Genomic DNA, 65,776 nt, shown 5'->3' on the forward strand with positions numbered 1-65,776 from the left:
TTTTAAAAAGCCTGTGGTATTCCCCTTTAAGTCATGTTCTTTAAAAGAGAATTCCAGTTAAGACGTAAACAGAGCAGTTCAGAGTGGTTCAGAGTGGTTTGGTGTGAAACGCTCTGTTCTAGATAAACTTAGAGTCAGACGTCCACCTCTAAAAGCTCCCTCACAGAAAGTTCCTACATGAAATGGTTATGAATTCACTGCCTGATGACTGAGACACTGTTTTATGATAGTTTGGAGAACTTAAACTCCATTCATGGTGGAGGGATACATGCAGGGCGCTGTGAGGCAAAATAGTCCCCAAAGAAAACTGATTATTTCAGATTTTCCACTATTTTCCATCATCAACATTCCATATAAACTCAGAAGACTCGTGTAGGTTCACTGGTGGTTCTGGATAGTAAATAAAATGTCTATATCTGTGTTGTAGTCATGGCGACCCCTGGTTCCTATCACCACCACTGTAAAGACACCTAAGTCTCTACTCTTAAAAAAGATGGTTCTTCAAGGGTTCTTTAGTAACATGAATAGTTCTATGAGTTCTATATAGAACCATTTCTTGCTTAAATGGTCTTCTTCAGATTGATGGAGAATGTGTTGTATATGGTACAAAATATAATGTTTTTGAAAATGGTTCTATATAGCACCAAAAAGGGTTCTGCAATGGTTACAAGCTTCAATCATATTGGTAGCAGAACCTTTTATGGATTAAAGCCCTATACAACACATTCTCCATGCAGACTCATTGTTCTGAATAAAACCTTTTCTTTTACTAAAGAACCTTTGAAGAATCATCTTTTTTTAAGAGGGTACTTAAAATGATGGTTCTTCAAGGGTTCTTTACTAAAGAAAATGGTTCTATATAGATCCATGAACACTCAAAGAATCTTTTGCATGATTAAAGGATTCTTTGCATGATGAAAGGGTTCTTCAGTTTGATGGAGAATGTGCTGTAGATGGTTCTACATAGCATCAAAAAAGGTTCTGCAATGGTTACAAGAGTGAATCATAATAGTAGCAGAACATTTTTTGTGTTATCTAAAGCCCTATGCAACACATTCCCAATGCAGAGAACCATTTAAGCACAAAATAGACCTATATGGAACTCATGGTTCTGAATAAAACCATTCCCTTTACTAAAGAACCCTTGAAGAACCATCTTTTCTAAGAGGGTACACACCTGTAAAACGATGATTCTTCAAGGGTTCTTTTTTAAAGAAAATAATTCCATAGAACCATGAACACTCAAAAGAACCCATTGCATAATTAAAGGGTTCTTGGCATCGTGAAAGAGTTCTAAATAGAACCTTTTTGAAAAGGGTTCTTTATAGCACCAAAAAGAGCCGGACATTGTAACAACAGAAGAACCCTTCTGGGTGCTATATAGATCCCTTTTCAAAAAGGTTCTAATACAATCATTCCCTTTACTAAAGAACCCTTGAAGAACCAGTTTTTTTAAGAGGGTACAATGAACCATTTCACACCAAACCATCCTTAATGACTTTGTTTACATCTCAATCACTGATCTATGCAGGGATTTTGAAAAAGCTGTGGACTTGCCCTTTAAAGCAGAGACTTGGTGGGGGACTTCATGGGGGCAGCCGATAAGGGGGGAACTGTGAAAAGACATTCCGGAAAGTCTATTATGAAATATCCAGCGGTCATTTGTCTGCAGTGAAGACGAGTCCAGGTGTTTCCTGTTGATGAACCTCACAGCTCTGACGGGAATCGACCGCGGTTCTACAGCTCAGCCGGCTTAGAGGACCCTACAGGAGTTTTTAGGGAACCTGGATCAGCTCTCGTGCAGATTTTACACAAGATTTTTATAAAGATCACAGTTAGCGGTTTACATTGCGAATCAGCAGGACAGTCATCAGTGGTGACACTTCTGACCCAACCCTGGTGCTAGGAAGCCTCTCAACACCTTTACACCAGGTAAGCACTGATTCTGAGAGACTCCTGTAAAACACTGTCTGAACTGAAGAGTTAAACGACAGGCCGGTTCTGTTCACTGCAAAAAACAGGATCAGATCATTTCTTACACCAACAAAATCATCTGCCAGCGTAGTGAGATCACTTTCCTTAATAAAGTGGAAGTCTTTACCTGAAGTGGCTCAGATCTGTTTGAGACCATGTGATTATTTTTAATGAGGTAAAATTAATTGTTATCATACAAGATATTAATGAAAGAGGTAATTAGTGTCGTTTATAATGTAAAACGTGATTTCACCAAATCAAACAGCACACCTGTTTTCTCGTTTGGAGCCGTGTGCTGGAAACTATCAGCACAAACCAGAGATATCGTGAAAAAGGACGTTCTCTCTTGAAAGCTTGTTTTTCTTGAACATTCTGTGAAGGCATGTTGGACTGACCTGAATCTGACCTTCCTCATGATGGATGGCTTGGAAGCGAATCCAGCCGTAAAACATTTAATACTGCATTACACGGTAATACAAAATGGCCTAAACAAGGGATTTCAAACTATACTTTAAGGGGAATTCCACCCATTTTTCAAAATCTCTGCATAACTCAGTGTGTGAGGTGTAATCAGAGAGATTCAGAGTGGTTTGGTGTGAAATGGTTCAGATGTCTTTACAGTGGTGCTGATAGGAACCAGGGGTCGCCATGACTACAACACAAATATAGACATTTTATTTACTATCCAGAACCAGCAGTGAACCTACACGAGTCTTCTGAGTTTATATGGAATGTTGATGATGGAAAATAGTGGAAAATCTGAAATAAGTTTTCTTTGGGACTATTTTGCCTCACAGCGCCCTGCATGTATCCCTCCACCATGAATGGAGTTTAAGTTCTCAAAACTATCATAAAACAGTGTCTCAGTCATCAGGCAGTGAATTCATAACCATTTACTGTAGGAACTTTCTGTGAGGGAGCTTTTAGAGGTGGACGTCTGGTTCCTATCACCACCACTGTGAACAGTTCTGACTCAGTAAGTTTATCTAGAACGGAGCGTTTCACACCAAAGCACTCTGAAGGTGTCATATTAAACATCCAGCAAAGTTTTAATGAAAAATATAAGACATAAATATGATTATACACACACACACACACACACACACACACACACACACACACACACACACACACACACACACACACACACACACTTCTGTTTAGCGCCAGTGTCGCAACCCAAATGTTAAGAAGAGCCATTTTGTCCTTTTAACAAAAAGAGCCTTGGGAGCCACAACATTTTATGTACTTTTATTGAAGTACTGTTTTAATGTCTTGGCTGTAAATATGCTTCAGTATGACTAAAAAACATAAACGAAAACACAGGCTTACTTTGTTCCCTGCTACAGCCGCTTTTCTCACATCTCCGGCAGGAAACCACAAAAGTAGAGGTTTTTTATAAAATCTCTCTCACGTTTGATTTTTTACAAGGCTTTACAAGTTCGCTTCTCATTCACCATTTTAGTAACCCAGGATACAAACATTGTAAAAGACTTAGAACCTTAATCTGTGTTTTCTATTTGATGAGGTTAATTTTGTTCTTGCAGGTAAACAGTAAACATGCACCAAGTTCACCCTTTAAATAATGTTTCAATGACCTGAACTTGGGTAACACTTCTGTAAGCATTCCCCTGACCAATCACAAGGCTGAGTCTCTGGCCCCGCCCACACTGAACAGTTTCACAGTCAGATAAGCTTAGCGAGCTAAAGCTAAAGCCAACCCAGCATAACCGAAAGCTAGCAAGCTAGCCTACCTGTCTGTGGCTGCCTGTCGCCCGTTCACTCGTTTATCAACACTAACATTGTTTGCTCAGCTGTTCCCTTATTCATGCGCTGCTTCGTCCGTCTGCACGTCTGTTCAAGACTTTTTTGTCCAATTAGCATCATATAAAAGCTGGATAATGAAGTTAGTTCTGTATGAGGGGCGGAGCTAGGAGTGTTGGACAGAGAGCTGTCAATAAAGCTGCTCATTAGCCACACCCACAGTTCTCAGATCTGATCAGGGGTTTTTAAGACGTGTTTTATCATATTTATATTTATCATTCAGGTTTGCTGGATATTTAATATAATACTCAGTTTAGTATCACACAAACATTTTTTCATGTTTGCTCTGTGTTCACTGTGACTTTAAGGTTCAGTTGTGCACCACACATGAATGTGAACAGTACACGTTCACTTTGCCAAGAGAAAGAGGCACATTTACAACTTTACATCACTTTTCAAAATTGGAAATATTCAATAAAAAGCAAATGCAACTTATATAAATAAATATACTTGCAGTGGAACGTGGTACTAAGGAACCTGAGGAACTAAAGAAGTACCTTTGACTCTCCAGCACACAATCTGAGTGATGTGGGGGGTGTTGTAACTAATTAAATGTATGAAAAGCATAAAGCATAAATTATACTTCCTCACAGTGAACAGAGGATGGCGCTGTTCGGTCAGATCCTCACTGCTCTGCTGCTGCTGCTGCAGTTGGAGCTGCATCTGGTTGGTGGATCTGAGGCTGGAGCTCCTCAAACTCTCAGCTGTCCTGCCTCTGCTGGGGTTCCAGGAACTCCTGGACACAACGGCCTTCCTGGCCGAGACGGGAGAGACGGAGCCCCCGGACCCAAAGGAGAGAAGGGAGAGCCGGGTATGTGGGCGCAGTTCAGAGTTACAGAGAGAGTCGGAGAGGCTTCAGAAAACAGAGGGCAGGAAAGTGACCACTGTGCTCTGATTTCAGGACTGAGTGTGCAGGGACCTCCAGGAAAAGCAGGACCAGCAGGTCCAGCAGGTCTAGTAGGTCCACGGGGAAACCAAGGGCCAAAGGGAGATCCAGGGTCGCCAGGTAAAAAGACACACTGTATGAATGTAAACACACACATGGACATTGACTTACAGCCTAGAGATTGAAGATTCAACTTGGACTTGCATCTCAGAGAATCGAGATTTGCCTTAGACTCACACCTCAGAGACTTGAGACTCGACTCAGAATTGGGACGCAGTTCCTCTGAAATAATCCTCACAGCCCAGAGATTCAAGACTTGACTCAGACTTGAACCTCAGAGACTCAAGGCTTGACCTGGACTCACATCTCAGAGCCTCGACACCTCAGAGATTTGAGACTAGACTCAAACCTCAGAGAATCGAGACTCAACTCAACTGTTTGTCACAATCCAGAGACTCGAGATGTGACCTGGATTCACACCTCAGAAACTCGACTTGGACTTGCAACCCAAAGACTTGAGACTCGACTCAGACTCGAACCATCAGAGACTCAATATTCGACTCAGACTGGCACCTAAGAGGCTCGAGACTCGACTTGCAGTTGCACTTCAGACACTCGAGACTTGGCTCGGACTCAATCCTCAGAAACTCGGGACTCGACTTTGACTCAGAACCCAGAGACATAAGATTCGACTTGGACTCCCACCTCAGAGACTCGAGATTTAACTCGGACCTCAGATCACAGACACTCGCCTCAGATTTGCATGAATCGGCTAATGAACGTCTTTGCTGCCTCTACATTGTCACTCCTGTAGATTGCTGACTCTTGGAGTGGCAGGCAGCAGTACAGTCATCAAACTTTGACAATTGGGAAATGCTGCTGTTTAAACGTCTAGCCATGTGATACTCTGTGCTGTAAACAATGTTCTTAATCTCACCCATTTTGATCCAAATTTACAGGCTCTTCAAATAATGACTTGGTCAAATCTCTTCAGTCAGAACTCCAGTCTCTCAAAGTCAGGCTCTCTACAGTGGAGAAAGGTAGGTGGCCATGGAAACGTAGAATGATGAAATGCTTGTCATTTAGTGTGTTCCTTTCAAATAATCCTTCATGCCTAATTTATTTTAAGCCACAAGCTTCCCCATCTTCAAAAGAGTTGGGCAGAAATACTATGCATCAAACGGGATGAAGGGAAAATTTTCTGAAGGTCTGAAGTTCTGCACTGATGCTGGTGGCACGCTGGTTTTACCAAGAAGTGAAGTTGAGAACAAAGCATTATCTGCAATGCATGCAACTTTGGGTTCAACCTACATACTGCTTGGTACAACAGACAGAGAGACAGAGGGTCACTTTGTAGATGTGAACAAAAAACCTCTGACCTTCACCAACTGGAGGCAAAACGAGCCCAACAATTATGAAGGGAAAGAGGACTGTGCTGGTATTTACACTAATGCAGAGTGGAACGACCTACCCTGTGAATCAACTTACACCATTATGTGTGAGATATGAAAGTAACAACATACAGCACTGTGCAAAAGTCACAGAACAAATTTCCAGTCAAAACAGCCATTAAGTACAAGCTGACATTTTCGGCAGATATTTCTGAGATTAGATAACCCACATGCATACAGAAGGAGAACGTAAAAGTGACAAAACTGGAGTTCAAAAGCTCATTAAAAGCTACAGAGAAAATGGGACTCCTAACCCTGCCTCCGGCAGTGACTTGCCTCTTGTCACCCAAACCACTGATCGCTCATCACCTGAGGGAATTTCTGAACTCAAACCGACATTGTTCACCGTGGTTTCACTGACGTCAAGAACACATCAGATGCATTCCTGCTAAAAATGTAAACCCTGGTAAGAAAATCGCTTGTGTGCTCATTATTTATGTAATCCCCGTGTCTGTGCAGTCAGTATGTGAGGAAAACAGTATTTGGTGTTTGTGATTACTGTAGTACTGTACTCTAGTAGGAACAATTATCTAGGAACCAAAAATGGGGAGTACCGTTTGACAGTGGTGGAGATAAAGTGCATACTACGCTGCTGAATGCTCAATACCTATCAGTAGTCACCACATTGCTTCACTCCTTATTTGCATAAAGTTAAAGTTCGCTCAATTTTTTTGCATCGCTGACTCCGCCCACGTCACAACGCCAACATTCGCGCTGCCTTCTGTCGCAGGAAATCACCAGCTTTCCTTGAACATGAATGACATGTGAACTCTGTGAACGCAGAGTAACAACCACCTGGAAGAGCTGGTCGACCCCAAAACTGCCCCCATCAGATAAACAGCACTTAAAGCTTTCATCTCTGAGAGAGAGGAGAAAATCAAGCTGATCAGATCTGAAAACATCCACAGGTGTTTCTGTCCATCCTTCCACTGTGAGAAGACGACTCAGCGCTGTGGGTCTGAAAGGATGTGTAGCTGATCAAGAAGAACCTCACTGAGAAAAGGAGACGGACACATCAAACAAAGAAGCTGAACGATGGACTGACCACCCCAGAGTCCAGACCTCAACACCACTGAATGTGTTTGATTATTTCAGAAAATCATCAACCAGCTTCTAAGACTGAACTTTGGAGGTGTGTCTGCAGATTCTTTGAGGAACTGAAAGTGAGTCTCCTGAAAAGAATGGAAGCTGGAATAAACAGAGTTTTCTGTTAAAGGAGCAATTTGTAAGATTTTTAGTTCAAAACATTCAAAAATTAACTAGGATTATCAACAGGATGTGAAGAAATAGCAGTTTTGACATGTCAAAGACGTCTGTGTATCGTGTTGCAGGGGTATCTACTGAAGTTAGCATGCTAACCAGCTTGCCCCAGTCTGTTCTGTCTTGTAAAACCACTTTGTACCTCAAGAGGCAAAAGTGAGTCACTGTAGAGTCAAGTCTGCCGTGAGTCCAACATGAGAGGATGAAGAAGTAGCTGCTCCCAAGAAGGAACCATAAAGAAAAGAAGTGACTTAAATAGAAGCAAAACAAGAGTTAGCATCTCTTCACCGCTGGAGTTCTCAGCGAATAAAGGGATGAAGTTTGACGCTGAACTTGTAATGTTTCTTCTAGACTAGTAAGTAAACAGGGGGAGGAGTGAGGAGATGCGTCATATATGAATGGCCAATTTGACTGGAAATTAAATAACTGAAAGGTGGTCTCTGACTTTTTCGCAATACTGAATGAGTACAAGAATTTTGAAACATTACATTTACATAAAAAAGTGCTAAATCACACCACAAGGCAATGCTATAAATCCTATTAATCATGGTTTTGCTAGAAATGTTAAGCTCTAGATGTCAGAACAAGAATTCAGTTACACTTTGTTGACTTTTTGTGCTCCTTGTGTTCATGCAAAAACTTTCCTGGACCAACCAAAGGTCAAGAAACAACTGTATCTCTGCAAGGCAGCCATCAGTACATGACTGAATTAGTTAACTGAATATTTATCAGGAACAGACATACTGAACTAGCTTAAGTATCAAGATACTAACTATGTTTTACTAGCTTATGTACCAAAGACAACAACAACTAGTTGCATTAATTTTCAGTGATTATGCGCAGTAATTAATGAACCATATTAATAGTGAATAACAATGAAATAATAGCTGTGATGTAACTGTAATTTCCTGCATGTTTATATTATACAGTAATTTTACAAAATGCTTTTTTTTTGAAAATCGGCATTTTTATAAAAGTATCTCAGAATGAGTTTCACAATAAAATAAAGAATACAGTGTTTTACTGTAAAAACGTGGTGCGAAATATTGTAAAATTCTCACTGATTAACAGTGTATGCTTTTAATTTTTTATTTCAAAGTTTTAATTACAGTTTATCCTTATCATATATGAGAATGACCTGGATTACTAACTTGCAAAACACTATTTCATGTATTTTCCAGTTCAGTTTTTAAGCCACATTTCATTCTTTTTAAGTCTTTCAACTTCATGTAATTCATATGAGGTTGTATAAAACTGCAGTATTTAATAAATAATTTCTCTCTAATCTTCTGTAATAGCAATGTGCATCATTCATAAGGTATCCATTTGTCTTCAGTCTCATTTTTATTAAAATCATAAATATTATGTTTTGTTGTATTTTGTTTTTTTCAGTCCTGTCAAGGCAGCACACTTCACAAATAATGGCCAATCAACATGCGTTTCACATTTTAAAAACAGTATAGTTACTGTAAATTTACATTTATTTTTTTATTACAGGGATAAATTAAACAATTATCTAAGTCTCATTTATCATTTTACATTTGAATCCCTCTTTGACAGAATAGCTTTTTTAAAATCACTAATTTGACACTTTGGTTGTATCTGCACAAGAATTTGTCATTAAATTAAAAAAGCATTTACAGTGAGGAGAAACTACTATTCAGATACTTTTTTATTTAATAAACTTCTAGCTTGTTTATCCACTTTGTCACAAAGAGACTCATGACAAAGGGTTGGACTCGCAGGTTTAATGTAGTACTCATATTCTTGTACAGGCAGGGTTTGTTGTAGTTTGTTGCAGCAGCTACTGGCAATCACAGCTTCACTGCAAAAAATGGTATCTTGTCTAGTGAAATGATTTTAAATATAGTTGATGTATCTAATATTTCCCATTTTGAGATGCTTGTGCACAAGATTATTTAGCTTGTGTCCAGAGATTTTTACCTGTTTTAGCTAATTTTATCAAGTAAAATGATCTCACTGTACTGGCAGACAATTTTGCTGGTTTTAAGCTCAATTCTTAAAACAAGCAAAATTATCTGCCAGTATACAGAGATAATTTTACTTAATAAAGTTACCTAAAACAAGTAAAAGTGTCTAGAAATGAGGTGAATAATCTTAAAACAAGCTTACAACAATCTCAGCAGGAGAAATTAGGTTTGTTGACTGTATTTAAAATAATTTTACTTGACAAGACACCATTTTTTGCAGTGTTTGAGACGTCTACAGTCAGGAGTGATGAGCTTTTTGCAGCACTGTGGTTAAGTTTTGGTCTGTTCCTCTCAGAAAACCTTCTTCAGTTGCTCAAGGTCCTGAGGGTTCCTCTGATGGACTCTTTCACAGTCAAGTCAAATTTATTTATATAGCACCTTTTACAACAGATCTTGTCACAAAGCAGCTTTACAGAGAATCCGGGTCCCCCAGTGAGAAGCCTTGGCGACAGTGGCAAGGAAAAACTCCCTCAACAGGAGGAAGAAACCTCGAGAGGAACCAGACTCAAAAGGGGAACCCATCCTCCTCTGGTCGACACCGGATAAGAGGACAGACACAAAACAGTATAAGTGGATACAGTTTAACACCACTGTGCAGTGCGCCGGCCGCATCTCAGGTCAGACCCTCTTAGGACAGGCAGCCGCTCAGCTCAGGGAGAGAGGAGGGGGGAAGTAAAAGGGACATAGTTAAGAAAACAAATTAACCAAAGGCTCGACTAAACAGGTAAGTTTGTAGCCTAGACTTAAAGATGGAGGCTGTGTCTGAGTCCCGAACACAGACTGGTAGGTTATTCCAAAGCTGGGGGGCGTTGTATGAAAAGGCTCCTCCCCCTGACGTAACTTTATTTATTCTGGGTACTAATAATGAGCAGCACCTTGTGATCTAAGTGGGCGTGTCGGTTGATAATAGGAAATAAGCTCACTGAGGTACTGAGGATCAAGGCCATTCAGAGCTTTATACGTCAGTAGAAGAATTTTGTACTCAATGCGGAATTTAACTGGCAACCAATGTAAGGTACACAAAATTGGGCTAATGTGGTCAAATTTCCTGGTTTTGGTCAGAACTCTGGCTGCAGCGTTCTGGACTAACTGAAGCTTGTTAAGGTTTTGGCTGGAACAGCCAGAAAGCAGAGCGTTACAGTAATCTAACCTGGACGTGATGAAGGCGTGAACTAACGTTTCTGCGTCCTGTAGCGACAGTGCATTTCTTAATTTAGCGATGTTACGCAGGTGGAGGAAAGCTATTCTGGTAATATTGGTAATATGCTCATCGAAGGCCAGACTGGGATTGATGAAGTCCTCCATGAAGTTTCAGTGGGATTCATTCAGGAGATCAGATTGAATCCAAACTCAGGATTTCAGAAACAAAAAGATGCGGAGAGCAAGAAAGCAGTAAACGGGCAAACAACGTCTGACCGTTTCTGTAAGAAAGCAGGTGAGCCTAAAGTGCCAAACAGTAAATGTGTTGTAGTAACGTAAGCTAGCTAACTAACTAACTAACTAACTAACTAACTAACTAACTAACTAGTGATTAGCCATCTCTATCGTGATTAGCTATATTTGCAGTCAATGCAGTAAGTAAGCTTTTTATTGTTTTAAAGGGAACCCTGACTGTTAAGACTTAATGCCTTAAAACAGTGTACATGTCCCATACTATTAAAATATGACAAAATGACAAATAGGCAAAAATCCTCCACCCATAAGCCATCATTGTCACACTGGCATGATGTCATGTAGTTGCAATGGGAAAATAAGACAGTCTCGAGTAATGTCACGTTCTAGCTAAAGCTGGAAAGGCTGAAGGATATTTTAGAGCCAAATGAGATTCATCTCACTGTTCCCCATTTAGTAGAGAGAGAGAGAGAGAGAGAGAGAGAGAGAGAGAGAGAGAGAGAGAGAGAGAGAGAGAGAGAGAGAGAGACCGACCGACCGACCGACCGACCGACCGACCGACCATGTGACATGGCAACAAAAATGGCAGCCCACTAGTAAAAGAATTTTGCCTATTTTTAATTAATAAAGTATTTTGCTTGGTTTGTACAATATATTTGAATGGCATTGGACATGTGCACCATATTGTGGCCTATATGTCTTAACAATCAGGGTCCAACAAAGTTCAGCCTCAGCCCAGCGGCTAACATGTAAAACACACACTAAGTTCCAGAGGCACTCTACTAGTATTTTTGGTCTACTAGGGCATTTTCTCAATCTGTCCATCTCTTCTTAAACTCTCCTCTAAAGCTCTTCATATAACATGATCCTCATATGTTTCATATCTAAATGCTCCGTTATCTTCATCACTACTTTCCAAACCTGCTGCAGCAGCTTCAGCAGCTGTAAACTCTCTGCACGCCGTTTCACATGAGTCTCCGATGTAGACTGAATGAAGAATGAAGGGTCTCCGGCGTGATGGTCAGTCCTTAGTGATTTCCTGAGTGTCCATCGGTCAGTTTCACACAGAATGTAGACGGACACACCAATCCACCAGTTCCACACGGTGAGAGGCAGATGACGTGTATCTCAGCCCCTCTTCATAGGCTCATAACTCCGGATGTGAGTCTCGTATGATCTCGTGATAAGATGGAATGGAAAGGGCGACTCTACAGATTCAGGAAGTGTTTGAACTGGATTTCTGAGCTGGATCATCACAAAGATACAGACTCAGATATAGAGAGAGGATTTGATGCGTGGATGAGTTCTTGTAGCCCAGAGGGTTAATAATGTTCTTAATATTGTTCGCCACTACTGGTTGTGTGAAGTTTTCCCAACCGATGGTATCGTCTTTTATAATGACACCAGGTGCAGTTTGCAGAAAGGATTTGAATGACTATTGATTTCAAGTGCTTGTTAGCATTGTTAGCTTCCTAGCTCCACCAGACATCTGAGGTAGGTTAAGAAGTTGCATAAATTGGATTTTTGCCAAATCCTGCCTTTAAAAAGAGGAAAAAACAAACTGTGATTGGATCACTGCCAAGGTCAAATGAAGCTTGTAGTTTTAAAGGCTTCTCATTTTGCGACTCGTGCGAAGGCCACTGAAAATGATCAAAACACCAGAGATAAGCGTGAGTCGTTTGATCTGAATGTTCCGGGAAGGTGTCAGACCTGATTCTGACCTTCCTGATGATAAACAACTAAGTTTATGAGCTAATCGAGCTGTAAAAAAGCACTGCTGATCACAAAATCATCATCATCATCATCATCATCATCATCTTTCATTTAAAGGCTCCTACATTCAGTTTAGTTGGACAAATATTTTATTTGGCAAAAAAAAGACAAATGTTATGGTAGTCTTACAAAACAGTCAAAAGTTTGGACACACCAAACTAAAAAGGCATTTATTTAATAACAGTGAACTCACTTTGATCCAAAGGTTTTATTCTTACATGCAGAACAAATTTCAGTAACACTGTGCTGGAGGGTAAAGTCAAAATTGGAAAATGTAACCTTTATAGCGAATGATGCTGATAAGCTTTCATAAACATTTATGTAGGGTTATGTCAGCTGTCATGGCAAGCTTATGTGTCATGTAGTCTTACAAAGAGTACCGTACAGTAAAGTGTTACCCAGATTTGTTTATGAGACAATTTATTGCATGAAATTATTTCAGAATAAATAAATAAATAATTACAAACAAACAAACAAACAAACAAACAAACAAACAAAACAGATGAAAGTAACATTTCAATTGTGTTTAAATTTAGAACATGAAAAAAAGTTTTTTTGAAACAGCTGCTGTTCTGTATGTGTATATCGTCCATAATCCTTTTGGAAAAATGCAGTACTGTGCATAAGTTTAGGCACCTGAGAAAAACAGAAATTAGAATCAGGACAAATGACATTGGTACAAAAACCATAACGGTTCCAATAAAAAAATATTTATAATAATAAAATAAAATAAACAGAAATGTCCTTATGAGTAGGTTATGAGGAAGTTGGGGAAGTCAAAGGTTCACAAGTTGCAACATACAGGAATTTAGAGAACATGTCAACACTATCAATAAACGAAAACGTGTTAATGGTGTTACATAAAACATTTTTAGTGCTGAAAGTCAGTTTGATGAAAAAAAGTTGCAGGACAGCAAAAATTGCAAAACGCTTTTCAGGCCTTTTCCAGAGAAATCAGGAAGCAAACTTGTTCTTCTAACCAGATCATGAGATTTTTTTTTTTTTTTTCCAAATCAAGACTTTGTTACTTTTTACTGCATTTATGTTTATTGAGTGTTACAGCTGCTGGACACAGTGCTGTATCTCCGCTTGTTCCTCATGAAGCTTCTGAGAGAACTTCAAACAATGCGTAAAGCTGCATCTAGACAGACGGAGGCAGAACTGAAACAGAGGATGGTTTGGATCTGCTCTCCTCTCATATGTGCTGTTTTATAGTGTTCGTGTCTTCATTGTTCTTCTCAAATGTGGACAAAAATAAAGAAAACTCTTTTACAAAAAAAAGGTGTGTCCAAACGTCTGACTGGTCATGTAACTAAAGTAGTGTTCATAAGGTTCACCCTGACGTTAGTCATCTTTAAATCGCTGCTGGCGGAACAAAATATTGTATTGAGTGTTACGAGACGGCAGGGAGGCGGACCCAAGTGCAAAGATGAAACCTCGTGAGAAAGGGTGTTAAATAAATGTATTGAGGCAATGGGATGTGAATTTGGCACGTTGGGATTGAGGTGACCCAGAGCCAGGCTCGGTCCGTGGAGTTACCGCTGCGCCACCGGGAAGCCCAGGCAAGAATGGGGAAAAACACCTCAAGGAACGGGAAATAAAAAGGCGTGAAAAAGGACAAACAAAGGGGACCCTGAAAGCAGCTCAAACAAAGGCTGAACTAGAAACGTGAAATAAGAGAATCAGAAAACAAAAGACTCTTCCTCTGTGATTCAGAGAGGAAGGTCAGCTTTATGTTTCACCTGTTTGCTCTCAGGGGAGCAAACACCTTTTGGGTCGTTTGTAGCTCAAGCCTTCTTGTGGTTTTTAAGTAGTTTGGGGGCAATTTCTCTCTTTTGGTTTTTACAGCCCTCTTTTCTTTTCTTTTTGTTTAAATACCCACCTGGGCTAAGTACCATACCAGTCACCCCTCTACAAAGGTGTGACAAAGGGCTGCTGTTTGCCACAGGCTTAAGTAGAGGAGTCCACAGGTGTGTCTTGTTGGGCCTAATCAGCCCGAGGGCTTCTGGGAATTGGAGTTCCCTGAAGTTATAGCACCTCACCACCGGCGGCGCAGGCTGGGCACCTTGCCGTTGCTGCCGTCGCCCTCTGCTGGCGGCTGGTGACGCAGCATGGGCCCTTACAAGGATAAGGAAAAACCTTCTTAACCTGTGATGGGAGTGAATGGAGAAATGTTTTATTCCAAGCCAATTTCAGACTATTTATATTGGTCTGTTCATCACGAAATTTTGACAACATAAAGGGCAACTGCTTTTTTTCAAATGATGTCAAAAAATAAGGTTTTGTCCCTACAGCAACAAAATAAAGATTAAAATGACACTGAATGAAGTTCTGCACTCTGCTTCCACTTTATAGTCTAAAACTTCTAGCAAATTTAATCTCTCCTTATTCTAGTGTATATTTTATATACGTTATATCTGTATATTTTATTCATACTTTAACCTTTTATTCTCATTTTATGGCTTTAAACGTTTATTATGTTTTCATTCTGTGTTTGTAAAGCTCTGAATGACCCCCTGTGTATAAACTGTGCTACATAAATAAACCTGGTTAAACTCTAAGGTGGTTCTTCAAGGATTTTTTTGTAAAGAAAATGGTTCTATATAGAACCTTGAACACTCAAAGAACCGTTTGTATGATTAAAGAGAAATACTTCATGTGATAATGAGCAATTAAACTAGTTTTATTCAACTCAAAAATGACATTGACTGAAAGAATCATTTATTCTAAATATTTATTTAGGTTGAATAAAACTTACAGCAACTTATATTGCAGAACTATGAACACAAAGAACCATCTGCACGATTAAAGGGTTCTCTGCATGGTGAAATGGTTCTTCAGATGGAGAAAGTGCTCTAGAAGGTTCTATATAGAACCTTTTTGAAAATGGTTCTATATACCATATACCAATAATACCTATTGTAACAAGCTTTTATCGTAACAATAGCAGAACCCTTTGGGTGCTGCATAGAACCATATACAACACATTCTCCATCAATCTGAAGAACATTTTCACCATGCAGAGGAACAATTAATCATGTAAAGGGTACTTTAAGTGTTCATGGTTCTATATAGAAGCATTTTCTTTACTAAAGAACCCTTGAAGAACCGTTGTTTTTAATAGTGCACTTTACTCACTTATTCCCGTCAGTTTGTTGTGTTTACACACTGGAGCTGACGCGGCTGGTCAAGGTCAGCTCACTGATCTGAGTGAAGGAGGAAGATCTTCTCCGTCTTTACAGCCTGTTTAAGGCGGAGTTTCCTCAGACTGACCTTCTCGCTGATGAAGCTTGTCTCTGCGGTAAGATGCCTTTTCACTGCTTCTTCTTAGTTTTGTTATGGTGTTGATCATTTGGAACAACCTCACACGGACAATCTTTAATAAGGGGAACACATTAGAAGTCTTGTATATATGTACATTTTAAATGCATTATATTTTTAAAAATATACAGTTTTATCAGAATGTAGACTGTTTCTGAGTGGGGAGGTACTGAAATTTGGTTCCATAATCAGACACAACTTATCCATCATTTTATTTTTTTAATAAACTGCTGCATTACAACCTACGGAATAAAATATATGCCAATATTCAAAATGATATTATTTCCAACTTGCAGCATGAAGGAGTAGGACAGTATCAGATTATGGATATTCATCAGTGAAGTCATTTATGAGGATCATTGAGATTATATTCTCATACACTCTCACAAAAGATGGCTCTTAAAGGGTTCTTTAGTACAGAAAATGTTTCCATATAGAACCTTGAACACTAGAGGTGATTAAATGGTTCACTGCATGAAATGGTTCTTCAAATTGATGGATAATGTGTTGCATATCGCTGTTGTAGGAACAAAACCTCGTATCTCCAAAATGGTAACTTTACAGGAGAAGGAAAAAACCTACTTTACTTTTAATGTAAGTCAATGGAACCAGACTTTTTTCCAAGTCATTTTGGGTCGTTTCTTTTGGTCCATTCATCATGAAATGTATACACAATGTAAACGACAACAGGCATTTTCAAATTATGTCAAAAACTAAAAAACAACAAAAACTGACATACATGGTTTTGTTCCAGCAATATGGTTCTATGTAGCACCAAAAAAAGGGCCTTTTATTGTTACAAGCCTGACACGGTGACAATAGCAAAACCCAAAACCCTTTTCAAAAATCTACAACACATTCTCCATCAGTCTGAAGAACCATTTCACCATGCAAAGAACCTTTTAATCACTCAAGTGGTTCTTTGAGTGTTCATACTTATATACAAATATTTCCTTTACTAAAGAACCCTTGAGGAACCATCTCTTTTTATAGTGTACCTTAACATTTTTCCTGAAGTTAGTCGTATTTAAGGGAAAACAGGTTTTAGATTGTTGGTCTTGTGATTTGGAAAATGTCCCATTGCTGCTGTTACATTTGGCTGCATTTGCTAGAAGATGTGCAGCTGAGCAGGAATTACCTGCAGGACATGTAATCAGCGATGTGCTATCAAACCTTCAGACCAGTTCAGAAGGAAATTGTGGCTGTAAATCTTCACCAAGAGAACCTTCAATGTAGCACGTAATCTTTACAAGATGTCCTAATTACCAGAGGGGAGCCCTCTGGACCTTCCATTTTGTGACACGTGCGAAGGCCACTGAAAATGATCAAAGCACCAGAGATAAGCGTGAGTCGTAAAAGGTTGTTTGATCTGAATGTTCCGGGAAGGTGTCAGACCTGATTCTGACCTTCCTGACGATAAACAACTTTAAGTTTATGAGCTAATCAAGCTGTAAAAAAGCATTTATATTTTGGGCTTGGCCCATTTTTTTTGCCCAGCAGTGTGTGTACATACATATAATTTCCCCACAGTGAACAGAGGATGGCGCTGTTCAGTCAGCTCTTCACTGCTCTGCTGCTGCTGCTGCAGTTGGAGCTGCATCTGGTTGGTGGATCTGAAGCTGGAGCTCCTCAAACTCTCAGCTGTCCTTCCCCTGCTGGGGTTCCAGGAACTCCCGGACACAACGGCCTTCCTGGCAGAGACGGGAGAGACGGGAGAGACGGAGCCGCCGGACCCAAAGGAGAGAAGGGAGAGCCGGGTATGTGGACGCAGTTCAGAGTTACAGAGAGAGTCGGTGGGGCTTCAGAAAACAGAGGGCAGCAGGAAAGTGACCTCTGTGCTCTGATTTCAGGACTGAGTGTGCAGGGACCTCCAGGCAAGGCAGGACCAGCAGGTCCATTAGGTCCACCTGGACCCCAAGGACCAAAGGGAGATGCAGGTCCACCAGGTAAACAGACACACAATATGAATAAAAAAATAACCCACCAAAAGAACAGTAAGAGGACAACCACAAAGATTGGAACTTGAGGCAAGACTATCATGAGACAGGTATCCTGAATTTGGGCACAGAGACAGACGTAAAAAGACATGAGTGTGCAAAGTAAACAGAACAAAGTGGAACTTAAGTAGAGCTGTTACAAGGTATATCAAACTGAGAGGAGACAGAGTGCTGGAACCTCGCTGCTGAGGATGTGGCCATGACAAAAGAAGTGAGAATTTTATTAGTTGTACAGGTTCAGGGAGGTACTCTGCCTTCTCTTCAAAGGTTTCTGATATAAAAACAACTGTTGTAAGTAAAACTGACAGTCCTTGTGGTATTCCTGACCTAGCTCCTGCCTCAGTCCTTGACCTAGTTAATACTTCAGTCCCTGACCTAGCTCCCATCTCAGTCCCTGACCTAACTCCCATCTCAGTCCTTGGCCCAGCTCCTGCCTCAGTCCCTGACCTAGCTCCTGCCTCAGTCCTTGACCTAGCTACTACCTCAGTCCCTGACCTAGCTCCCGTCTCAGTCCCTGACCTAACTCCCATCTCAGTCCCTGAACTAGTTCCTGCCTTAGTCATTGACCCATCTCCTGCCTCAGTCCTCACCCAGCTCCTGTCTCAGTCCCTGATCCAGTTCCTGCCGTGTAACTAAAGCTGACTCTGTCAACAAGTCCCTGTGTTATACTTAACTAAGCTCCCACATCAGTCTCTGACCTAGCTTCTGCATCGACCCATGTTCCAGCTCTTGCCTCAATCCTTGACCCATCTCCTGCCTCAGTTCTTGACCTAGCTCCTGCCTCAGTCCCTGACCAAGCTCCTGCCTCAGTCCCTGGCCCAGCTCCAGCCTCAGTCCCTGACCTAACTCCTGCTAAGTCCCTGACCCAGCTCTTACCTCAGTCCCTGACCTAACTCCTGCTAAGTCCCTGACCCAGCTCCCACCTCAGTCCCTGACCCAGCTCTTACCTCAGTCCCTGACCTAACTCCTGCTAAGTCCCTGACCCAGCTCCCACCTCAGTCCCTGACCCAGCTCCAGCCTCAGTCCCTGACCTAACTCCTGCTAAGTCCCTGACCCAGCTCCAGCCTCAGTCCCTGACCTAACTCCTGCTAAGTCCCTGAAACAGGTAATAGAAATATGACACTCTGCACTGTTTGTAAAGGATGCTCTGAATCGTTTCGATTCAAATCCACAGGCACTGCAGACAATGACTTGATCAAATCTCTTCAGTCAGAACTCCAGTCTCTCAAAGTCAGACTCTCTACAATGGAGAAAGGTAGGTGACCACGTGAGATCTGTGAAGACTAAAGTACACAATGAAGTGCATCTGATTCCTGACTTCCTCTGAAATAACTCTCTGTGCCTAATTTATGTTAAGCTGCAGGTTTTCCCATCTTCAAGAAAGTAGGGCAGAAATACTACGTGTCAAACGGGATGAAGGCAAAATTCGACCGCGGTCTGAAGTTCTGCACTGACGCTGGTGGCACCATGGTTTTACCAAGAAATGAAGCTGAAAATGAAGCTTTATCTGCAATGCATGCAACTTTGGGTTCAACCTACATACTGCTCGGTACAACAGACAGAGAGACAGAGGGTCACTTTGTAGATCTGAACAAAAAACCTCTGACCTTCACCAACTGGATGCCAAATGAGCCCAACAATCATCAAGGGAAAGAGGACTGTGTTGGTATTTACACTAATGCCGAGTGGAACGACCTAAATTGTGATTCAGATTTCAATGTTGTGTGTGAATTAAGAAGTTAGCACCTAGGAATGATTCAGAATTAGTCACATTACGTTATGTAGTTAATCGCAATGTGTTATTGGCTCAAATCTGTCCTTAAAGAATGTTGTTAGCTATATGAGTGGACAAAGAAAGCTTCATTGGAGCTTAAATACTTTCAGTAATTCATTAACATTAACATTGTTTTTTGTCATGTGAATGTAGAACCTGAACATGAAAATCATTTGATTTCATCAGTGATTTCCAATTTTCATCACTGATGTCCAGCAACCAATGAGTGTGTACATTACATATATAACATCATATATATTATAAAAACAGCCAATGAGTGTATATATCATATATACAGTCAAAGAGTGAATGTCATATGATATGTACAGTCAATGAGTATGTCGCTGTTGTCGGAACAAAACCTCGTATCTCCAAAATGGTAACTTTACAGGAGAAGGAAAAAACCTACTTTACTTTTAATGTAAGTCAATGGAACCAGACTTTTTTCAAGTAATTTCAGGTCATTTCTTTTTGTCCATTCATCATGAAATTTACACACAATGTAAAGGGTGACATGTATTTTCAAATTATGTCAAAAACTGAAAAACGTCAAAAATGGAGATACGAGGTTTTCTTCCAACAGCAGCGATATATAACATATATATACAGTTAATGAGTGAATAAATCATACATATCATATACACAGCAAATGAGTGTATATATTATGTATCATATATACAGCCAATAAGTGAATGCCATATATATAATATATAGTCAAAGACTGAATGTCATATAGCATATATAGTCAATGAGTATATATATCACATATACAGTCAAAGAGTGTAAATGTTATATCATAAATACAGTCAAAGAGCAAATATGTCTTGTATGATTTATACAGTCAATGAGTATATATCATACATATCATATATACAATGGGTGTACATAACATATATCACATGTACAGCAAATGAGTGTATATATCATATATATAGCCAGTGAGTGTATATACATCACATATACAGCCAGTGAGTAAATATATCACATATACAGTCAAAGAGTGAATGTCATATATATAATATATACAGTCAAAGAGTGAATATCATGTACATAATATATACAGTCAAAGAGTGATTGTCCTATATGTCATGTATACAGTCAGTTGGTGTATATATCATATGTCATATATACAGTTAATGAGTGAATATATCATATATATCATATATACAGCCAATGAGTGTATATATCACATATAGAGTGAACGCTTGCAGAGGATTGCAGGGGGAACTCGAGCTCCACCAAGCTAGCTAGTGCAGGTATCTGTTAGCTGATGTAACAGAACTGGCGGTTAGGGTTCTCCTCCGAGCGTGTTCAGCTGTCCAGTGATGCTGCGTTAACGGCAGTTTGAAAAGAAAGCCTGTGTTTGCCTTCACCCTCCTAGAGCTGGTGGCATTGTGATTGAGTCCAAACTAGAGGGTGGAGTTACATATGACTAAATTGGGGAGAAGATTGGGGAAAAAAAACGCCTGGATGAAGAAACCTGAAGGAGCTGAAGAGCTGGAAAGCGACACCAAGGCTGCTGATTTTCTGTTAAACAGGTCATTATCTGGTTTGATTTGTTTATGGGGAATTTGTTGTTTTCCTGAGTTACATATCCAGCTTCTGCATCAACCCATGTCCCAGCTCTTGCCTCAATCCTTGACCCAGCTTCTGCCTCAGTCCTTGACCCAGCTACTACCTCAGTCCCTGACCCAGCTCCTGCCTAAGTCCCTGACCCAGCTCTTGCCTCAGTCCCTGAACTAGCTCCCACCTCAGTCTTTCAACCGTCTTCTGCTTCAGTCCCTGACCTATCTTCTATCTCATTCCCTGACCCAGCTCTTACCTCAGTCCCTGACCCAGCTTCTGCCTCAGTCCTCACCCATCTCCTGTCTCATTCCCTGACCCAGCTGTTGCCTCAGTCCTCACCCAGCTCCTGTCTCAGTCCCTGACTTGGCTCCTTCCCTTAGTCCCTAAACTAGCTCCTACCTTAGTCTATGACCTAGCTTCCACCTCAGTCCCTGGACCATTTCCTGCCTCAGTCCCTGACCTAGCTCCTGCCTCAGTTCCTGACCTCACTCCCGCCTCAGTCCCTAAACCAGCCCCTGCCTCAGTCCCTGAACTAGCCCTTGCTAGGAATGGAATGGAAAACATAGAGGAGGCTGCAGGAAAAATCCCTCAGCAGTTGTTAATTAAATTTGTACCGTTCCAGATTACACAAGAATGAACAGGACAGCAAACACAGTTTTTATAAATAAGAAACATCTGTGAACTTGAGTAAGAAGTGGCGCAACTCACTCCTGAACGCTCTCTTTCATAGCTCTCCTTCAGTGGGAGCTACAGTTTCTTATACAAGGCGATGTATAAAAGTGTGCTAACATATCGTGACCTGTAGTGTGTCGGCACATGTTTATACATGTTGCCATTTTCAATAAAGGCTTTTTTTTACTTTTCTTAAAACGGTGTGCTGCCTTATTTTTGCACATGCTTTGTGGATGCAGATGTTTTTTTTTTTGGTTTTTGCACCCATGCCCACCCATTTGTAACTTCTTTAGCGCTTCTTCAATTTTGTTCTTTTAAGAAAACTTATAATTTCAGATTTTCCACTATTTTCATCATCAACATTCCATATAAACTCAGAAGACTCGTGTAGGTTCACTGGTGGTTCTGGATAGTAAATAAAATGTCTATATTTGTATATTTGAAACTGTCATAGATTTCATCTGAGATTTTCCCCCCATTCAACTACCTTAAACAGATGTATGCTGTCATTTTACCTAAGAGCTGAAATTCCACAGCGATGCCACAGCTGTTCCTTTTGAATTACTGTGTTTACACGTTGGAGCAGCAGAGAGGCAGGACGGGAGCAGTTAATAGACCCCTGGGCCAGGAATAAGACCCTCCTTCTGTGTCAAAAGAGTCTGCAAACAGTGAAGCTCCACCAAACTGAACCTTTTCTTGGTACTGAAACCCTCGTCCTGCTGGTAAGATGCCTTTTAGTGTTTTTATATGGTTTTACATGTTATGTTCATAATTATGACTTTTATACAATGATTTGTAATAACCTTATATAAAGAAAAACTCCTTAATGTCATGCAAATGTTTTTGGCACTTTTTAAAGCATAAATGCTGCTTTTATTTTGTTGTAGTTCAACTCTAGCATTACATTTGGCTGCATTGACCGACAGAAAAAGGGGAAATTACCTGAACAAAATGCAAATCAGCTATGTGTTATTAAATCTTAGAAACAGTTCAGAAGAAAATGGATGCAAATTTATTCAAAAAAGCAAATATGTACTCTTTGCACAGTGCTGTTCAAAGGTTTGGATAAACCTGGTCAAATTACAATTTGTTGTTTTTCTCTCTGAATAGATGTAAATAAATGTCCTCAAATTTTAATGCACAGTTACTGTATGTGATTTTCTAATGTAGTAAATTCTTAGAAAGCAAATGAAGTTATGCAGGTAAATGGCATATTTAAGAGTGTTCCCTGTAAATGATGTGTCCAATTATTATTCACTTAAAAAAGCAATAAAACAAGTACTCTGACCGAGGGTGCCAAAACTTGCACACAAGCATGTACAGTATGAGTGGGGAGGAACCATGAGGTTGAAATGTATACAGAAAATTGTCCAATCAGGATTGGTCTCTCAGTGGTATCTAGGTAGATACAGCCAAGTGAGCTCTCCCATTGGTCAGGACTTCAGGAGCCGAACTGAAGGACATAAACATCAGATTAGCTATCAATATAGTTAAGAAGTGACAGAGGAATCAACCAATCATGCTGTTGTTCACAAGGGGACCAATTTTGAGAAAATCTCACTTGAGTCCTTCAGAAGGTTCTAGATAACACTGTGAATATGAGTCATGGACTAAGCAGGTTCTAGTTAGTTGCTAGGAATGTAAAACAGTGGCAGCAGCTCTATGCAGGACTCTTCACTGAAAGAGTCACTGTAACACTGATACAGACAGGCTCAGATATATGATAATGTATGTTACAAACTTCAAATGAAACATATGGAATGACATTTATAGGCTTAAAATTAATCTAGAATGACCCAGTTTTTTTATATGAATCGCCATTTGTTTATTACTACTAAACTCCCATAGGTGTGCTAGGAGAAACTGCAGTAAAGGTGTTTTTTCCTCGTTACTAACATACTAACGCCGGTCACAGTGCACCAGGAACACTGCAGTTCAAAAACTGATTAAAGCTCCAGAGAAAATGTGTCTCCTAACAACCACCTGGAAGACCTGGTCGACCCCAAAACTGCCCCCATCAGATAAACAGCACTTAAAGCTTTCATCTCTGAGAGAGAGAAGAAAATCAAGCTGATCAGATCTGAAAACATCCACAGGTGTTTCTGTCCATCCTTCCACTGTGAGAAGACGACTCAGCGCTGTGGGTCTGAAAGGATGTGTAGCTGATCAAGAAGAACCTCACTGAGAAAAGGAGACGGACACATCAAACAAAGAAGCTGAACGATGGACTGACCACCCCAGAGTCCAGACCTCAACACCACTGAATGTGTTTGATTACTTCAGAAAATGATCAACCAGCTTCTAAGACTGAACTTTGGAGGTGTGTCTGCAGATTCTTTGAGGAGCTGAAAGAGAGTCTCCTGAGAAGAATGGAAGCTGGAATAAAGGTGAAGAGTGGACTAAACACTGTTTTTTTCCTCCTAACACTGAAAAATAAAATGGCCATTCTGACTCAAAATAAATAAATAAATGGAGGGTGCTCCCTAAATACACATACACTCTCAGAAATAAAGGTACTAAACTGTCCATCTCAGTACCTTTAGTCAGGGAACATAACTGAACCATAATCCACTGAAATGATATGTTCTAAGCTGTACTGACTCCACACACCCCGTCTCGTCTCCAGGACTTTATTTTACTGTTCTGTTTAAAACATTCGGTTATGAAAAGGTACAAATACGAACTTTTCATCTGGAAACACTTATTTAAGGTTCACAATCAGACCTTAAAACCACTGTTGGAGCTTTGAGGGAACATTTACACTGTTTGTACCTTGATGAAGGAAAAATGTACCTAAACAGAACCTTTATTTCTACTCAACTGTGCAAAAATCAACAAAATTTAAAAACTATTAATTTATAGTCATTTTAAATTATTTATCTCCACAGAAGGTGCAACGTCACCTGTAAAAACACTATATAACATAAATACAAATAGAAGAACACAGATTTCTACACAGTCTAAGGACTGATTAGATAAACTAGATATAAGTAAATGTAAATACTGGACTTCCTCCAGGAGAGCTTTGGAAGTTGTCAAACTAAGATTATTTGTTTATTTGTATTTAGAACATGCAGTACTGTATAAATATTATATAATTAAAGTTTGCCACTCCCACAGTGAACAGAGGATGGCGCTGTTCAGTCAGCTCTTCACTGCTCTGCTGCTGCTGCTGCAGTTGGAGCTGCATCTGGTTGGTGGATCTGAGGCTGGAGCTCCTCAAACTCTCGGTTGTCCTGCCTCTGCTGGGGTTCCAGGAACTCCCGGAAACAACGGCCTTCCTGGCCGAGACGGGAGAGACGGAGCCCCCGGACCCAAAGGAGAGAAGGGAGAGCCGGGTATGTGGGAGTTACAGAGAGAGTCGGTGGGGCTTCAGAAAACAGAGGGCAGCAGGAAAGTGACCACTGTGCTCTGATTTCAGGACTGAGTGTGCAGGGACCTCCAGGAAAGGCAGGACCAGTCGGTCCAGCAGGTCCCCCTGGACCCCAAGGACCAAAGGGAGTTCCAGGTTCACCAGGTAAACAGATCCCAGAACAGAAACATGAAAGACATTGCTAAACATTCTCTATTACATCTCCTTGTTTTGTTCTCAGGTTCGGTACCAAATGGCTTGATCACGCCTCTTCAGTCTGAAGTCCAAGCTCTCAAAGCCAGACTCACTACAGTAGAGAAAAGTAGGTGACTTTTTAAAGGCAGTGACGACCCAGTCCCATTTCTGATTTCTACCCCTACCCCTTGTTTTCGAGTGTTGCCCCTTGGAACTGAGTTACAGGGTAGTGGTTGAACTCTTCCCTCTGAAATGGGGCCCTCAAATAAAAAGAGCATCACTTCATTAACAGCTACCAGCGCTGCTCTGTAGGAGACCCTGCCAGTCTGCAGTGACAGCAGAGGAGGGTAAAGTTCAGCTCCTCACTGCTGGGCTTTAGTTACATTTAGGGCATCATATGCCTTCAAAGAGGGGGCAATTATTTATTATCACCCACCCCTAATTCTTCAGTGATATGAAGCTGAAGTCAGTTATCATCAGATTCTCGTTTAAATTTCCCGTTCCACCTTAAATGGTGCAGCAGTTACATTCTGGCGCTTCAGGCATCAGAACTGCTGGACTATTTAAGGTGGAATGGGAAATTTAGCTACTGAGACGTCAGCACTTCTAGTGATTTTGAATGCTTATTATGAAGAAAAGGACCATAATACACCGAAACAACATTAAACTAAGATAATACAGTGATTATCATAATTTTTAGCTGAGAAAATTCTCACATTTGTGGGTTTCTTTGGTCTCTTGTTCTCCGTCTTGCTGATTTTTCTGTTTTTCTCGTAACTCTCTGTTTGGAGTCTCTGAAAAACCTCTGTTTGGAGGGTCATGTAGCCCCAACACTTCACCCTACCCCTCTATCTCAACAAGAATTTCCTGGATGCTTCTGTTATACCCAAGCATGAGGGCACAGTCTGATCATCTGAACATTTAACAACATTCATAGTCTTAGATTGATCCTGTACCAACTTTTTTGGTACATGTTTCAGACATCAGTTTCTGAATGAGCATATTTTTACAAAAAGCACTGAAGCTGATGAGATACATTAAAAATCATTGTACATTTTTGTTTAAATACATGTCAAAGTGGATTTACAAACGGTTTTTATATGCATTCTTGGGTCTTTTATTGTACGGTGTACGGATTGTTGATTTTACAGATATACTGTGTGCATTAAATGTGCTTACGGTGTTCAAGTGCAGAACTGTTCTCCCCTTTGTGCTCTTGAGTGTGTGTAGATTCTGTTCTTACCTAAGAACAAACCCCACATAAGAGAACAGTGGTGAGTCAGAATCTTCGTCAGAACTGCATAAGAAGAAATTTCTTCTTAAGAACGGCTGGAAAACGAGGCCCATTGTGTTTCGGTGGTGACATGAAAATGTGGGACAGCATTTTTAAACCCATGATAAATCAAAATCTTCCAGCTTCACTTTATTCTTTTAAAGATATGCAGAAGTATATTTTATATTTAGGGGTTACGGTTTGGACAAACACATCCCAACAGAAAATACTCTAGAAATGATGATTTTGTATATTTTGTATATGATTTAGCTTATTACTATCTCTATTATAAAACAATCCTTGTAAGTATCTGAATGCAGTGATTTCTAATTATTTTTTCACTGTTAAAGCACAGTTTAAGCTAAATTAGTAGAACATGGTGAAGATAAGTAGGTGTTTCTAATAAAGAGGCCAGACAGCTGATGAATCAGTTGAACTCAGACCTACTGAGCCTCAGTAGTTCAGCATCAGCAGTTCTGGAGGAAGGAAAACGTCCCTTACTGGTCAGTAGTGTTGGGAAGAGCGTTAGCCACTGTATTGTCTTCTTAATTCTGAGCTTTTCCTGTTGAAGAAACACAGTCGCCTGGTAAGAAACTTTATTTTTCCGCTTTCATATTTTTTACTGCTTTTTAAATGTTTTCTTGACATTCAGGATGATTGTACATTTGATTTCCAACATATTTGATATTATAAATTAACAGAGTTATTTTCATTTACACGGTAATCAGTAATACGGAGGATTAAACAAGGACGCACAGCCTCAGATTCTCAGGAGAATTACTCTCCACTACGTAAGGGTACAGACAATAACAAGAAGCTGATATGTAAACTTTTTTGTAAATTATCTGTATATTTTATTACAGTTGTAACATCTGAAATGATAACTTTATGTAAAAGATTCTTAACTTTATGTAAAAAGTATTCTTAAATTTAATGTTCATTAATGTAAAATGATTTTATTCCAGGTCATTTTAGGTCATTTCTATTGGTGATATTTTCACATGATGTAAAGAGCAGCTGGACTTTTTTCAGCTGTTGTATAAAATTGAACTGAACTTATTATAAATAACACTAAATTTTATCTATAACGTCAACTCAGGGTGATTTACAGAAAAATAAAACAAAATTTCATAAACACATCTAAAAAGAAGTGTCGTAAGATTCTACTTAAAAAGGCACAGAATTCCTTTAAACAAAACAAAAAACACATTTAAAAGGAAATATCATAAAATTATACTTAAAAAGATCCAGAGTTCACAAACAAAGCAGAATAATTCATGAAAACAGGTCTAAAAAGAAAAGTCTTAATATTCTTATTATGAAAAGAGACCCAGAATTACTTAAAATGAAACAAGAATTCATTTATAAAAACGTCTAAAAAGAAAATTAAGATTTTTTTAAAAACAGGTAAAGAAACAGAATGTCTTAGAGATCTTGATAGGAAGTAAGAACGCCCGTGCCCAGACATTTTGGGGGAGCAGTATTGGAAGTGCCCACTACACTATTCAGTCACATCATAGTATTTAACCCAGACTCTATTTAACGCTTAGCACTCAAACTGTACATGGCTGTTTCTAAGCTTTATAGCTCAGAAATGAGTCAACTTACAAACATTAAACACATCTTACAACAATCAGAGGGTCGTACTCTCTCAAACTAGACCGGCTACACTGCGGCGAGGCAACGTGACTGAGTTTATCAAGATAGCTGTCAATAGCTAAGCTAAAAAAGCTAACGTAGGGTGGGTTCTACCAGCTAACCAAGGGTTCGTTGTTCTGGCTTTTATGTTTAATCAAGTTGTGTTGCACCAACAAATCTGCAATTTAAGCCTAAATCTGTGGTTAAAACCTCAACCTGCCATTCATTTTGATTGTCCACTATGATGGATTTGGCACAATACACGTTACTCTCAGCCCTAATTCTTATCTAATCTGTCTTTAATTTTTTATTTTGAGTAAAAACTAGCCTAGAGCCGTTTAGCCAACTCTGAGAAGGCTGCTTAAATTATACACAAAATGTGTTCATAATTTGATTTTAAATATTTTAAACACAAACACTCCGTAAGTTACTCTGTAAGTTGCAGTTTTACAGTAAAAATTCCGTAATTACTTAAATGTAAAGCCTAGCTCTCACACATCTCTCCGGATCTGACTGTTTGGAGAACTCCACTTCCCAGAACTCACTGAGAGATCATGTGACTGTCACACCACCACTCTGAGTAACTGGATTAATAGATACATCTAATCCATGTTTAAGGCCCAGTCCCATTTCTTCTGTTTACCCCTACCCCTTGTTTTCGAGTGTTGCCCCTTGGAACTGAGTTACAGGGTAGTGGTTGAAATCTTCCCTCTGAAATGGGACCCTCAAATAAAAAGAGCATCACTTCATTAACAGCTACCAGCGCTGCTCTGTAGGAGACCCTGCCAGTCTGCAGTGACAGCAGAGGAGGGTAAAGTTCAGCTCCTCACTGCTGGGCTTTAGTTACATTTAGGGCATCATATGATCTTCAAAGAGGGGGCAATTATTTATTATCACCACCCCTAATTCTTCAGTGATATGAAGCTGAAGTCAGATATTCACCAGCTTCTTGTTAGAATTTTCCCGTTCCACCTTAAATGGTACATCAGTTACATTATGGCGCTTCAGGCATCAGAACTGCTGGACCATTTAAGGTGGAATGGGAAAGTTAGCTGGATAGCTACCGAGACATTAGTTACGAAGAAAATGACCAAAATACACTGAAACAATATTAAACTAAGATAAAACAATGTTTATCATAATTTTTTAACAGTGAAAATTCTCACATTTGTGTGTTTCTTTGGTCTCTTGTTCTCCATCTTGCCAGTTTTTCTTTTTTTCCTCATATCTCTCTGTTTGGAGTCTCTGAGAAACCTCAGTTTGGAGGATCATGTAGCCCCAACACCTCACCTTACCCCTCTATCTCAACAAGAATTGGGACACCCCTAGACGTGAAAGCGCAAAACAGAGGGCTAAGGGCTGAGTGGTAGGGGAGAGGGGTGAAATGGGACTGGGCCTAAGATTAATCTCTGATGGTGGAACCCCCTCTTTTTTAGCGTCCTGACCCTAATATTGTCGTATAATGATATTTATTGATAGAAATGACTTCAAAGTGAACATTAGCAAGTACAGTAACCCAGATTAAGTTTAGCTTATTTTAGAGCCAGTATAGTTCCACCCATTAACAGTATTAACACTGATCTGTGAGTCGGCCTTCCCAGTTTCAAACTTTTTTCAGCTTCAGGAAAGAAATATAAACAGTGTTCATATATTATGAGTGCTGAAGCGCCATCACAACATTGCAACGGTCGCTCTCGAAGCCAAAACAAGAGAAAAACCTGTTCAAAATGCATCTCCTGCACAGTATACATTATCATTTCCCACAGTGAACAGAGGATGGCGCTGTTCAGTCAGATCCTCACTGCTCTGCTGCTGCTGCTGCAGTTGGAGCTGCATCTGGTTGGTGGATCTGAGGCTGGAGCTCCTCAAACTCTCAGCTGTCCTGCCTCTGCTGGGGTTCCAGGAACTCCCGGACACAACGGCCTTCCTGGCAGAGACGGGAGAGACGGGAGAGACGGAGCCGCCGGACCCAAAGGAGAGAAGGGAGAGCCGGGTATGTGGGCGCAGTTCAGAGTTACAGAGAGAGTCGGTGGGGCTTCAGAAAACAGAGGGCAGCAGGAAAGTGACCACTGTGCTCTGATTTCAGGACTGAGTGTGCAGGGACCTCCAGGAAAAGCAGGACCAGCAGGTCCACCTGGACCCCAAGGAGCAAAAGGAGATGCAGGTCCACCAGGTAAACAGATCCCAGAACAGGCACAAGAAAGGCACTGTGAATTACATCTCCTTAGAAAGGCTATAGTCTTTTTTTTGTTAGTCTCTGTTGCTATGGTATCTCAGTTAGTTGCTAAGGCGTTGCTAGGTAGTTGCTATGGTGTCCCAGGTAGTTGCTAAGGTGTTGCTAGGCTGTTGCTATGGTATCTCAGTTAGCTGCTAAGGCGTTGCAAGGCAGTTGCTGTGGTATCCCAGGTAGTTGCTAAGGCCTTGCAAGGCTGTTGCTATGGTATCTCAGTTAGTTTCTAAGATAAGATAAAATGTTAAATATCTTTGTACTTTTTTGTTTAAACACATGTTAAAGTGGATTTTTAAACTGCTTTCTGTTTATCAATATGCATTTTTGGCCCATTTATTCATGAGAGTGTACGGAGTGTTGATTTTACAGATATAGTGTGCGCATTAAATGTGCTAATTTTACAGTGTTCAGTCATTCTCTTTCCTTTTTTCAGGCATTCAGGACAGTGCGATTAAATCTCTTCAGTCAGAAATCAAGAGCCTCACAGCCAAGATCTCCGTTCTGGATAAAGGTAAGATGTTTCTGAACCTGATTCACATCCAAAAGGCAGCACAAATGCATTAAAGCTTGAATATACTATATAACGCACCTATATAGTAAGTGGAGCTGATAAAATGGACAATGAGCGTAGAAACAAGGAGGTGGTCATAATGTTATGCCTGATCGGTGTGATGACACTGTCACCTTCCATTCACAGCTGTGAGCTTCCCCACGTTCAGAAAAGTGGGACAGAAGTACTACGTGACGGACGGCACGACGGGAAACTTTGACCAAGCGCTGAAATTCTGCAGCGACGCTGGAGGAGCGATCGTCCTACCAAGAAACGAGGAGCAGAACCAGGTGTTAGCTAAGCTAATCGCTCCTTTTGATTCAATGTACGCTTACATTGGAACCACAGACCGACAGGTAGAGGGTCAGTTTGTAGACACGGAAGGAAAGGCTTTAACGTTCACGAAATGGGGGGGCGGTCAGCCTGATAATTATAAGGGGGTGCAGGACTGCGCCATTATACTCAAATCCGCAATTTGGGATGACTGCGGCTGCGAGGTGGCTAGTCTTATTGTGTGTGAAATATGAAACAAATGAAACCTTTTAATCTGGCCACAGACTGACCAAGTGCTTAAATCAATCAATCATGCTAGGTTTGCTGATTGAAGAGCTTGAAAGCCTCTGGGCACCAAGGCTTTAGAAGGAAATTTGGTTTTTATTTTTCACATATTTTCAACATTTCATCATAACTAAATGGTTAGGATGCAGTGGTGAGCCATGACTGGGCTTCGATTCGAGCCATAAATATCAAAACCTGGTCAGAACATGAGGAAAAAACGCCTCAATGGTAGTTCTAACTACTGCTAGCATCTCTTTGGGATTCTAGTAGTTTGTTAGCACTAAGCTAACACAGTCCTCATGCATGTGCTTTAAACACAGCCATCTGAAGCCTCTAAAGGACATTTCATGTTTTCCTTGATGATTGTGACATATTAGCGTTTACCTTGTATCAGTTTCTCAGTGACTCTTTCCGTAGTGAGCTCTGGTGTAGAGCTGCTGCCACTGTTTTCCATTTCTAACAACCTGCTGATTAGGCTGCTGTTCATATTCACAGTCAGTGATGTATCTAGAACTTTCAGAAGGCCTAGAGTGACATTTTCTCACAAAATTGGTCCCACCTATTCAAATCAAAGCATGATTGGTTGATTCCTCTGTCACTTCCTAATTATATTGGTAGTTAATCTAATGTGTAAGTCCTTCAGTCCAGCTCCTGAAGTCCTAACCAATGGGAGAGCTCGCTTGGCTATATCAACCTAAAAACTACAAACGTGTTTTTCAGTTCCCAGAAATCATTCGTCCTTCTCTGAAACCCTAAAAGGCCCTGAGTGTTCCCCTCTGTTGCGATGTAAACAGAGTTGTTCAGAGTGGTTTGGCGTGAAATGCTGCATTCTAGAGTCAGAACTGTTCACAGTGGTGGTGATAGGAACCAGACGTCCACCTCTAAAAGCTCCCTCACAGAAAGTTCCTACATGAAATGGTTATGAATTCACTGCCTGATGACTGAGACGCTGTTTTTGAGAATATTTTGGCTTTAAACTCCATTCATGGTGGAGGGATACCTAAAGCAGAGTGTTGTGAGGCAAAATAGTCCCCAAAGAAAACTTATTATTTCAGATTTTCCACTATTTTCCATCATCAACATTCCATATAAACTCAGAAGACTCGTGTAGGTTCACTGGTGGTTCTGGATAGTAAATAAAATGTCTATATTTGTGTTGTAGTCATGGCGACCCCTGGTTCCTATCAGCACCACTGTAGAGACACCTGAACCATTTCACACCAAACCACTCTGAGTCACTCTGATTACATCTCAACCACTGAGTTATGCAGAAATGATGGAATTCTACTTTTGACCTCTTCTATATTAAGATGCAACTATTATAACAATCTTATAAGCATGCATTCTAAATATATATATTAAAATGTAATATTTACACTTCTATCCATCTCTCACTCCTTTGTAATTTCTTTACAATCATTATAATTAGGATCAATACTGTAAATTCACTCTGAATACTGTCGTCTGATATTATTCATTCTTTAACAGCCTTAAAGATCAATTTTATTAACGTTCATAGAGCGTAATCACTAAACACAAACTGTAAACACAGTTGAATATTCAAATGATGTGTTATTAAAGTCAAAATTTCTACTTTACGACCGAGGTGTGTGTGTCTGTTTGTGTCTATGTGTCTGTGTGTGTGTGTGTGTGTGTGTGTGTGTGTTGACATCAATTAAAGGGCCCATATCATGCAAAACTGAATTTTCCTCAGCTTTTCAAAATAAAAGTTTGATATACTAAATAAATTTTGTTAATGTTTCAAAACGTACCGTTCACTCTCCGGTCCATACAGCCTATACGTGGAATGTAAGCTGCAAAAAAACAGCCTGTTTTGAATTAATTGTTTTTGTGATGTCATGAAAACAAAAAAAAATATTTATACATATCCACCTATTTAGCCTACAGCAGTTTAGCTCTGCCCATTCACACTGAAGTTATAAGTGGTGTAAAGAGCCAATCAGAACAGAGATAATTTACATATAAATTACATATATTTACATATAATTTACAGTCTTAAATGCACAGTAGCAAAAATAAAGGGCCCATATCATGGAAAACAGAATTGTCCTCATTTAAATGCCCAGTAATAAGCAAATGAAGATGTTTTAAATTCACTGTTTTTGTGATGTCACAAAAACCAACCATTTTCACATCCACCCATTCAACCTACAGCAGTTTAGCCCCACTATACACACCGATCAGGCATAACATTATGACCACCTCCTTGTTTCTACGCTCATTGTCCATTTTATCAGCTCCACTTACTATATAGGTGCACTTTGTAGTTCTACAGTTACAGACTGTAGTCCATCTGTTTCTCTGATACTTTGTTAGCCCCCTTTTACCCTGTTCTTTAGTGGTCAGGACCCCCATGGACCCTCACCGAGCAGGTACTATTTGGGTGGTGGATCATTCTCAGCACTGCAGTAACACTGATGTGGTGGTGGTGTGTTAGTGTGTGTTGTGCTGGTATGAGTGGATCAGACACAGCAGTGCTGCTGGAGTTTTTAAACACTGTGTCCACTCACTGTCCACTCTATTGGACACTCCTACCTTGTCAGTCCACCTTGTGGATGTAAAGTCAGAGACGATAGCTCATCTGCTGCTGCACAGTTTGTGTTGGTCATCCTCTAGTCCTTCATCAGTGGTCACAGGACGCTGCCCACAGGACGCTGTTGGCTGGAAGTTTTTGGTTGGTGGACTATTCTCAGTCCAGCAGTGACACTGAGGTGTTTAAAAACTCCAGCAGCACTGCTGTGTCTGATCCACTCAGACCAGTGCAACACACACTAACACACCACCACCATGTCAGTGTTACTGCAGTGCTGAGAATGATCCACCACCCAAATAGTACCTGCTCTGTGAGGGTCCTGTGGGGGTCCTGACCACTGAAGAACAGGGTAACAAAGTATGCAGAGAAACAGATGGACTACAGTCTGGAACTATACAGTCAGTAGAGAAGTAATGTTTTAATGTTCTGGCTGATCAGTTAAAAGTATTTTTAATATTGTTGCCCTAATATTCACACAGAAAATGATTGTTTCCTTTGCCACCTCAGTGAAATCACTGGGTCTAAACCGGCCACCCCATCTTGACAGTTCTGGCTACACACCTGTTGTCAACGAGTATTTACTGTATCATAAGGTGTTTCATAATTCATATTTAGCTGTTGAACCACAGTAAGATGTTATGTCTGAGCTGTGAAGTTCTAGTGGAAACGCAGCTAAACGATGATGGATGAGCTGAAATCAGACGTACTGAGAAAAACAAGAAAAGAGGAAAAGAAACTCAGAGCGTCCAGCAGTGCTGGAGGAAGGAAACTCTTATTTATAGGTTGCTGGTGTCTGGAGGAGCACCAGCCACTTTAGTGCCGTCTTAAGTCTTTTCCTGCTGATAAAACACATCCGCCTGGTAAGAAACTTTAATTTGTGCACTTTTATATTTCTTACTGCCTTCCAGGTGCTGCTTTTCTGTGAAATGTTTCATGATGAGTTGTAATTAATGAGTTAATTACGTTTACATGGTTTTGCATGGCATCAGCATTCAGCGTCATTACTTTCCACTGATTTTAAACAACAAAACAACACAAAATCTCATAGCATAGATACTATGGAGTGCAAACAATTCAAAATTCAGTTTGATATGATTCAGTAGCGTCATTTTTGATACAGCAAAAAAATAAGAGTGGAAAATTTGCCTTAATATGTTAATATTTCTGTTTACAGTTTATAAAAGCATTCAACATTATGTAAGTACAACATTTATAATGTTATCAACAAGCTGATATGCTCCTGCATTAACACAATAGGCACAAGCTAATGTTAGCTCCATGTTAACACGATAGCCACCTGCTAATATATTAGGCCCACATTAATGCAATAGCCACAAGCAGCCCCACGTAACACAAAAGCCAATATATATATATATATATATATATATATATATATATATATATATATAATGCTATATATCTATATCTATATCTATCTATATCTATATCTATCTATCTATCTATCTATATATATAGATATAGATATATTTATTTATTTATTTATTTTTTTGGTTTTGTTTTGTTTTGTTTTGTTTTTTGCGTTATGTGGGGCGCAGTGGGTAGCGCTGTCACCTCACAGCAAGAATGGCCTGGGTTCGATTCCCGGCTGACGCTAAAAACTGAGTTTAGTGTGAGAAACACAATCGGACACATCAGCAAATCCATCAATGTGTGAATCACTTCTAATATTAATACACATAAAAAATAAAATAAACCCCAAAACACAGTAAGAAGGATGAAGCTGAAGTAATCTTCCTATTCGTCAAGTTCCTGTTCCACCTTAAATGGTGCAGAAATTACCTTCTGGTGCCTGAAGCTGCACCATTTAAGGTGGAACGGGACAATTCTAACAAGAAGCTGGCAAATAAGAAGCTAACTTCAGGTTTGTGTAAGAAGGTTCTAACGTTAATCTATTATGAATATCTACACGGATTAAGGAATGCTGTAATTTTCCTTCCTACAAAGCTTTAACCATCACTGTAAATAAATAACTACTACATAAAGTTAAGATCCTGAATAGACTATTAAATGAAATAAGCTTCATATAAAACCAGAGGAAAAACAATCACATCAACAGGTTCTCTGTGCCTCATTAACCACACGGCCATATCTACACAAACACCACACAGACATGAGTGTGGATCACTGCGTTCCCTCCGTTATATAATCCTATCCCACTTTCTGAGTGTGATATTCCTGAAATAGTGTAATTTCGGACAGTATCTTTCTTAAACTGCTGCTCTGTAATGGTACTGAATGCAGTCCAGCAGTGATGTTGACCGCCCTAAAATGGCAGCACCATTGACGTTCCTGGCTGGACCCAACGTGGCATCTAGGTATGCATATCTATGGGCCCACATTAAGACAATAGCTAGCAGCAGCCCCACATAACACAATAGCCAAAATTGTTAGCCCCATGTTAACACAATAGCCACAAACTAATGTTAGCTCCACATTAATGCTGCCTTCAAATCGTATCAGAAATATCGTATTTACGAGATGGAGGCACCTTTACTAGTGGGAAACTCGGATTTTTCAATGAGACCCGAGTTTCCGAGTTGGGGGCGTCAACAAAAAAACAATGGAAGCCGCTGATAAACTGGCTGTATTTCAGATATTAATCAGTCACAACGTTAACACTGCAGACTAAGACCATCCACACATGGAAATACAGATATACTGTATAAACACAGACTCTGTTTAATAACAGAAAAATAAAGGTAAACCAAAAACATTATTTCCATCTTATTTCCAACCAAAACCACTTGAACACAAACCAAGCCATACTTACAACCTCCGAAGTCATAAGTAGGAACTTCCGAGGAGGACTTGAAGGCAGCATAACACAATAGCCACAAGCTAATGCTAGCCCCACATTTAAACAACAGCTGCAAATATTAGGCCTGCGATAGCACAATTGCCACATGCTAATGTTAAAAGACAGATCAATTATGACTGTTTTTGGAACATAAAACTACATAATAAAGTGTACTTTAGAGGAAAAAAATAAATGTCTTAGCAATATTCTGCTATTACATGTATAAAACATTTAAGTTTGATGGAAAAATTTGTTTTGTTTTGTTTTTTTACTTATAGTTGTTGGCTACATGTCTTTCTAATCTCTCTCTCATATGGATGTCCTTCATTGTAAGTTTGTCAAGTTTTTTCTGAGAGACCAGCCTGTCTTTCCCACAGTGAACAGAGGATGGCGCTGTTCAGTCAGCTCTTCACTGCTCTGCTGCTGCTGCTGCAGTTGGAGCTGCATCTGGTTGGTGGATCTGAGGCTGGAGCTCCTCAAACTCTCAGCTGTCCTGCCTCTGCTGGGGTTCCAGGAACTCCTGGACACAACGGCCTTCCTGGCAGAGACGGGAGAGACGGGAGAGACGGAGCCGCCGGACCCAAAGGAGAGAAGGGAGAGCCGGGTATGTGGGCGCAGTTCAGAGTTACAGAGAGAGTCGGAGAGGCTTCAGAAAACAGAGGGCAGCAGGAAAGTGACCACTATGCTCTGATTTCAGGACTGAGTGTGCAGGGACCTCCAGGAAAGGCAGGACCAGCAGGTTCACCTGGACCCCAAGGACCAAAGGGAGATCCAGGTTCATCAGGTAAACAAACAGTCACTTCTTTAAAAGGATTGGGAGCAAACCAGGTATCAAACCTTACAACAAACACATAAATGAATATAGCCACAAGCGGCAATACAAGGGGTCCAAGCACTAGTGATGCCTAAATGCACCAGAATGAGGCCTTTTTGCAGAGAGATTAATGAAAAGGTGTCAGCGTTTTTCAGAAGGCCTCCACACATCATGACTGTTGATCTTGGGCCTTCAACAACGATGCTTTGTATAGATTGACGTTTTGACCTTGGTATAGTCAGCTGTGTTCTTTGAACAAATAAGTCAAAATACCAGACAAGCAGTCAAATTTCTGACATAACTTTAATTGCTTAATTGTAAGTTTGTTCAGAACAAAAGAACCAGAGAGGTGCTACATTTAAAAGACTAACAAAACTGTGAATACAGTGATTTTTCTTCAATATTTGGCACCAAATCCAGTTAAACTGGACTAATTTTGTTCTCTTTATAATGAAACATGCTGTTGGTCTGTGTGTGCAAGTACTGACAATATCACGTTATACTCAGAAAAGCATACTGTATTGTATTCTGACATAATATGTCATGATAATGATATATATATTGTCACATTGCCCAGCCCCAGTGGAGATGCTCTGGAATTCAGCTATAGATGCCTTTTGGAAACTTTAGAAAACTTTTGGAAATACTGAATATTATTTAGAAAGTTGTTTTAAAAAATTCCCTTTTAAGCATTACTAGCATTGTTACCTTAATTCTAAAACATAAAATAGCAAATTATATATGATTGTATATAAAAGAACACTTTCTTTAAATTTTTGGTTTTGGTCTCTGGCAAAATGTTTGATTTTTTTGCAACAGTAAAAGTGATGTTGGGGTGATTTTGAGAACTAGTATTGAAAATACCAATAAGTATTCGAGTGCTTGTTTGGAATAACGAGTAGCCTGTAAATTGCTGTTTGGGCGAGCCCTAGTGCATTTCCATTAAATTAAATAGTTAATTTGAGTTTACATTCTCAGGGGCTCCCCACAGTGGTCTGATCAGCTCGGTTCAGGAGGAACTGAGGAGTCTTACAGCCAGACTGTCCCTGCTGGAGAAAGGTAGGACTGCAGCCAAAGTGTTTAACAGTGAAATTGTCACATGACTTAAAGACGCAGGGAACTTAAATCTGTGTTTCCTTTCTAATGAGGTTAATCTTGTTGTTGCAGGCAAACAGTAAATATGTACTAAGTTTACTCTTTGAATAATGACCATAAATGACCAATATAGTTCACCATATTTCTCTCTTCTCAATGTAAACTGGGTGGTCCTAATCTTGGGTAAGGCTTACATAAGCATTGCCCTGACCAATTACAAGGCTGCATCTCTTGCCCCGCCCACACAGAACAGTATCAGAGTCAGAGGAACTTAGCAAGCTAAAGCTAACCCAGCATAACCAAAAGCTAGTGAGCTAGTCCGTCTGCCTGTCACCCGTTTACTCATTTATCCAACACCAGGGGTCGCAACCCAAATGTTAAGAAGAGCCATATTGTCCTTTTAACAAAAATCAAACCACCTTGAGAGCCACATTTTATGTCCATTTTACCATCTTGGCTGTAAATATGTCTCAGTGTCTGCTGATGTCCTACTATAGGCTAACAAATTTAATATAAACAAAAACGCAGACTTACTTTGCTCTGCTTTAATCTTTAGCTCAGCTACAGCCGCTTTTCTCGCATCTCCAGCAGGAAACTTTTCCACAGAAGTAGAACAGTTTCTTGTAAAATGTCTCTCAACTTTTGACTTTTTACGAGGCTGAAGTCGCTTCTCATTCGCCAGCTTCTTGTTCTAATTTTCCCGTTCCACCTTAAATGGTGCATGAGGAGCCAGAATGTAACTGACCCCTGTCCGACACCAACATTCTGCACATCTGTTCGTGACTATTTTCGTCCAATCAGCATTACATAAAAGCTGGATAATGATTTTAGTTCTATGTGAGGGGCGGAGCTAGGAGTGCTCGACAGAGAGCTGTCAATTAAGCTGCTTGTTGGCCACGCCCACACAGTTCTCAGATCTGATCAGTGGGTTTTAAGCTGTGTTTTATATCTTATATTTTTCATCCAAGTTTTGCAGGTTGTTTAATAAAACACTCAGTGTCACACAAACATTTTAATATTTTACTCTGGAACTTTAAATTGATATATTGCTTGTCTTTGATTTTAAGCTGCATCGTTCAGCGTGTTCATAAGGGTCGGGCAGAAGTACTACGTGTCTGATGGGCTGACAAAGACGTTCAGTGAAGGAACGGCATTCTGCCAGAACGTTGGAGGAAAACTGGCTTTGCCGAGAAACCAGGAGGAAAACCGAAAGCTTTCCGGAGTGCTTCAAATCTTCAATTTGCCATATGTATTCATCGGGGGAAACGATCAAGTGGCCGAGGGTCTGTATGTGGACGAGGAAAAGCGGCCTTTAGATTTCCTCAAGTGGAACGAAGGGGAACCCAACAGTTATGGAGGAAATGAGGACTGTGTTGTGCTCAAAAAGAATGAATTCTGGTTTGATACTAGTTGTGAGAAATCTTTTCTCATAGTTTGTGAGATTGCTGAATAGTGTTTTATCATTATTAGTGTTCTCTCAATCTGCCCTTTACAATGAATCAAACCTCCACATGTACATACAGAGGAGATTAAAATAAACTTGACTTGTGAAGCAATGAATCATTACATTTGATTCGGTACAAGCAATCAAATTTCTTATTAACCATTGCTGCAGCCTTACTATGGTTTTTTTTTAGCAATGCTCATGCTAACATAGCGGGTACTGATGTGATCTGATTACATACAGTGAGGAACCCTCAGGGCCTTCTAAGACTTCAGAGAAGGCTGTGATGATTTCTGTAAAATAAAACAAGAGCATGTCTGTGATTTTGTAGTTCATTTTTATCATAGAATCACGCATGTTGGGTTTAAACTCTGTATTAAACTCTGCTTTAAACTAAGTATTGTAGTAATACTCTTATTTTATTGTTAAGTATTAGTAGAAAACAAAATTATTAAAATCTTTAAATTCCCAACAGAAAATTGCCCAATCAGGATTGTTTTCTCTGTCATATCTAGGTAGATACAGCTGAGCTGCTCTCCCATTGGTTAGGACTTCAGGAGCTGGACTGAAGGCCTTACACTTTAAATTACCTACCAACATAATGAGAAGCTGTTTCAATTGACCAGATTTTGTGATCAATTATGTGAGAATAAACATCACTCTAGTCCACATGTGTCAGGGTCCAGTCCTCGTGGACCACAACACTGCAGACTTCAGCTCACTGCCTCATTAAACACACCTAATTCAGCTAATTAGCAAGAACTTAATGAGCTGAATTTAGAGCGTCAGATGAGGGTAAACGCTGACCTCCGCAGCACTTTGGCCCAGAAGGTCCCCAGTTTAACATGCCTGCTCTAGTCCTTCTGGAAGTTCCTGTTACCTCACTGACTGTGAATACGTGCCGTAGTCTAAGCAGGTGTGGGTTAGTTGTTAGGAATAGAAAACAGCGGCAGCTCTATGTCAGAAGTCTTTACTGAAAGAGCCACTGTAGAACGGACACGTACAAACTCAGATATATGATAATGTCTGTTACAAACTTATATGTCCATATATTAAACATATGGAGTGTGACATATGACTTTTTCCTCATTTTATCTAAAACAAACAAAACACTGGCTGTGTTTAGGTGCAAAGATTTTTGCCCATCTGATTAAATACATTCCGATTCTAGATTAAGACTGAGGTGTTTATTCTCGCTCTACTCAACAATCTGATGAAAATCTCTGTTTATATGTACTCTACAAGTAATCAGATGCGAAATGACATACATGTGCAGAGAATCGCTTGGTGTAGACGTTGCCATGACAACCAGCATCACGTGAGTCCAGTCAGAGTGAGATGAGCAGCAGTGAGCAGCGCTTGTGTTTTTAATTCCTTTAAAATGATGTCAGACTCAGGAAAACGTCCTTCATATGTCCTTATTAAAGAAGGCCGAGAGGAAGACGTCGTGTTCTGAGACACATAAGCTGGACGTCCGTCCCACCGCCGTCTTTTAAAGATCAGAGCATAAACTTCGTCTCCTCTGCAGACCAGTTTCTGCTCCGCCATGTTGAACGGTATAAACTCTCACTATGACGTGACGAACATGATCAGAACGGACTTAAACTTTCCGATAGGGAATGTAATCAGATACAGGCGTTTACAGGGTTATTATTCTTCTATTTAACGGATTATTTACAGGATCACCCACCTCGATCGGTCAGATAGAAACTGTATTCTGAACGGCCTCAATTGTACTAGTCTATTCAAATTGAGGTGTTTACATGGACGTATTCTACTCTGATTGATCTATCAGTTGGACCATTAACAGATTATCAGACTGCATGTAAACATAGCTAATGTTTATGTTAAAATCTTAATTAGCTTCATGCTAACATACTGCTAGAGTCCCATAGGGGTATGAGCAGAAATGAACTTAGATTTTTCCTTGCATTATGACCAGGTTTTGACATTTATGAAGGCCCAGCAGAAACTTGTGGTTACCTTGAGTATCTCCACCATTTTTATGGGTCATAATAGCCAAACTGTAACAACAACTGGAAATTTTGAGTCAAATTTTTGAATGCCTTTTATTCATGTTTTTCTGTAACCACAAGATATTAGCCAAGATGGAAAAATATCTTGTTGAGCACTTGATGTTTAGTAATCTTATCCACTTTTCTACACTCCTGACAATAAAATATGTCCATCCTGTTACTGACGTGCACAAAACAATTTTCAGTCTGTTATAGTGTAAAATGTACATTTCTACAAAGAAACTGGGTCCCCTTCTCACACATATCTACTTTATTATTTGTTATATTCATTAATAAATTATAACATGTATGCAAATTGTGTTCTGTACTGAACTACATCCAATAATTTGGAAGCTGCCATGTAAAGAAAACAAAACAAACAGCCCATGTTTATTACTAAGAAGTGCTGCCATTTCTGACTCTTTAATATCCCACTATATTATCCTTGATACTTGACAACATAACTGAAATATTATTTAAAAGTTATAAAAATAACACTGTGGACAAACTTGTAGCAGGTGGACAGTTAGATACAATCGAATCTAGGAAGCAAATATAGCCATTTTATTTACTCTCCAGAACCACCAGTGAACCTACACGAGTTTTCTGAGTTTATATGGAATGTTGATGATGGAAAAAATAGTGGAAAATCTGAAATAATAAGTTTTTTTGGGGGACTATTTTGCTATTTGTACATTTAGACCATTAATATCTTTTCAAAACATACCTTTTAGGCCCAGATTTTTCTTAAAACTATCATAAAACAGTGTCTCAGTCATCAGGCAGTGAATTCATAACCATTTCATGTAGGAACTTTCTGTGAGGGAGCTTTTAGAGGTGGACGTCTGGTTCCTATCACCACCACTGTGAACAGTTCTGACTCGGTAAGTTTCTCTAGAACAGAGCGTTTCACACCAAACCACTCTGAACCACTCTGTTAACTTGTAGTTATGCAATGTAGTTTTAGGGAAAAATATCAGTGGAATTCCCTTTTAAAGACCCTTGTTTTAGTTATATATTCATGCACAGTTACAATTTAATAGCATGATGTCTAAACATTCATCTTTCACAGCTCAAATGGTTTCTCACAAAGGAAGTAACACAATAGTCTGCTAATGATATCTTTCAGCAGGCTAGTCTCTAAAAAGCTGACAGTAATCACACTGTAAAACGGTGAACAAAGGATCTGGAGATGTGCACATGGCGCTCATATTGGCTCTTTGGTAAAACACATTTACATTCTCAGAATGAATATACAACATAATACATATTAAAGTATTTATAGGCTTCACTTCTCTGGTTTGATTGAAGTCACAAGAACAAAAAAACATCACACGACTCAAAGCAGCTCAGACACTCGAGACGATGAGCTGTATATGTAAAACAGGAAGTTTATTTGAAAGTCTGAATGATAGTCAGTCATTTAGTTAACTGGTTTGTTTGTAAGTCTGGCAGTTTGTTAGTTTATTTGAAGTCAGGCTATAAGATATTCAGTCATTTAATTAGTCAGTTAGATAGTTAGTTAACTTGTTTGTTTACAACCCCATTTCCAAAAAAGTTGGGACACTGTGCAGAATGTGAATAAAAATAGAATGCAATAATATGCAAATCATGTAAACCAGATTTTTAATTGAAAATACTAAAAAGACAACATATCAAATGTTGAAAAATATTTGCCCATTTTGAATCTGATGCCAACAACACATTCCAAAAACTTGGGACAGGTTCATGTTTACCACTGAGTTTCATCACCTCTTCTTTTAACAACATTCTGTAAGTGTTTGTGAACTGAGGAGACACTGCTGTAGTTTAGAAAGTGAAATGTTTTTCTGTTCTTGTTTGATACAGGATTTCAGCTGCTCATCAGTTTTGGTCTCCTTTGTCATCATTTTTATTTCATAATGCGCCAAATGTTATCAGTGGTGACAGGTCTGGACTGCAGGCAGGTCAGTTTAGCACCCAGACTCTTTTAATACCGAGCAATGCTGTTGTAATACATGTAGAATGTGGTTTGGCATTGTCTTGCTGAAATAAGCAAGACCTTCCCTGAAAAAGACGTCGTCTGGACGGCAGCATATGTTGCCAAAACATGTATATATATCGTTCAGCATTCAGGACACTTTTCCACTTTACCTCAGTCCATTTTAAATGAGCTCGGGCCCAGAGAAGGTGGCAGTGTTTCTGGATCCTGTTTATAAACGGTTTCGTTTTTGCGTTTTAGAGTTTTAACTTGCATTTGTGGATGCAGTGATGAACTGTGTTCACAGACAGTGGTTTTCAGAAGTGTTTCTGAGCCCATGCAGTGATTTCCACTACAGAATCATGTCTGTTTTTAATGCAGTGCTGCCTGAGGGCCCAAAGATCACGGCCAGCAAATACTGGTTTTTGGCCTCGTCTCTTGCATACAGAGATTTCTCCAGATTCTCTGAATCTTTTAATGATATTATGTACTGTAGATGATGAAAAGCAAAAGTTCTTTGCTATTTTATGTTGAGAAACGTTATTCTTGAATTGTTGCGCTATTTGATGGTGCAGTCTTTCACAGAGTGGTGAACCCCTCCTCATCTTTACTTCTGAAAGACTCTGAGATGCTCTTTTATACCCAATCATGTTACTGACCTGTTGCCAATCAACCACAACTTTACACAACTTTACCAGCCAACTTTTTTGGAGCATCAAATTCAAAATGGGCACATATTTTTTTTAAAAAAAAACAAACAAAAAAAAAAAACAATATTTCCCAGTTTCAACATTTGATATGTTGTCTTTGTACTATTTTCAAATGAAAAAGTTTTCTTTGGGGACTATTTTGCTGTTTGTGCCTCGACACAATTAAAAGCTTTTTTTAAAAATGACCTTTCAGGCCCAAAATCTTGATCGGTCAGTTAGTTTATTAGATAGTTTTGCTCGAAAGTTTTGGAATTTAGTTGGTTTTGTTTGTAAGTTTGGACTTTAATCAGTTTAGTTAGTTTTGAAGTCTGGCCACTTTCGTTTTGACACAAAAACAAACTGAGGCAGCTGCCCTGCCTCCACTGCGGAGGAACAGAGCAGACGTACTTCCGGTATTGCGAACACAACACAGACACACTCCGTCGGTTAAACGGTGTGTTCGGTGTCGGAGAGCCCGTCTCTCCGCTTCTCTCTCCGGCTGTGTAGCGCTGACTCTCGGTCTCTCTCCCCGATGGGAACCCGCTCCAGCCGGCTGCAGGCCGCTCCGTCCTCGCCCTCTCTTTCCAAGCGCGGCGGGGTGAAGCGCGAGTCTCGCCGGCTGCGCGGCGGCAGCAGGCCGGCCAGCCTGGCGCTGGACCTGTCGGGCAGTTTCGACCGCGACTCGGAGGCGAACCGGAGCCGCTCGGAGGAAGGCAGCGACTCGGACACGGGGAGTCCCGCAGACCCGCACCACGGGACCCCGGATCAGGATCCGGCTACGGCTCTCCCCGAAACCGGAGAGAAGCCCGAGGAGGAGGAGGAAGGAGAGCCGGGGCAGAGTGCGAGAAGCCCCGGCAGCAGTGAGCGGCTGGCCGCGGAGGAGGACGTGGGGCCTGCGCCGCACCGGACTTTCTCAGAGCGGCTTTCCGGCGGAAGGCACGCCTCGGTCGGCCGCAACGGCGCAGCCAGGGCGGCGAGGGTCAGGAGCCCCCGGCCCGTGTCTGAGGCTTGGATCGGCCTGTACAGAGTCCGACACGGCAGTAAGACAATGTTTATATTTACCACAGACATTCAAAAACAAATATCGGGGTTTTTAAGAGTCGAGTTTACCGTTTACTGAACAACGTACACTTTTAAAAAAGACGAGGCTGAAGTTTGGCTCCCTGTTCGATTTTGTCCCGTTCCACCTTAAATGGTGCAGCATTTACATTTACATGCTGTACCGTTTAAGATGGACCGGGGAAATTCGTTTAAAACGATGGCTACTTTAGTAAAGACGCTTGTTCTGTGCATGGTGAGAGGGTTCTTCATACTGATGTAGAATGTATTGTGTATGGTTCTGTCTAGAACCTTTCTGAAAGTGGATCTGTATAGCACCAGAAAAAAGGATTCTGCTGTTTTTGGTGCCATACAGAATCATATAACTACAACACATTCTTCATCAATCTGAAGAACCATTTCACAGTACAGATAACAGTTTAAGCGTGGAAGAGTTCCTTGAAGAACCGTCTTTTTTAAGGGTGGATGTTGTGCTGAATGCTTATATGGAGCTGAGACCACGCAGGGTTTCCTGTATGGTTTACGTTCAGTTTCAGTCAGAAGCCCCTGGTATGTATTAAAGGAGAATCCCACCAGGTTTTCGAAGATCTGTAGATAACTCACTGTGTGAGGTAATTAGAGAGATTCAGAGTGGTTTGGTGTGAAATGGTTCAGATGTCTTTACAGTGGTGGTGATAGGAACCAGGGGTCGCCATGACTGCAACACAAATATAGACATTTTATTTACTATCCAGAACCACCAGTGAACCTACACGAGTCTTCTGAGTTTATATGGAATGTTGATGATGGAAAATAGTGGAAAATCTGAAATAATAAGTTTTCTGTGGGGACTATTTTGCCTCACAGCGCCCTGCATGTATCCCTCCACCATGAATGGAGTTTAAGTTCTCTAAACTATCATAAAACAGTGTTTCAGTCATCAGGCAGTGAATTCATAACCATTTCATGTAGGAACTTTCTGTGAGGGAGCTTTTAGAGGTGGACGTCTGGTTCCTATCACCACCACTGTGAACAGTTCTGACTCGGTAAGTTTATCTAGAACAGAGCGTTCCACACCAAACCACTCTGAATGACTTAGTTTACATCTGAACAGCTTAATTATGCAGAAATTTACACAAGTCAGTTGAATTGCCCTTCAACATGTAAACTGTGTTGGTTTATTGTTGTGTTGTGATAATTTTTTGTTATGCTTTTCAGCTCCTAGTATGTTTACTAATCATCTATTAACATGTTATGCCCAGGTTTACTGTCATTTTGAATATTCGTCACATTAATTAACAGTGCTGTTTTCTTTTTGAGTTAGGGTTTATGATTTGTTGGGTTTCTCAGTGCTTTTAGAGCTTTTCTGTGGTCGTATACTGAGGATGTTTTGTAGGCAGCCCTTAATATACTTACTAATCACTTATTGAAGTACATGTCCATGTTTAGTGTCCTTTTTGTGCCACTTTTTGGATGTGTGTCACGTCAGTGGAGCCCAGCATTTATTTTTTTTGGAGGTTCTGAAAGTTCTTGATCTAACTGAAGTCTAGTTTGAGAGATTAGAGGAGCTCTATATTAGATAAATATGTATAAACTATGCAGAACACAACTGTTGGAGAATACTGTGCTGTCAAATTAGCTGTATAGAAGAGTTTTTACAAGCGGTTTTGTTGTCTGTGTTCTGTGGACGTCTATGAGAGGGGGTTAGAGGGTCTTTTAAAGGGGAATTCCACCAACATTTCTGCATAATTAAACAATTAAGATGTAAACAGTCGTTCAGAGTGGTTTGCTATGAAACTTACAGAGTCAGAATTGTTCACAGTGGTGGTGATAGGAACCAGACGTCCACCTCTAAAAGCTCCCTCACAGAAAGTTCCTACATGAAATGGTTATAAATTCACTGCCTGATGACTGAGACACTGTTTTATGATAGGGTCAAAACCTTTTATGAAACTTTTTAATGGTGGAGAAGTACGCGCAGGGCGTTTTAAGGCAAAATAGTAATTATTTTCAGATTTTCCACTATTTTCCATCATCAACATTCCATATAAACTCAGAAGACTCGTGTAGGTTCACTGGTGGTTCTGGATAGTAAATAAAATGTCTATATTTGTGTTGTGTTATATCTGAACCAAGGAGGTCAAAATATGTGTAACGTGGGCTTAAAGCTCCACTGTGCTGGTTTGTGGCGTTTTCTCTCGACTGTAATGTGGATTAAACGCTGAACGCGGCTCAGAAAATAAGGCTCTTTGTGTTTGTGAATGGATAATTACGCCGGCGTGTAATTAGGCGAAGGCTTTACTGACATTTCGGACATTCTTGACAGGATGATCTCCTGAGGGACTGGGAGGAACGCTCGGTTCGGTCCTACTGACCCCGCCGGCCCTCGTTATGTTTCTCTGACTTTGAAAGTGCAGTCTGCGGGCCTGTTCAGACTGAATCCGCGCCTCTCCAAGAGGAAGTGAGTCAGATTTAAGGTGTCGAAATAGAGCGACTCATGGAAGTTCTTAGGAACAAGTCATTTTCCCACATTCTTCGGCAGGAAATGGGTCAAACGCCGCAGGCAGCCGTCCAGTGAGACTGAGCGCAGGGAAAATGGGCCATCAGGCCAAATCGGATGCCCCAGCGTTTACCCCAGCGGGCACTGCGCTCCCGTGCTTTGATGTCAGTTGGAAAACTAATAATTTTAAGGTCATCATACTCATTGATTTGACCTCGGACGAACGTTTGAGGCAGCGGTCAGGAGTAGGGGTGGATGATGTGGCAAAAATATTATATCATGATACTGTAAGACATTTTCGTGATGCATGATTTACGTTATATTTAGTTTTTCTGAGATGTAATAAGTTGGAACAGACAAAATAGAACCTGTTGTGCCACATACAAATACTATTGTAGCAAAAATAATAATAATAGTAAGTCTAATATATATAATAATAATAATAATAATAATAATAATAATAATAAATCTACAACTACAGTGATTTTTATTCCGTATTACGAACTTTCTACTCACTTTGTAATGAAACATGTAGTTAGTCAGTGTCCTTTAAGGACTGAAGATATTCATGATATGTTCAGACAAGCATATTCTGACATAATTTATCACGATAATGATAAAATATCGTCCTATCGCCCAGCCCTGGTCAGGAGTCTCATTCCCAAGCAAACTTTATGTGAAGATTTGCAAACTTAAAACTATTATGGGGATAATTTGACAAAAGGGTTCCAGGGCTGCTACAAACGACTGTTTTCATAATCGATTAGTCTGTCCATTGTGGCTTCAGTTAATTGATTTAGTCGAGAAATGAAAACCTGCAGATTGTCTGATCGTATTTAATTCAGCACATTACAAATACAGGATGATTTTTCATTTATACAAAAAAAATAAGTAATACACATCAAACACCTCCCCCTGTCTTCTTATTCATATTTTCTAAAATGGCTTTTATCAAGAGCAGCAGATTTTCTGCATCACTCAAATTAGATTTTTTGAAAGGTGCAAAAAAGACAACGACAAAATAAATAAATAAAGGAACAACACAAACTAATCTTACACTGCAGTCCAAGAAAGGCCACTTTTCCGTATTGCTACTCTGTTGATGAAGTAAGAATAAATGAAGAAGCTTCTGTGCGGTCGTTAACGTCGTGTAATGAAACGCTCTATCACAGATCACACACTGAGGTGCTGCGCCTTGCAGTTTTTGCGTGTTTAATGATCGGATCACGTTTGAGTTTCACTCGACCACATGAAAAGCCAGGTGTGAACACCCCCAGGACACACTGCGAACGCATTATGCATCTGCCGCATGCTGACCAGCGGGAGAGAGCATAAACAATGCAGCGAAAGACGGAGGATACGTGAGGCTGAAGTTCTGCCAAAACCGACAGCCTTTGTCCTCTCTGAGCCAAATGAAGCGTCCAAGCTGAGCTTGTCCACTCGTATCATTACAGCAACAAGAGTAAAGTAAACTTAGAGGTGTGTGTTGTAAAAATGAGGAGTGTAGTGAAACGTGTAAATTGAATCCAGCCAGAGTTTATCCATATACGATCTGGACATGAAACATGTTAATGCAAAGTGTAAACAGGCTGTAAAGACTAATTTATGCTCAACATTAAATATGGATATGGAGCCTTCTGTTCGTACGCTGTGATGATCTGGAGTCCATAAAATAAAAACGTAACGTACGTGACACACGTCAGAGATTCCAGCCAACAGGAGTGACGTTCTGACATCTCGAAGGCGTGTTGTAGCTTGTGCAGCGCATGGAAAGCAACTGCAGTTGTCTTGCTCCTGTGAGAGATATATATAATAATATAATATATATATAATGTTTTTTTTTCTCAGTTTAGTTGTGTCCAATTCCACCCACTAGTTCTGACTGGCACTATGTGGGCAAAATCTGGCACAGACTTTCTCCCAGACCCGTGAAGCTCCACCACATCGTTCCAAACTGGTGCTAACACAAAGTCTTTGTACAGCTGAATGTGCTCGGAGAACAACGCTAACCGCCGGTTCTGTTACATCAGCTAACAGACGCCTGCGCTGCCTACATCGACAGTGACGTTCTGCAGTGCCGGCGAAAATCTAAATTTCTAACCAGCATGCGTAGTTTTGAGTCCAGCATGCATCAGGGCCGCAACTTAGTTGACCGCAACCATAGTTTTGATTAACAGCTCCGCAGGCTTTCAGGAGAGCGACACAGAGAAACTTGTTCATGCATGTGTTACAAGCAGAGTTGATCACTGTAATGATCATCTTACTGGACTTCCTAACAAAACAGTACATTCTTTACAACTCGTACAAAATGCATGACCGTGTCTGTCTGTTTATGATCTCAGATCTGCAGATTCTGACCTTCTGAACTCCTTCAGTAAAACACAGAAAACATGGAGAGACTCTTTCAGTTATTCTGCTTCCAAACTGTGGAGCTCAGTTCAGCTTTTATTAGACAGTCGAGCTCAGAGCTCACTTTTAATGAACACCTGAAAACGCAGCTCTTTAACTCAGAGCTTCATTGAACTCTCGTGGTTTTTATCTTTTAATTTGATCTGTGTCATTTTTCTGAAATGATACTAAATTAATGCTTATTTTTTGTATTACTGTTATGCTTTATCATCGGTCTGTAAAGGGCTTTGAGCTGCCACCGGCATGAGAAGTGCTATATAAATAAAAAAATATCACTATATATAAATATTTAATGTTTTATATACATTACTATATATAAAATATTAACACTAACTGCAAATTCTGTCATCTAATGGACGCTCACGTTAGCCAGCATCGTGCTGAGTGATGGGGGGAGAGGGAGGACCATCCTAGAGAGAGAGAGAACAGTTATGCCTTCTTAGACTCACACTTACGGATGGCTGTGGCATCACTAGGGCCTGAATTTGTGATCTCCTGACTGAAAAGACCAGTTAGCCACAGTAGTTCTGTTTTAGAGCTCTTTTTAATTCAGTGGTCAAATCTGAGTAAGTGTTTCTCCAACTGTTCCTGTAACAGCACTGTATTAAGGGCTGTTGTGGCTTGTCTGCTTCCTTGTCTGGGTCTGATGAGTGATTCATGTGTTTTTTGTTGTTTTTTTTCCTTTTTCCTCCGTCAGCAATCCGTTGCCCCTTTTGCACCAAGCCGTTCCCCGGAGGCCGAATCGAGGAGCACCTACTGAGCTGCCTCACCTCTCCACCTCTGCCTTACAACAGTGAGTAATCTGTTTCTCCAGTTCTCCTTTTACACCTCTGTTTCTCCGAACCTCTACTGTCGACGCCTCATAGCGCACCGTATCTTCCTTTTGCCCTCCCTGCAGCGGACGTGCTCAGTAGAGACAGCGGAGAGTGCTCCATATGCCTCGAAGATCTGCTTCAGGGAGACACCATCGCCCGCCTGGCCTGCCTATGCGTCTACCACAAGAAGTAACTATGATCCCTACTCTGTTCATCATAATGAAACCACGGCATCAGTGTCAAACTCAGTCGGTAAAAGGGCCAAATTAAAAATCTCATCAGATCTGGGGGCCAGAGAGAAAATGTTTTCATTTCATTTTTAATTAATGTTGTGCTGTAATCCGAACTGGTCATTGTATTTTGCGTTAGGAATGATCCGAATGGTGAACATTTACTGGGCTTTCTGTTCTGCTTCTGTCCAGATGCATCGACTCCTGGAGCATGGTGAAGCCTTGTTGTCCAGAGCATCCTTTTGATTGACTTCAGTTCTACTCCGCACCTGCTTGACTCAGGTGAGCTCGTGTTACAGCAGAAGTTTGCTGAAAACTAGTTTCTTTAAACACCTTTTTAAAGTGTAATCCTGTGTTCACACCAGCAGAGACTTTACGCCTCTCGTGGCCCTAATTGACCTATTGGCATTCACCAAAAACATACAGTGAAATACATCTAAATTTTATTGTACTGATATTTGCTGTTCAGCTTATTGATCAAAATTTATTTGCCATGTTTGAGCCGCTCTCATTTCACTAATTACATTTATTCTGATGGATGCATTAAAATGTATTAAAGAGATAAACGACAGGACAGTCAGTTGGTTATGTTGCGATCTACATCCACAAAGCTGCAGTCTGTGGAGGCGTTTCCTCTGTTTACTCCCACTCACTCTCAGGTTTTTAAATCGAGGGGAAGGGTGTCTGACTCAGTTCCCGCTGGTGATCGCTTTGCTGCTAATTTGCATGAAGTCAAACTTCGTTACTTCGCCCATAACTCATACGCCCATAGCTTTAACGGGTATTCAACTCAGAACAGCTGCAGCAAAGGGGAAAATGCAGCACACAGGCTGCTCAGGCTCTACTGTTTTTCTGCCACCCAGCTGGGCTACTGAAGCTCATTACATTATGCCCTCCTTCAAAATAAGAGTCCCAGACCAACTAAGAACTCAGTGCCTAACTACACTCAATGACAGTAGTTATCGTTACTGTGATAAATTGTCGTATTATTAAACGGATAGTTGGCTGAGTCGCGTTCATAGCCGTTGTTTAAAAAAAAAAACACTTGTTTATGTTGATTATTCTAAGTTATTAATAATAATTATTATTATGATTTTTTGAAAAGTGTGTTTCATCGTAGTTTATGTTGGCTGCCATTTTCTAAAAGCAATAAGACACTTGAGGCCATGCATTACAGTGATTTTTCACAGGGAGGAGTGAATGAACGAGAGATACAATCATGGAGGAGCTGTATGATATATACATTCAGGAGGGTTTTTACTGATATATATATATATATATATATATATATATATATATATATATATATATATATATATATATATACATACACACACACATACATTCAGGAGGGTTTATTTCTCCACTTCGCGTTGTGCCTAAGAGCGCCCTTCCCCATGATATAACCACAGTAACGCATAGTCTCTCGTGGCTTATTGCTTTAGTCTGTCTCTCTAAACATATAGTCATTGGTAGTTAAACCACACTTCCCAACTGCATGTTTGCCTACTAGTAAAATGAGTCCTGTTTATGTGGACTGTGTGCAGCGCAGTGTGTAATGTTGAATAAAAATTATCGTATTAATTTTGATATTTTTTAATGTGGTGTTCCAATAAACACCTCTTCACTTTCTGAAATGAAAAAGCTGACCACTGTTAACATTTTGGTCACTGTTCTAGGAGACCACGCCCCGGCCAGCTACGTTGATCCGATGAAGAGAGGATCGAGGGGAATAAAACAAACCGAAACGAAACGAGCGAGAAACGCTGAATGTGAGCTGGAGCCGAGACAGCCTGCTTTTCTGTGCTGTAGAGTGCTTGCTTGGACAAAAACGGGGTCTTGCTAGGCTTGCTTTTCCTCTCGTCACTCTCCGCTCGGAGACTCCCGAGTGAATCTGCCAGACTCAACGGGACCTCGAAGCAAAACAGAGAGAGAAGAAGAAAATGACAAAAAAAACAAAGAAAACCAAACAAAATAACAAAAAATGGAGCAAATAAGTTACCAGAGGACAGTGGACGTGAGTTCCAGTGGATGTTGTTCGTCCCATAGCAGAGTTGTGGGCTCGTTTTGAGGGCTGATGTGCGCCCCCTGCTGTGGGTTCATGATTGGGGTGTGTTCATTATTATTTTTTAAAGGAACGCTGGAGAAGAGCAGTTGAATTTTGTATGCATGGATTAGACTTTGCACAGGGGACCCTCTGAGGCATGAGGAGGATGCTTTGGTGATTTTCGGGGATGAAATCGGAGTGCTGTTCTCCGTCCGCCCCCTTTACTGTATCTAACATTTCATAAGCGGAGTGATGTTTCATGCAGTGTGGATTCACACTCTTAAAAACAATGGTTACTCAGTGGTCCTCAGTTCCAGGGATGGTGTTTAGTTAAAGCTTTGAAAAGGTTCTCATTTACACAGTGGTTCTTTAAAACAGAGGTTCCCAACTTTTTTGACAACGTGGACCAAATCGCAGCCTCGTTTTTGGCCTGTTGCGATCATGAAATCTTAACTAAGTGCTGTGTAAATAATTGTGATGCAACTATAAAAATGCAAATAATGCAAACCAAAACTGGCCGAGTCAACCGATTAGCGATCTTCTGTTTCTAGCTCTTGATGCTTCTCAACGGATGACAAACGCAATGCGAGCGCGATTAATAACAAATAAACAAACGTCGCTCAGCGCCGCCCTCTAAAGGCGTCATAAACAAACATTGAATAAACAAACGCCGCTCAGCGCCGCCCTCTAAAGGCGTCATCAACAACCATCAAATAAACAAACGCCGCTTAGCGCCGCCCTCTAAAGGCGTCATTAACAACCATCAAATAAACAAACGTCGCTCAGCGCCGCCCTCTAAAGGCGTCATAAACAAACATTGAATAAACAAACGCCGCTTAGCGCCGCCCTCTAAAGGCGTCATAAACAAACATTGAATAAACAAACGCCGCTTAGCGCCGCCCTCTAAAGGCGTCATTAACAACCATCAAATAAACAAACGTCGCTCAGCGCCGCCCTCTAAAGGCGTCATAAACAAACATTGAATAAACAAACGCCGCTTAGCGCCGCCCTCTAAAGGCGTCATTAACAACCATCAAATACACAAACGTCGCTCAGCGCCGCCCTCTAAAGGCGTCATTAACAACCATCAAATACACAAACGTCGCTCAGCGCCGCCCTCTAAAGGCGTCATTAACAACCATCAAATAAACAAACGTCGCTCAGCGCCGCCCTCTAAAGGCGTCATAAACAAACATTGAATAAACAAACGCCGCTTAGCGCCGCCCTCTAAAGGCGTCATTAACAACCATCAAATAAACAAACGTCGCTCAGCGCCGCCCTCTAAAGGCGTCATAAACAAACATTGAATAAACAAACGCCGCTTAGCGCCGCCCTCTAAAGGCGTCATTAACAACCATCAAATACACAAACGTCGCTCAGCGCCGCCCTCTAAAGGCGTCATTAACAACCATCAAATACACAAACGCCGCTCAGCGCCGCCCTCTAAAGGCGTCATTAACAACCATCAAATAAACAAACGTCGCTCAGCGCCGCCCTCTAAAGGCGTCATCAACAACCATCAAATAAACAAACGCCGCTCAGCGCCGCCCTCTAAAGGCGTCATCAACAACCATCAAATAAACAAACGCCGCTCAGCGCCGCCCTCTAAAGGCGTCATAAACAAACATTGAATAAACAAACGCCGCTCAGCACCGCCCTCTAAAGGCATCATAAACAAACATTGAATAAACAAACGTCGCTCAGCGCCGCCCTCTAAAGGCGTCATTAACAGCCATCAGGTCTAAAGGCCTGCTATATAGCTACACAGGTAGTATGTTCTTGGCGTCCACCCTGTTACGCAGCCTTGTTTTGGTGACTGTCGGGTTAAAAATCCGGCCTGTATGGATGGAAAAGATGAGAACTTCGTCACTTTTCACCAGCTGTTAACTAACGAAACAAACAGTCTTTTAAAGCGGATAACGCTGCGCACATGCACGAGGCCATGGCCCAGCGGCTGGGAACGTCTGCTTTAAAGAACCACCCTTTGAAAAGTCATTAAGAAAGCAAAAGTGTTTTTTCCACAGCGTCGCTTTAAAGAACCCTTTATTTTTAGGAGTAGATGGTCTGAAATCATCTTTCAGGTCAGCTGGAGTTTTGCTGGACTTTGCCAGTAGAGCTTTGCTTAGCAATGCGCCGATCCAATACAGTGGGTCAGTATCGTCACCGGTCCTGACCGTATTAAACTTCGGTCAGACTTGATCAATCGACTATCGATTCTGCTAATAATACGGCTAATACAGCTAATAATTATGACAATAAAACATGTTTTTGTTGATTTTTCTAAGTAAAAAGAAGTTAACGTATCCTCTATGGAGAACATGGTGCGTTTAAATACAGAACCACAAAGTAAAAGTGTGGCCAGTGCAAAAGTTATGGCACCTTTTATATTTTGTTTCTTTTTCCCCAGTATGTTGAAAGATAAAGGAACAAAGAAAGAAAATGTGAGCTAAAATAAGCAAAAAAAAAAAGTCATATGAAGTTCCCTGTAGGGAGTGTGTTAACTTAATTTTGACTTAGAAAATCAACAAGACATGTCATTTAACTTTTAATAGGAGTGCCAAACCTTTTTTATTTATTTGTTGATTTTTTCTCTGCAGATTTTTGAGTGACCAAAAAAAAATGAGGTCACGTTTTGGAGTGAACTCTTCCGTTGAAACAGCACATTATATGAGGTTTACACACAAAATATCAAGTCTGTAGTCAGTATTGGTTCAGGAATCAGTATCGGGAGACCAAGTGGGATCGGGGTGAGCCCAGTTTGGCTAAGTGGTTGTGGTGCATGTTTAGAGAGAGAGATGTGGACGAATGGGACCTTGGAGTCCCGATGACCCCACTTCACCTTTTGGCCTCTCTCTCTGAGCGCTTGTTTGGTTTGATGGAAACATGCAGCAGAAGAAAATATCGACGTTTGTGCTCCTCTGTGCATCAGATTTGGCCCCTGAACTCCCACATCGGGGTCTCTGGAGGTGTTTGTGTGTGTGAGAGAACCAGGCCATCTGCTCAGAGGCTGTGTGTATGTGAAGCCGGGCTGCCATATGGCCCACACGCTTAGCCTGAGGACGGAGCCTGCGGACAGCTGAGGTCTGAATATTACATTATTACCCACCCGGCAGGGGGCTGGCAGTAAAGGAATAATCAGTTCAAAAATCAGACTTACCCCGTTTTCTCTCCTCACCCCAAATGTAGTCGACCAGCCAAGACGTTTGGTTTCTTAGTTTCAGCACTGGAGCTAAGAGGCTAATGCAAAAAACAATTAACTAATTAGCATCATGCTAACTCAAAACAGGATTGTTCACAGTGGTGGTGATAGGAACCAGACGTCCACCTCTAAAAGCTCCCTCACAGAAAGTTCCTACATGAAATGGTTATGAATTCACTGCCTGATGACTGAGACACTGTTTTATGATAGTTTAGAGAACTTAAACTCCATTCATGGTGGAGGGATACATGCAGGGCGCTGTGAGGCAAAATAGTCCCCAAAGAAAACTTATTATTTCAGATTTTCCACTATTTTCCATCATCAACATTCCATATAAACTCAGAAGACTCGTGTAGGTTCACTGGTGGTTCTGGATAGTAAATAAAATGTCTATATTTGTGTTGTAGTCATGGCGACCCCTGGTTCCTATCACCACCACTGTAAAGACATCTGAACCATTTCACACCAAACCACTCTGAACCACTCTGATTACATCTCACACACTGAATAATGGAGGAATTGTGTGAATTAGATATTTCTTCAAACTATCCCTTTAATAGTATTTGTCACCACACTCGGCTTAGTGTTGGTCAGCACCTCAGGTATAGTTTTGGCCAATCATATGCATGTTTAGAGTTGACTGATGCCGATTGATGCCGCCTAAGCTGCACTTAAGACTACATGGATTTTCAGTGCCATTGACAGCAGTGAATGCAAAACAAAGGGCTATTACATTGCTAGCATGAGCGTCGCCCCTGAAGGACTGGATGATGAGATGGGCCTAAATGAAGAACACAGTAATGACTGTAAGCATTTCAGCCGTGGAGACGTGTTTGTTTTGAAGGTGGGGGTGGGGAAAGTGGGCTAGCGAGCTCTGATTTAGCTCATCAGACTTGCTCACCTAAAACTGTCTGAGGTGCTGAGGAGGAACAGAAAGTGAAATCACTGAATTTCCCCTTTAACGTTAACCACAGAACCCTCAAGTGCTCCTGCTGCACATGCTGCGTGCAGCAGGCCCTAACGCTCGAATCAGATTAGCTTTGATCCGATTTCCGCCAAGCTGTCGGCATGTGACCCGAGACGGATTTGTATAGAATTGCAGTAGAGACTTTTGGACCCTCTGGATTGGATCTTTGTCAGCTGTGTTAAAGGGGAAATTCACCAATTTTCAGAATGTCTATGATTAAATGGTTGAGAAATAAACAGAGTGGTTCAGAGTGGTTTGGTGTGAAACGCTCTGTTCTAGAGAAACTTACCGAGTCAGAACTGTTCACAGTGGTGGTGATAGGAACCAGACGTCCACCTCTAAAAGCTCCCTCACAGAAAGTTCCTACATGAAATGGTTATGAATTCACTGCCTGATGACTGAGACACTGTTCTATGATAGTTTAGAGAACTTAAACTCCATTCATGGTGGAGGGATACATGCAGGGCGCTGTGAGGCAAAATAGTCCCCAGAGAAAACTTATTATTTCAAATTTTCCACTATTTTCCATCATCAACATTCCATATAAACTCAAAAGACTCGTGTAGGTTCACTGGTGGTTCTGGATAGTAAATAAAATGTCTGTATTTGTGTTGTAGTCATGGCGACCCCTGGTTCCTATCACACTCAACCACTAGTTATACAGAAATTTTGAAAAATCAGTTGAAATTCATCTTTAACGCTCTTCAGTATTTGAAGAGTTGACGTTATTACAGTTCTCATTGTTTTATCACAGATGAGTCCAGTTCTGGTTCTGAAGAGCCTCCAGGACCAGAGTTGGGTGGCTGTGGAAGTGCCATGACTAGTCTGTCCTCTAGGGGGCAGTGCAACACCTTCTCTGCTCCAGTCTCGGTCCATTTCTTTTGGTGTTTTTCATGTTCTACCGCATCTAATTCATCTATCAGATCATAAACAAACCCTTCCCCATCTGAAGTTGGGGTGTAAAAGCAGGAAAAATGGGCCGGGATTGATGAACACTGAATTAGAGAACACCAGAAATGCCTGGTTTTGTGTTGGAGTGCCAGAATGGCGCCTAGAAGCCTGGATTTTGTCCTTTTTTGTTCATAACAGCATGACAGAGTGTTAGAAACCAGACTTAGTAAGATTATTTTGAATTACTTAAAAGATTTGAGGCAGGTATGATGATGTTAGCACCATGTTAGTGCTCACCTGAGCTACTACAAAGCAAACTTCAGACACCAAACATGCCTTGGCTGACCAACTACATCATAGGTAGGACTGGAAAATGGGGTAAATTAGATTTTTTGTACCCAGTTAGCTCAAAGCGTTAGCCCCCTGCCCCTCTGTGTAAAGTCTGGGGTGGAACTAAACCTCAGTCTCCTGACGTTACTGTCCTAAACAGGGGCCTGGCTAAACTCCAAAGGCCACATTTGTTTGTGTTTTTGTTTTATTTTCCTTTTTTTTCATATGTATACTGTATGCAAATAACACAGAATGAAATGTTACGTTGGTTATTGTTGCAGAGTTTCAGTGTTTTGCTCAACTCGAGGAGTTAAAATATGAGTTTTATAACGTGTTTAAGGTCGGTATAACGGCGGCATCTGCATCCCCAGATATAGACAATCTTGCCTTCATTCTGCTAATGAACAATTGAATATTTATTTATTAAAGTGTATATATGTATCACATTTCAGAAATGGCCTGGTCTTCTGTTCGTCCATGATGCTGTTTCTAGGCCCAGATCTTTTGTATGTCTGGAAACAAAGTTGTTTTTATATGTATTTTTTACAATAAATATGCTTAAGTGTGAGAGCGCTCGTCCCTCGTGCTTGATTTTGCACTTATTTATACCTTTTTCAGAGCCTCTACAAAAAAAATAGTCACATGAATTGCACGTGACAAGTTATTGTACACTCACTGTCCATTTTATCAGCTCCACTTACTATATAGGTGCACTTTGTAGTTCTACAGTTACAGACTGTAGTCCATCTGTTTCTCTGATACTTTGTTACCCTGTTCCTCAGTGGTCAGGACCCCCATGGACCCTCACAGAGCAGGTACTATTTGGGTGGTGGATCATTCTCAGCACTGCAGTAACACTGACGTGGTGGTGGTGTGTTAGTGTGTGTTGCGCTGGTCTGAGTGGATCAGACACAGCAGTGCTGCTGGAGTTTTTAAACACCTCAGTGTCGCTGCTGGACTGAGAATAGTCCACCAACCAAAAATATCCAGCCAACAGCGTCCTGTGGGCAGCGTCCTGTGACCACTGATGAAGGACTAGAGGATGACCAACACAAACTGTGCAGCAGCAGATGAGCTATCATCTCTGACTTTACATCTACAAGGTGGACTGACAAGGTAGGAGTGTCTAATAGAGTGGACAGTGAGTGGACACAGTGTTTAAAAACTCCAGCAGCACTGCTGTGTCTGATCCACTCATACCAGTGCAACACACACTAACACACCACCACCACGTCAGTGTTACTGCAGTGCTGAGAATGATCCACCACCCTAATAGTACCTGCTCTGTGAGGGTCCATGGGGGTCCTGACCACTGAGGAACAGGGTAACAAAGTATCAGAGAAACAGATGGACTACAGTCTGTAACTGTAGAACTACAAAGTGAACCTATACGGTCAGTGGAGCTGATAAAGTGAGTGTAGAAAAACCTACACTGCGAAAATATACTGGCAAGTGAAATGATCTTAAATCCTGTCTACAAGGCGAATGTGTTTTTCAGTGAAAGTGTTGTGAGCTTATCATAACGTAACTTATTCCAAGACATTTTTTTTTTACCTCTTTTAAGTTGTTTTATAAGATAAAATGATCTCACTTTGATTTCACTTGTTTTAAGAAATGTGCTTGAAACTTATCTGTGGATACAGTGAGATCATTATACTTAATAAAATGACTTAAAACAAGTCAAAAATGTCTAGAAATGAGTTAAATAGTTGTATAATATTGCTAAAACCATCCCAAAATTATAAATATGAGGCATATTGACTAGATTTAAGATCATTTCACTTATGTCTAGACATTTGTGGCTTATAATAAGTCAGGTTATAAAGTAAAATGACTTAAAACAAGTCAAAAATGTCTAGAAATAAGTTATAATATTGCCACAACCTCTTTAGTATTATAAATATTAGACCTATTGACTAGATTTAAGATAATTTGACTAGATCAGAAGCTCAGATCAGAAGGGGGGGGGGGCAAATTGTGGCAAAATTAATAGCACATTTTATATTTTATATTTTATTTTTCCACCCATTTCACCACGCAGAGAATGCTTAAGCATGCAAAGGGTTTTTAAGTGCTCTTATTGAACCATTGTCTTTACTACACTCTTTGGATGGTTCTTCAAGGGTTCTTGACCTATATAGAACCATTTGCAGGATTAAAGTGTTCTTTGCATTATGAAATGGTTCTTCAGACTGATGGAGAATGTGCTGTAGATTGTTCTATGTAGCACAAAAAAGGGTTCTGCTGTTGTGACGATGTCAGGCTTGTAACAGTAGAATAGCCCTTTTAGTGCTCTATAGACCCAAATACAACACATTCTCCATCAGTCTGAGGAACCGTTTGACCATGCAGAGAACCACTGAAGCATTTTGTATTTTATGTTTTATTTTTGCCTATACATTAAAATCTATAAGCTAACAGTAGATTAGAGTGTGCTGAAGTGTGTCTCTGTAGAGGGGCTGTTCACCTATTTACACTTGGGGTGATCTGGGGTGTTCAAACTTTTGCACATGACTGTGTGTATATCTGCCTATTCAGCCCACAGCAGTTTAGCCCCGCCCATTCAACTTACAACTGAAGTGATAGCCTTTTTGAATGAGGCACAATACAGGACAGCCAATCAGAACAGGGCTCATTTGCATACGCCAGTCGTACAGCACTGTAACAAAAACAGCCTGGATACAGACACAGACTGGTTTGGCTGAACTGGATGGAAATAAACGTTTTTTTGTGTTACACTCTCAAAAAGATGGTTCTTCAAGGGTTCTTTAGTAAAGACAGTGGTTCTATGTACAACCATCAACACTCAAAGAACCATCTGCATGCTTGAATGGTTCTTTGCAGGGTGAAGGGGTTCTATATAGCACCAAAAAGGGTTCTTCTATTGCTACAAATTTGACATTGTTACGATAGCAGAACCCTTTTTGGTGCAATATAGAACCAAAAATTGTACCATGCAGATGGCTCTTTGGTGGTTCATGGTTCAATATTGAACCTACAATCTTGAAAAAGATGGTTCTTCAGGGGTTCTTTAGTTAAAAAAGTTCTATATAGAACATGAACATGATTCTTAAGATTGATGGAGAATGTGCTGTAGATGGTTCTTCATAGAACCTTTTTGAAAATGGTTCTATATAGTACCAAAAAGGGTTACAAGCTTAACATCATAACAATAGTAGAATCTTTTTTGGTGCTATGTAGAACCATATGCAACACATTCTCCGTCAGTCTGAAGAACCTTTTCACCATGCAGAGAATGCTTAAGCATGCAAACGATTCTTTGAGTGCTCATGGTTCTGTCTTTACTACGTTCTTTAAAAAAAGTTCTTCAAGGGTTCTTTAGTCAGGAAAATGGTTCTATTTAGAGCCTTTTGCAGGTTTATATGGTTCTTTGTAAAGAAAATGATTCTATATGGAACCATTTGCATGATTAAATGGTTCTGTGCATTGAGAAATCGTTCTTCAGATTGATGGAGAACGCGCTGTAGATGGTTCTATATAGCTTCAAAAATGGGTTCTGCTGTCATTCTTTGTAAAGAAAATGGTTCTATATGGAACCGTTTGTAGGATTAAAGGGTTCTTTGCATTGTGAAATGGTCCTTCAAATTGATGGAGAATGTGCTGCAGATGGTTCTACATAGAACCTTTTTGAAAATGCTTCTACATAGCACCAAAAAAGCTTACAAGCTTGACATCATAACAATAGCAGAACCCTTTTTGGAGCTATATAGAACCATATACAACACATGCATCAATCTGAAGAACCATTTCACCATGCAGAGAATGCTTAAGCTTGCAAAGGGTTCTTTGAGTGCTCATGGTTCTATTTTGAACCATTGTCTTCTTCAGGGGTTCTTTAGTCAAGAAAATGGTTCTATTTAGAGCCCTTTGCAGGATTAAATGGTTCTTTGCATCGTGAAGTGGTTCTTCAGATTGATGGAGAAGTTGTAGATGCACTTTTGGAAAATGGTTCTATATAGTGCTGAGGATTTCTGCTGTTGTGACGATGTCAAGCTGTCAATAGAAGAACCCTTTTTGGTGTTATATAGAACCATATACAACACATTCTCTGTCTCAGTCTGAAGAACCATTTCACCAGAGAACCACTGAAACATGCAAATGATTCTTTAAGTGTTCATCTTTACCAGAGAACCCTTGAAGACCTTTTTTAAGAGTGTAGTTGTTGGTAAACAGACTTAATTGCGGAATATATTATTTAAATCATATGGATAGAATCTCGGTTCTCTCCCACGCTGACCCGCCGAGTCGGCCGTTCCTCTTCACTGACCATATGAAAGTTGAACTCTCTGCCACTTTGAGTAAAGAGGAACTGTTTTGTGAAACAGTCACTTCTGCTGCCTCGGCGCTGCGCAGGGTCTGACATGAAGAGGTGTTACAATACAGTAAATCCCAGATTCAGAGCATGCTGGGTTCTGTGTTTATGCATCTTTCTTCACTCTCGCCTGTGGCGAAAACATGATTGCATGCATTTAAATCAGAGGACTTTCCCAGCTGCAGTGAGACCCGGTACTAAAACCTCTTTATCCTCCTTTAAATTCATCCCGTCTACACTCAGCGTCCTGCAGAGAAACAGCCAACAGCACACAGTAACACTGACCTTAACACTCCACAAGCTGAGAACCTCAATGAACAGCTTTACTTCCATAATATCTCAGAAACATAAATACAGAACTGAATGTGCAGATTTTTAGATATATTATATAATATAATATAATATAGCCTTCCGCCCAATGACAGCTGGGATAGGCTCTAGCATATAGCTAGCATTATAACAGACCAATCAACAAGCTCAACCTAAACATCACATTTTATTTTGCAAATAATGATCACAATAATAATTAATAGGTGTCATATTTAAAATTATAGTTATTAAGTGTATATATATATATATATATATACACTATGTTGCCAAAAGTATTCACTCACCCAATTCAGGTGTTCCAATCACTTCCATGGTCACAGGTGTATAAACCGAGCCCCTAGGCCTGCAGACTGCTTCTACAGACATTAGTGAAAGAATGGGTCACTCTCAGGAGCTCAGTGGACTCCAGCGTGGTACCGTGATCGGACGCCACCTGTGGAACAAGTCCAGTCGTGAAATTTCCTCACTACTAAATATTCCACAGTCAACTGCCAGTGGTATCATAACAAAGTGGAAGCGATTGGGAACGACAGCAACTCAGCCACGAAGTGGTCGGCCACGTAAAATGACAGAGCGGGGTCAGCGGATGCTGAGGCGCATAGTGCGCAGAGGTCACCAACTTTCTGCAGGGTCAATCGCTACAGACCTCCAAACTTCATGTGGCCTTCAGATCAGCTCAATAACAGCGTAGAGAGCTTCATGAATGGGTTTCCATGGCCGAGCAGCTGCATCCAAGCCTTACATCACCAAGCGCAATGCAAAGCGTCGAATGCAGTGGTGTAAAGCGCCACCACTGGACTCTAGAGCAGTGGAGACGTGTTCTCTGGAGTGACCAATCACGCTTCTCCGTCTGACAATCTGATGGACGAGTCTGGGTACTTGTCTGACTGTATTGTGCCGAGTGTAAAGTTTGGTGGAGGGGGGATTATGGTGTGGGGTTGTTTTTCAGGAGTTGGACTCGGCCCCTTAGTTCCAGTGAAAGGAGCTCTTAATGCTTCAGCACCAAGAGATTTTGGACAATTTCATGCTCCCAACTTTGTGGGAACAGTTTGGGGAGTTTGGCCCCTTCCTGTTCCAACATGACTGCACACCAGTGCACAAAGCAGCTCCATAAAGACATGGATGAGCGAGTTTGGTGTGGAAGAACTTGACTGGCCTGCACAGAGTCCTGACCTCAACCCGATAGAACACCTTCGGGATGAATTAGAGCGGAGACTGCGAGCCACTGTGGCCCTTTAGGGGGCAGCAGCCCAAAGGTTGAAAACCATTATAGTATGATGTAATATAATGTAGTATAATAGATCATTTTAAAAACGTAGAAATCTTCCTCAAACTCACAGTTATACATGCTGTACTTACATTCATGCATTGACACCAACTATTGGTGGTGCAGTGGGTCACTGATCCCTCCAGCACTGAAGCTGCAGTCCTCTAGAAAAGCTCTGGAAAAGCCCTGATACTGAAATTGTGTTTAGTTGAGTTAAGCATGCAGACAGGACTGGAACAAAAAAGCTGTTTTTTTTCTGGCATGTTGGTCAAATACAGCAGGAAGAACTGGTACAACGTGAGGTTTTGTTGACCCAGTTATGTGTGTGTATGTGTGTGTGTGTGTGTGTCTGTG

The 65,776-nt window shown here is 40.6% G+C and overlaps 5 protein-coding genes across 6 annotated transcripts; all 5 read left to right on the forward strand.

Moving 5' to 3' along the window:
* The first annotated feature begins 1,585 nt into the window (after window positions 1-1,585).
* LOC118825439 lies at window positions 1,586-32,183 on the forward strand. The gene is made up of 18 exons (XM_036596027.1): window positions 1,586-1,932; window positions 4,392-4,609; window positions 4,667-4,804; window positions 5,644-5,724; window positions 5,814-6,182; window positions 10,663-10,821; window positions 17,540-17,629; window positions 17,723-17,818; window positions 18,285-18,497; window positions 19,233-19,339; window positions 25,139-25,219; window positions 25,327-25,398; window positions 25,475-25,479; window positions 27,273-27,287; window positions 30,106-30,332; window positions 30,426-30,512; window positions 31,003-31,080; window positions 31,267-32,183. Exons 2-18 carry the CDS (start codon window positions 4,402-4,404, stop codon window positions 31,644-31,646), a joined length of 2,406 nt encoding a protein of 801 aa, XP_036451920.1. The 5' UTR covers window positions 1,586-1,932; window positions 4,392-4,401; the 3' UTR covers window positions 31,647-32,183.
* Window positions 15,770-19,825, forward strand: LOC118825716 (pulmonary surfactant-associated protein D-like). The gene is made up of 5 exons (XM_036596501.1): window positions 15,770-15,852; window positions 17,403-17,629; window positions 17,723-17,818; window positions 19,044-19,124; window positions 19,227-19,825. The coding sequence occupies exons 2-5, from the start codon at window positions 17,413-17,415 to the stop codon at window positions 19,610-19,612; spliced, it is 780 nt and encodes a 259-aa protein (XP_036452394.1). The 5' UTR covers window positions 15,770-15,852; window positions 17,403-17,412; the 3' UTR covers window positions 19,613-19,825.
* Window positions 24,224-26,119, forward strand: LOC118825718 (pulmonary surfactant-associated protein A-like). The gene is made up of 4 exons (XM_036596504.1): window positions 24,224-24,268; window positions 25,002-25,219; window positions 25,303-25,398; window positions 25,475-26,119. The coding sequence occupies exons 2-4, from the start codon at window positions 25,012-25,014 to the stop codon at window positions 25,561-25,563; spliced, it is 393 nt and encodes a 130-aa protein (XP_036452397.1). The 5' UTR covers window positions 24,224-24,268; window positions 25,002-25,011; the 3' UTR covers window positions 25,564-26,119.
* Window positions 32,184-34,984: 2,801 nt separating the features above from the next.
* LOC118825717 (mannose-binding protein C-like) lies at window positions 34,985-40,799 on the forward strand. Of its 2 annotated transcripts, XM_036596502.1 has the most exons (6): window positions 34,985-35,091; window positions 35,406-35,428; window positions 37,427-37,653; window positions 37,747-37,833; window positions 38,842-38,922; window positions 40,026-40,799. In XM_036596502.1, the coding sequence occupies exons 3-6, from the start codon at window positions 37,437-37,439 to the stop codon at window positions 40,409-40,411; spliced, it is 771 nt and encodes a 256-aa protein (XP_036452395.1). In that variant the 5' UTR covers window positions 34,985-35,091; window positions 35,406-35,428; window positions 37,427-37,436; the 3' UTR covers window positions 40,412-40,799. The 2 variants fall into 2 exon arrangements, with proteins under 2 accessions (XP_036452395.1, XP_036452396.1); XM_036596503.1 differs by lacking the exon at window positions 35,406-35,428 and having other exon boundaries at window positions 34,988-35,091.
* Window positions 40,800-45,331: 4,532 nt separating this feature from the next.
* Window positions 45,332-53,989, forward strand: zgc:66427 (uncharacterized protein LOC406256 homolog). The gene is made up of 5 exons (XM_036597608.1): window positions 45,332-46,106; window positions 51,711-51,806; window positions 51,912-52,017; window positions 52,251-52,340; window positions 53,738-53,989. Exons 1-4 carry the CDS (start codon window positions 45,599-45,601, stop codon window positions 52,306-52,308), a joined length of 768 nt encoding a protein of 255 aa, XP_036453501.1. The 5' UTR covers window positions 45,332-45,598; the 3' UTR covers window positions 52,309-52,340; window positions 53,738-53,989.
* The last annotated feature ends 11,787 nt before the right edge of the window (window positions 53,990-65,776 follow it).

The sequence above is a fragment of the Colossoma macropomum genome, unplaced genomic scaffold (genome assembly GCF_904425465.1).
Source record: "Colossoma macropomum unplaced genomic scaffold, Colossoma_macropomum, whole genome shotgun sequence".
In the NCBI taxonomy this organism is placed as follows: domain Eukaryota; kingdom Metazoa; phylum Chordata; class Actinopteri; order Characiformes; family Serrasalmidae; genus Colossoma; species Colossoma macropomum.

What these genes read in the sequence shown, in the direction of transcription:
- LOC118825439 (XM_036596027.1), top strand. Translation starts at nt 4,402, where the DNA reads ATGGCGCTGTTCGGTCAGATCCTCACTGCTCTGCTGCTGCTGCTGCAG. An exon ending in GGGAGATGCAGGTCCACCAG is followed by an intron (nt 17,819 to 18,284) that starts GTAAACAGACAC and finishes CTCCCATCTCAG; the next exon opens with TCCTTGGCCCAGCTCCTGCC. An exon ending in AGGAGAGAAGGGAGAGCCGG is followed by an intron (nt 25,220 to 25,326) that starts GTATGTGGGAGT and finishes AGGGACCTCCAG; the next exon opens with GAAAGGCAGGACCAGTCGGT.
- LOC118825716 (XM_036596501.1), top strand. Translation starts at nt 17,413, where the DNA reads ATGGCGCTGTTCAGTCAGCTCTTCACTGCTCTGCTGCTGCTGCTGCAG. An exon ending in GGGAGATGCAGGTCCACCAG is followed by an intron (nt 17,819 to 19,043) that starts GTAAACAGACAC and finishes TCAAATCCACAG; the next exon opens with GCACTGCAGACAATGACTTG. An exon ending in ACTCTCTACAATGGAGAAAG is followed by an intron (nt 19,125 to 19,226) that starts GTAGGTGACCAC and finishes ATTTATGTTAAG; the next exon opens with CTGCAGGTTTTCCCATCTTC.
- LOC118825718 (XM_036596504.1), top strand. Translation starts at nt 25,012, where the DNA reads ATGGCGCTGTTCAGTCAGCTCTTCACTGCTCTGCTGCTGCTGCTGCAG. An exon ending in AGGAGAGAAGGGAGAGCCGG is followed by an intron (nt 25,220 to 25,302) that starts GTATGTGGGAGT and finishes CTCTGATTTCAG; the next exon opens with GACTGAGTGTGCAGGGACCT. An exon ending in GGGAGTTCCAGGTTCACCAG is followed by an intron (nt 25,399 to 25,474) that starts GTAAACAGATCC and finishes TTTTGTTCTCAG; the next exon opens with GTTCGGTACCAAATGGCTTG.
- LOC118825717 (XM_036596502.1), top strand. Translation starts at nt 37,437, where the DNA reads ATGGCGCTGTTCAGTCAGCTCTTCACTGCTCTGCTGCTGCTGCTGCAG. An exon ending in GGGAGATCCAGGTTCATCAG is followed by an intron (nt 37,834 to 38,841) that starts GTAAACAAACAG and finishes TTACATTCTCAG; the next exon opens with GGGCTCCCCACAGTGGTCTG. An exon ending in ACTGTCCCTGCTGGAGAAAG is followed by an intron (nt 38,923 to 40,025) that starts GTAGGACTGCAG and finishes TTTGATTTTAAG; the next exon opens with CTGCATCGTTCAGCGTGTTC.
- zgc:66427 (XM_036597608.1), top strand. Translation starts at nt 45,599, where the DNA reads ATGGGAACCCGCTCCAGCCGGCTGCAGGCCGCTCCGTCCTCGCCCTCT. An exon ending in GTACAGAGTCCGACACGGCA is followed by an intron (nt 46,107 to 51,710) that starts GTAAGACAATGT and finishes TTCCTCCGTCAG; the next exon opens with CAATCCGTTGCCCCTTTTGC. An exon ending in TCCACCTCTGCCTTACAACA is followed by an intron (nt 51,807 to 51,911) that starts GTGAGTAATCTG and finishes CCCTCCCTGCAG; the next exon opens with CGGACGTGCTCAGTAGAGAC.